The sequence below is a fragment of the Protopterus annectens genome, chromosome 3.part0 (assembly GCF_019279795.1).
Source record: "Protopterus annectens isolate FY-2018-M chromosome 3.part0, PAN1.0, whole genome shotgun sequence".
Taxonomy (NCBI): domain Eukaryota; kingdom Metazoa; phylum Chordata; order Ceratodontiformes; family Protopteridae; genus Protopterus; species Protopterus annectens.
The window spans coordinates 1391339194-1391411282 of NC_056731.1; positions in this window are offsets into that span (position 1 = coordinate 1391339194).

The window sequence follows — 72089 nt, forward strand, 5'->3', positions numbered from 1 at the left end:
ATACCTCAGGCATAAGGACTGGTAACTACTGACACACAGTACTGTAAGGCACACAGGTAAAGGTCACCTGGGTTGTCATACCTTTGTGTTTGTTATGTATGTCTGCTGTGTGTGTGGGTATGCCTGTACCATGGCCTCGGTCATATGTGTGTTACAGGTTGTAACTGCATATCTAGCAACATGTATAGTCTAGTACAGCAGTATGCCACCTATATTAACGAATGTGCACATATGTTAGGCAGGGGTCCGCCATCAACGACTAATGTGGTATACTGGTAATATTAAAAAACACAAACGGCAAGCATAAATGGTGTTCTGGATACATTCATTGCAATGGATTACATATTTCATGCTGCGTTAGCATGATATATACCTCCTGTGGCTAGGTGGTGCATTGTGTCACATACAATGTGCCATGTACTGTTGTATAGTCTTACATACTGTTATAAATTTGTTACTGTGCAAAACATGGTTTGATATATAGAGTGTGCCAGGCACTGTCAGGTATCTGTGTGTTGAGAACTGATATGTGGTATTGAAAGTGTGTATCTTCTAACAGCCAATAGGTTGCTATATATGGCAGTTAATTTATATCTGTACTTTAGAATGTTACGTGTGCCACAGGACTTGCTCACACATATTGTTTAATTGTCTTCCAGGGTACTGTCCCACCATCGTAACCCGGCATATAGCACGGCCGAGGAGGAAGCCATCACAGCGAGCCTGGTGCAGCACTATGCACTGCTGTTCTCCAGAACCAGCCAGGACCAGCATGAGCGGGCTGTGCTGTGGCAAGAAGTTGTCCGTAGGGTAAATGACATAGGCAATGCATAACCGGACATATGAGCAGGTACGCCATCACTGCAGTGATTTAATTAGACATGTCCAGCAGCGTGCGTCTGATATCCACAGACAACAACTTGCCACAGGTGGGGGGGGTAGCCATCCATTCCCCCCTCACCAGAGTGGTGGAGCTGCTCCTGAGCCAGGTGGCTCCTGGCCAACTACCACAATTAACATGTATCATCATGGAGGCCGGAGCCACCCAGCAAGTTGACATGGAGCGTGCAGGTAACATGGCATAGCTGTAGAATACTGTTACCTCTATTGGTAGAGCATGCTTATGTGAGATGTGTACTGTGTAGTTAGACAATGTGGTGCTTAGTGTTGTGCAATACTAATAATTAGGAATATAATCTGTAGGCCTGTGACTGTCCACCGTTGTACTACTGTAAGATTGCAAACACACAGTAGCAATGCCACAGTTGTTGCTACTGACAAAGTGTCTGATATCCTTGTAGGTCCCTCTGGTGTGACAGCAAGGCAGCAGAGCCATGCTGGTGAGTGTGTTATACCTTTCATATTGCTAATTAAATGTGCATGTCATAGGTGAGGTGTAGGCTATGTACACGTAACACACCTACGCATAATGCATGCTGTGCATGTTTGCTGTGAGACTATGCACATCCTAGTAACGTGGGTAGCTGCCTAAAACACATACAATACACAGAGCATCCCACACAATTGTGGCAACACTGTAGTGGACATCGGATAGGCAGAGTCGATACACATGCACACAACATACAGACTTTGCCATACACAGTACACGTTAACGTGCTACACATGGCTTATTCAGACACCCGCTGTAAGGTCACACTACAGTATCCCAAACCTCATCCACACAGCACACTTAATATACCTGAGGGGTAGATGCCTCATGTGTGGCTGTGCAACACTCTTCAACACATAACACATTCATGATAGGCAATGCCCCCTATTGGGCACCTCACAAACCCATGTAACAACTGGCCTTGAAATGGTGAATGTAGCCATGGTACTGCAGTTCAGGTACAGCATGCTATGTGCTGGTCTGGCACACATTAGTAGTCTTGAGTGGCCACATGATGCTGCATGATGATGGCTCATGGTACTACACCCCATCCAGTTACAGTGGCCACAGTAATACACATATCATGAATTGCTATGCACCTCAATGTTGTGTGTGTGCAGACATATGCACCTATACGTAATATGCATAGCAATCCCCATTTGTAGAAAGTGACACACATATGTCCTGTAATGCTATGGGGTATATAGGTCACATGACACACACTGTGTATGTGTGATGTTTCATGTTGCAGTTGTGTGGTAGCATGCCATGTCATGGCTGGCACTGGCATGTCCACAATATGTCCTACACTCACCATAACCACTGTACAATGGCTATGTTGAGCAATGGTATTCCATCAGATATACATGCACCACTCATCCTGTGTGTATACATAGCATGCATGTGCTACACCTGTGTCCACAATCATCTGCTAAAGACACAGATGCTCTAATCAGAAATGGATATGTGATACACTGATACACATCCAGACATGGTATGTATACCTGTGACTGATGGTGCACAGGACATTGCAGGGCTTTTAATACCTGCACAGCAATGTTGTGAACATGTACACATTGCATTCCAGGGTGAGGCCATTCACTGAACAAAACACACATGCATCAAGGCCATGTATACTGTTATTAGCAATGTCTGTCTACACTCACACTGCATGCTGCTGAGCAACACACGTCCTGCATGCTGTCACATTTGATATAGATGTTTGGCTTGTGATACTGTACCCAACATCACATGCTATTGATTATGTTCGGGATTGCTGGTGGTGTGTGTGTATGTGTGTGTGTGTGTGTGTGTGTGTATATGTGTGTGTGTGTGTCTGTACTAGTGAGGAATGTATTTGTGTGCATGTGTGCATGTGTTCATGTGTGCATGCGTGCATGTGTGCATATGTTCATGTGTGCATGTGTGCATGTGTGCATGTGTTCATGTGTGTATGTGTGCATGTGTTCATGTGTTCATGTGTTCATGTGTTCATGTGTGCATGTGTGCATGTGTGCATGTGCTCCTGTGCATGTGTGCATGTGCTCATGTGTGCATGTGTTCATGTGTACATGTGTGCATGTGTTCATGTGTGCATGTGTGCATGTGTGCATGTGTGCATGTGTGCTGACATCATGTACAGGTTGTAAAGTGTGTTTCCTGTCTCCCTCTCACAGGTGCTGATACTGGGCTGGTTCAATGCAGCAGGGAAACTGATGTTACTGAGCATGACAGTGACAATGATGATAGGTGTGTTGAGGCACAGGCATGTTTCCCAGGGTCTATTGTTGGGCCACCAATCAACACTACACAAGTGTCCACCCCATTCATGCACACAGTCATACTGCCAATACATCCATCACCAATGCCCTTAGCAGAGGGACAGCGTACAGCCGGCATTGGCCAGGACAGTGTGGTATCCATGGCACATGTATCCTGACACAACAGCCATACCCAGATGTCTGGAAGGGTACCACATAGGCAGATGTCCAGGGGTTCTCGTTGGAGCACTGCTGCCCATCATGCCACTGGCAGACGTGCCACAGGACTGAGTACCTCACGCATGTTCCAGGCTGTCATGAAGGCACAGGCACGTATGGAACGGTACACCAGACAGGGACTGAGGGCACAAAGGGCACATAACACTGCCGTAATAGACAGTATCCATGACCTAGCTGGTGCCATCCGCAATTACACTGAAGTCACTGATAGACGTTGGGGAGAGACACTAGATGTCCTCCGCAATGTCATGTCCATGTGTCAGGACAGTGTGGGACGGTTGAGTCATCGACGTGGGCATATGCCAGCAACATCAGCAGCTGGCAGCTGCCGCGGACATCCCTCAAGCAACAGCCACTCCCGTAGTGCCAGTACCAGCTCCAGCAATGTTGGGAGTGGGCTGACCATAGAACGTCCTAGAAGACCACGTGCACATGGCTCTGGACAGTCCCAGCAGGGACCTTGGTCCAGTGTACATCCATCTATCTCTGGGGATAGTACCCATTCTGGTTTGGTACCTGATAGTGTCAGTAGCACCCCTGCCAGGCACAGGTACCGTATCCGTGGCCAGAGATGGTGATCTGTAAAGCCTCACAGGTACAGTCTGTGGCTGTCAAGTACCCATATGTGGCAGCCACATGGTGGAACTGTGTGCATGCAGACACACACACACACACACACACACACACACACACACACACACACACACACACACACACACACACACACACATAATCCAGACACCTAGGGCTAACACATACACACACACATTACATCAACATTGGCCCATACCATTATTCTTGCCCCTCACACACACACACACACACACACACACACACACACACACACACACACACACACACACACACACATATACATGTTGATTGGATGGCTCACTGTAGGCCTCTGGCAGATCAACAACACACCCTGTGCATATGATGAAACCTGTGCCACCTCCTGTCATCTGTAACATCGATGCAGGAACAGGCTACCATGGTGCTGATGCACAGGGTGTCTTTATAGCAGTATAGCAATGTTAGCATGTTGTCAGCAGTAGAGTATAATGATATGCTTGAAGGTGTAGCTGAGCACGCATGATGCATTAAAGCTATGATTGTCATTGTAGTGTTGTTTACACCAGTGTTAGTTCCAATTGTATATTGTCTGCCCACGTGCCACTTGGCTGATGTGTGCAGTATTGGCAGCATGTGTTATAGAGTGGACAGTATGTGTAGGATGTGTGTTGCACATATCTGCAGGTGTACAGTTGTGGAAATGGTGGAGGTGTCTGCATGTACGTGCATAGTGGACACATGGGCAGGGTGACATGCTCTGTATTACACAGTAACACTCCATAGTTTCTATTGGTGGCCAGTATGCATTGTACTACACATATTTTGGAACCTGACTACACATGTGTGTATGACATGGTTTGACACTGTGCTGTGGGTGATACTGTTACTATCTGTCATTGTTTCGCATTCTGGTAGTATACATGACTGCAACAGCCTGACCATAACCGATCGTTAGCTGATGTCCTGACGACTGACACACAGATGTAGGACATACAGCAACATTTGGATCTTTCAGGTACTATACTATGCCAGTAACCAGTGGTATTCAGCTGCACCCATTACTGAGACCACTCCTGTTCGGCATATGGTTCTCTTAGGTACAAGCAATCACAGTAGGGATATGTCTGTCCACGTGTGCTAATGCATACTGTGGCCTATACTGCATTCTCCACGTGACACACACATCCTCCACAAGGGTATCATACAGACAGATACCTGTTGTCAAACCCATGCTGTAAAGCTATAGGTGAAACTAAGCATAGTCATCCACCTTTACGGAACATAGTATCCCCACAGTACCACATAGGTAGTAGCCACCAACATCATGAACAGGTACTGATGTGTACATGCAACCTAGTGTTACGTCATCTCTCCTTTGATAATCACATTCCCTAAGGTATTTTGGAATCCCTCGGTGGATCACATAAGCAATCAGGGGTCTGCATGCATGTCCACAAAGGTTGTTGTACACCTATAATGCATAGTCATCACTGACAGACTCTGCTGCTTTTGAACAGGTCTGACATATACCTCGGTCATAAACCCTCGCACACACAGTTCAATAGAAACCGTAATGACTGTGACATGGATGACCTAGGCCAGGCATCACTGCAGTGGCTGGTCTTGTCACAAGCATACAGATGTGACCTAAGGTCTGTGAAGCAGCAGCACAGTTTCGCAAAGATGCCAACTGTGTACTTGGATAAAGCAGGGTTCCCACACATGCAATACTTGAGGTGACATGTACGTATATGTATTTGCCTCATAGCTACCTCACATGTGCAATGCCTACTGATATGTCATACAGTAGTAAAAGCAAAACCCCCAGCCCATTGACCGACACTATCACACACATGGAGCACACACACTCACCAAGTGCAGGATTCTAACCCCTAACTAACTACATCATGATACTAGAGTATGCATTAACACGATGCGCTATACACATTACTGGGGGTTCTTTTTTTCCACAGGTATATTTGTAGGATGGTGACATCATCAGACATGACAAAGATGTGTATACCACTTTTACGGTGTTTTACTACTATCCAAAAAGGTTGCTCCTCTCCAAGGAGATCACACACTTGTCAGTTGCAGGATTCAAACCCCTACCTAACTACTTCATGATACTAGAGGAGCATGCATTAGCACAACGCACTATACACATTATTGGGGGGTTCTCTTTTCCACAGGTATATTTGTAGGATGGTGACATCATCAGACATGACAAAGACGTGTATACCACTTTTAAGGTGTTTTACTACTCTCCAAAAAGGTTGCTCTTCTCCAAGGAGACCACACACGAACACAGTTGCAAGATTCAAACCCCTACCTAACTACTTCATGATACTAGAGGAGTACGCATTAGCACGATGTGCTACACATATTACTGAGGTCTCTCTTTTCCACAGGTATATTTGTAGGATGGTGACATCATCAGAAATGACAAAGATGTGTATACCACTTTTAAGGTGTTTTACTACTCTCCAAAAAGGTTGCTTCTTGCCAAGGAGATCACACACAAACACACACACACACAATTGCCAGATTCAAGCCCCTACCTAATTATTTCATGATATTAGAAGAGTACGCATTAGCACGACATGCTATACACATTACTGGGGTTTCTCTTTTCCACAGGTATATTTGTAGGATGGTGACATCAACAGACATGACAAAGATGTGTATGCCACTTTTAAGGTGTTTTACTACTCTCCAAAAAGGTTGCTCCTTTCCAAGGAGATCACACACGAACACACACACAGTTGTTAGCAGCAGGATTCAAACCCCTACCTAACTACTTCATGATACTAAAGAAGTACACATCCACATGACGCGCTATACACATCATTGGGTTTTTTTTTTTTCCACAGGTGTATTTGTAGAATGGTGACATCATCAGACATGACAAAGATGTGTATACCACTTTTAAGGTGTTTTACTACTCTCCAAAAAGGTTGCGCCTCTCCAAGAAGATCACACACACACACACACACAGTTGTCAAGCGCAGGACTCAAACCCCTACCTAACTACTTCATGATACTAGCGGAGTACGCATTTGCACAACACGCGGGGCTCTTTTTTCCACAGGTATATTTGTAGGATGGTGACATCATCAGACATGACAAAGATTGGTTTACCACTTTTAAGGTGTTTTACGACCCTCCAAAACATTTGCTCTTTTCCAAGGAGACCACACACAAACTTGTCAAGTGCAGGATTCAAACCACTACCTAAATATTTTATGATACTACAGAGGTACGCATTTACACACCACACTATACATATCACTGTGAGCTATCCTTTCCACAGGTTTATTTGTAGGATGGTGACATCATCAGACTATACAAAGTGGGTTACATTGGGTGACATTAGGTGGGCTACATTGAAGGAATGTCTACACACTTTGGCCATGTCATCATCAAAGGGGTGTGTACTATCTACCTGTGTCCCCAGGGCCATAATGACTTTCTCCGTACATACTGGATTACCACCTATATGGTAATTTGTGTGCACTTTGTTGTACCCAAAGGGGATGACTATGCATTCTTTGGCATTCAGCTTGAGCCCATTGTTTTGACACCAGGTATCTGTCTCTATAAGACACTTCTAGAGGATGTCTGTGTTAGCCGTGCAGTCGGTTATGGACCACAGTTACCATTCATCTGCAGACCTGTTCAGCCATACTCCTCCCATACTTGCCTCTACCTCTGAGCAGTATCTACTGAACATGTGGGGTCCCAGGGCCAAGACCTGTGGGATGCCATTTGTAACTGGCTTAGAGTTGGACATGGCACCAGCAACTCTGAACATGTGTGTTTGATCTGTGAGCCACCTGGCCACCCATCCTGTGACATAGCTGTTAATGTTCCAGCTGATACACTTGTCCATGATGACAGAGTGGGGGATGGTGTGGAAAGTTCTTCGTGAGGTCCGGGCGGGCTGTGTGGACTACTTTCACCTCAATCTATGTCCTTGGTAACTGTTTGAAATAAGTCAACTAGATTTGGGAGCCAGGATCTGACTTTAACAAGGCGAAGTTTTGGAGAGTACAGTGTCTGGAGGTCTCCAATGCCTCTGTTTATGGGTTCCATGACAATTTGCTCAATAGCTCTGTAGACCAGGCTGAGTAGACATATTGGGCAATGGTGTCCATGTTCTGTTGTGGCACCCCCTTTCTGGAGCTGGATGACTGTTTGTGTATGCCATTCTTTGGTACATAGCCTGTGGTACACTTATGTCTGGACAGTGAATGTGAGTGAGGGTCCAGTTCCTCATGGGCCTAGTGTATGACACAGCCTGGGACACCATCCAGACACATTGATGCTGTGTTCTCAGCTTTGGTGAGGGCTGTCTTTACCTGCATGTCCATGACGTCTGGGGCTCTGCATCCTTCTGTGCTGGACACAGGCCCTTTTGGGGGTGATGGGGGGTGTTTACACTGAACGTGTCCCCCTGGATGTGGGCAATGATAGTTGGTTTGGTGTATTTCTTTCATTTTTTCAGTAGCTGACAGCATATTTGGAGGTTGACACCTACATATCTGGTATAGCTACCATAGGCTTTGTGGTTGTCATTCTTACATTCCTTGGCTATTTGTCTTTAGAAACTGTCCTTGGATTATTTTATGAGCGATCATTGTTTCATCCTGATAATGATCAGTGATGCGTTTCCTTTAGTGAAGTTGGCTCTGTCATGTGTTCGTTTCCTCCTTCTGCTGTCTAGCTTATTTATGGGCAACAACCACCTGATTGTTGCCCTATTTTTAGAGGTGTGCATCTTGGTTTTATTTGTGATGTCTCAATCCATGCATCCCTGTAGATGCTCATAGGATGCACTTGTAAATGATTCTGTGGTTTGTATACCATTATCCTATAGCAAGAGGGCTTTGGAACGCTCCACTTTGGTCTTGGGAAGTGTGCAGTTTGCTTTTGAAAATGTCTTCACAGTGGTTTCATTGACTGGGTGGAGGGGCCAGATGTGGCTGTCCAGTGTGATTACTTCATGATCTGATATTACCAGCGAGGGGTTTATCTCTGTAGTGGAACACTGGTACCCCATGTTGGTGATGATCATGTCCAGTATGTTGTCACCTCTAGTGGGCATGGTGACCAGCTGTTCCAGGGTGTTAGGGTTTTTAAACTCTAGGAAACATTGGGTGAAGGACGTTGTACATGAGTAATTCCACCACTCACTGTTTAGGTAGTTGTAATCTCCTCATATAATGGTATTGGATAGGACCTTTATACTTTCCGCTGTTCTCCGGAATACTGAGTGAGGTTCCTGAGACAAGGTACGTGATCTGTAGCAGGCTACAATCTGATGGGCAGCTTTGACCAATGTTACTTGCACTTGCATGGTCTACAAGGCCTCATGCTGTGCCACTAACCTGAAGGTGTGGGTATCCATAGGGTAAATGGGTACACCACTTCCTTTTGTATTTCACTCGTGGTTTTGGGTCCAAAGGTCAGAGGTATTGTGAGTGTTTTACATGGACCATATCCAACAGCTCTGTGTCTGACATTGCTTTGTATGTTAGGCAGTGAACACCTCTGAGTGGGTGATATGCAAGGGAGTGCCTATGGAGAATTTTGAGATGGTCTGTGTATGGCATGTATTTCAGGCCGCTAATGCTCTTTGTGTGGTATTGCTGCTGGCTTTCCAGTTGTTGTAGTTGTCTTGTGAGATACATAGCAACAGTGGCGTTGTACTCTATTATAGTTCTAGTGAGTGATGAGTGGAGGGGAACATTGTCCTCTTCCATTCTGCATGAGACACATTTTGTGATGAGGTGTGCAACATGGGAGGGTTTCCTGACTACTGTGGGAATGTGATTAGCACAGTTGTATCTACTGTCCACCTGTGACCCAAGGTCCCTTGTCACACTTTCAGTGTGAAGTATACTACCACCTCTGTTGTAGTTCTTAGCTACAGAGTTTTTAACATAGGGGATGACAATGCACCTTTTGGCATTGAGCTAGAGCCCATGGCTTTGACAACAGCCATCTGTCCCAGTGATGCCCTTTTGTAGGATGTCCACATCTTTTGTGTTTACCATTATCGCTCCTGGTTTGCAGTCCTCTGGTAAATTCAGCTGCCACAGACCTGCCATGTTAATGTTTACTTCAGGGAAGTAGATACTACACAGCCTAGGAAGTTATCTGGTCCCATGGCTGCTGTGATACTGGCTTTGGAGAGTGTTTATTATCTGTGCAGCCATGATGACAGCAACTTTGCAGTCTTCCATTATGGAGATGTGCTCTTTCATGGGTGTGAGGGCGCACAGTTAACAGTGATCCTATCTGCCAGGATGTTGGCAATATCAGTTGGCTCTGTACATTTACTGCCATTGAGCTGTAACTCGGAACAGATCTGACTGTAACCATGACATGGACCTGTCTGTTGGGCAGAGATCTCCTGAGTAGACAGTATGCCACAGAGTGCAGATTGGGTTACATTCAGTCTTGTTACATGGGGTGGCTATTTGAGGCCAGTAATCCTCTTGTTAAGGTACTTCATTGGACTTTCTAGCTGCTGAACGTGCCTAGTCGGATTCATCACAAGTGTGTTGTGGTACTCTCTGACAGGTCTGATGACTGCTGAGTAGTGGAAACCTCCTTTGACCTACGTGCACAGACATTGGCAGTTTGTGTGAACACATAGCATGATTTTCCAACCACTTTGTGAATGTGTTTCTGGAAGTAGAGATGACTATCCACATTTGTCCATAGATACCTAATTATCACATCCATATTTAGCCTAAGTGTATGAGCATGCCCAGTATGAGCTTTCAGTATGTTGCTGCCTGACATTTGGTTCGTTTCTTTAAGTGTGTGAGCATGCCCAGTATCACCTTTCAGTGTGATGCTGAATGGAATCCACTACATTTGTTGGAGTGTGTGAGCACACCCAGTATAGACATTTATACTATATGTGTATGGAAAATCAAGTTGTATTTTTACAGCAGGGCTCACCTTTGTGTCATAGATCAACAGGGATCATGCTGTGCCTGTAGGGCTTCCATGCAACACTTTGCATAAACTTACCATCATTTTTACATACAGGGGGAACAGCTATTCTTTGTACATTTCTACCCGGGGGCACACCTGATTGTTACTGTGGGTGTACATAGGATGTGGGTTTCACCTGACACTTATACACATTTGCTATGCCTGCAATACTATGTACAGGACACCATTTCAGTCTGTACTGTTGCCTATCGTAGTGGCTTGAGGCATACTACTGTACTACAGATGTTGGCATCCAGTGTCACATATATTACACTGTGACTTCATAGCTTACACAACCCACGTCACACTGCCTAGCCTGATGTTCTCGGTCTGCATAGGTGTGTGGGGGAGGTTACCCATTTGCCTCTTTAGGGGCATGATACTGCATTTCTTTGTGTTTGCATTAGTGTACAATTGCCCTGCTGTTTCTGTGCCATTGAAATGCTATCATGGCTTAGTGGTTTAGTACTACGACTGTAGTGCAAAGTATCCTGGCTTCGAGTCCTGTCATTGCTTTTTATTGCCATGCTGGGCAGACCAGACTGCTTAAGGAACAGTACAGCGGATATGAGCATGTTTAACTGACTTTGCTCAACTTTGGCCAACCTTGCCCGACGCACTAGTTGGCACAAGCAATTTTGTTTACATATACTAGATATTGGTAAAAGCTGATTAGCACTGCTTTATATTTCTTAAAACATGGCAATCATGCCTCAGGTGGTACTGCAGGGCTGCCTATGTCGGATGCACATACTACACTCACTATACATGTTTGGAAACAGGTAGTGTCATGTTAGGCATCCCTATTATTTTATGTGTGAGTCAGAGGGAGATATCATTTCCAGGGTTCCTGCTGAGCCAGTATATGTGCTATGCGTTGCCTCTTTGCCAAGGCCAAGGTATACTGGGCACGCCTCATTCTGCCTACTGGGGCAGGCTCAGGTTGGACCTCCTCCAAGTCACGCTGTGCCTGCGCAGGCCTTGGCAATGGTGGGGGGCTGTTTGGCCCTGCCACATGCTGTTCCTGCTGCAGTTGTTTTCACAGGATCATATTGTGTAGCATGGCACATACCATGACAATTTAGGTACGTGTAATTGGTGAGTACTGCAAGGCTCCACCAGATGTGCCCAGGCACTGGAACTGTGACTTGAGCATCCCAAACACATGCTCGATTACATTTCATGTTTGTGCGTGTGCCTCATTATGGAGTTCTTGTTCAGGTGTGTGTGCATTTCTGATGGGTGTCAGCCACGGCTCCAATGCGTATCCAGCACCCCCTACTAGGTGACCGTCAGGGATGTCCCCATTGGCAAATGTCTAGTACAGCTGGGTCAGATGCCAGGTATGGGAGTCCTGGTAGCTTCCAGGGCAGCCAGCACACACATTCAGTATCATGCCCTGGGCATCGCACATGACCTGGCAGTTGATGGAGTGGAAGCCCTTGCGGTTGATGTAGGCCCTACCCTGCTCGCCAGCTGGTGCTTTGATGTGTATGTGCATGCAGTCAATTGCACCCACTACCTCAGGGTATTCTGCTATTTGCTGGAAGAGATGCATATTGCTGGCCAATACCTCATGGGAATTGGGGAAATATACATGATCACCGACATGTGCTGACATGGCATTCAGGAACTGGTGCAGTACCCTGGATGCTGATGCCTGTAAAATCCCCATCATATCACCAGTTGGTCTCTGGAAGGTATCTGTTGCTAGTATTCTTAGGCCAACACATACTTTGGTTTCCACTGGGATGGGTTCCCCTCTGTTGGTTGTGTGTGTGAGGCGTGGCCTGCACAGCTCAACAATTTGCTGCAGGAGCTCTCTGTCCACTCTATAGTGCTCCACTATTTCCAGCTCATGTAGCCCCTGGTAGGTTACCCTGGGTCTGTACACTCTTCTCCATCTCCTCACTGTGGGTTGCTCAGCAGCATTCGCAATGGCACCACCCTCAGCATCTTGCACATGTCGCCATATAATAGCAATGGCAGCCCCTAACATTCTTTTATCTCAGTTAAGCTTTTTAAGTTTTCACTTCTCTTTGTAGACTGCAGTGTTGCAGTGTTTCTGTGAAATACATGGGGGAATGTTGTTTGCAGAGTTTTAAGTGCTGGGCTGGGCTAGGATAGTGTACTGCCTGTGTAATTGGCTGATTCTGATTGATTTCACCTGGCAGCTCTGCTAGTTCTCCTTGGTTAACTTCCTACTACTCCCTTTCCTTCCTTTTCCCATTTCTGTTTCCACAGGGGGCAGCGCTGAGCAAACAAGTGCAAACACGCACACACGAGCACACACGCACGCACACAGGCTTACACGGGCTTACACAGGCTTACACGGGCTTAGACGGGTGCACAATCGTGCATACACACTTAGACAGCCTTACACAGGCTTACACGGGGACACACACATGCACACAGGCTTAGAACGGTTTACAGGCGCACACACGTGCGCACACAGTGTAAGCAGCTTTGCAAGAAACTTCAGTGATAACCACGGTGTACACCTTCGTTTTCTGGGTTTCAGTTTAGACAACTGTAGACACGCCTCTTCCAGTCCTGAGTAACTCACAGCAACCACATGCCACTCTGCTCCAATAAGCTTAAAGTCTTTTTGATACATACCCCCTCATGATGTCACCTATCTTCTACTCTGTTACTCCCCTAATCCTACTCTTACACTCTACGGACATGGTTCACATGGCAGGGAAATTTGGGATTCACTATCCTTATGCTCATTTGCATAGGATTGCCTACTAATGCTTGGTTACATCTCTCAGACTGAGCTTCCCCCCCTTAGCAACCACTACTCAGTAGCCATGTTGTCCTCAGCCTGCCATTCACCTGCATGGCAGGTGAATAGTTTGAATAAAATCCCTATTTGTGGCTTTTATTTTTTGTTTTTAGGGTTTTTAGAGTACCACACATTTGCGTGGCTCTGCGCTACGCTTAAACTTCGGAGATCGAGGAAAAAAAAATTATTATTTTATTATTTTGCAACGGATAAAAATGCCAATGGCCATATATCTGGCCATTGACATGCTTCCTCAACTGGATGCATCCTTTATTTGGAGCTGTCATAGCTCCGTTTTGCTATTTGCAGAACGGTACCCAGTTGCCAACCGAGTACATTTCTGCAAATAACACTAATTTTACTCAGACAGGTTAGAGTTTCCTGGATCGCAAATTTACCTCATTTGCATAGCTTTCAGCAGCAAATGAGGTAATTTGCATAAACTAACCCTGTCTGTGCAAGAGTCGTTTTAGGAGCTCTCTTGCACGCCCCTGCCGGCTGTTCCTGGATCGCTCGGCAGACATGTTGGCTTGCTGGAGTCTTACTCTACTTTTAGACTCCGTGCAAGCCTTCATGAATCCGGCCCATTGTTTTTAAGCTAGGTTATAAGATCTGAAGGGTGTAATAATATGCAAGGCTTTACCCTAAAAAGCAATTCCAAGAAAATGGAAACCAAAATCTAAAATATCTGTAACTGAAGAACTGAATATTGTAAAGGGTGTAAAAGAACTGGGTGTAGGATCTTTAGAAAAGGGAAGGAACAAATTACATAGAAATAAATTGAATTTGTGGGAAGAATGCATATGGAATAATGTTCAGGAAAGGCAAGAATCAAACAACTTACATAATTTGGAATGAATGAAACTTGTTAGAAAGAAAGTATATATGTACACAGCATGATAATAATAATAGAAATGTGATTTAAGGTTTTTTCTATTACTATAGGTGTACCCATATCACTTTTTAAAAACATCATTTTAATAAAGATGTTTAAAATATTATTTTTTAAGAAAATTAATGAATGACTTGTTCTAAATGAAATGAGAAACCTGTTACTTAATCTTGGAAGATGCTGTATATGTTTATTTTTCTTCTTCTCATCATTAGCTGTTATTAGGAGTATATTCCCTGAATATAATGGAACCTGAACCTACAATCCTTGTCTTAAAATGGAAATGCCTTAAACATTAGGCAAACTTTTAATAAAACCTTGTTTGTCACTTAATGCCTAATAATAGATCTTTCATTGCTAGAGGCATATCAAAAATACAATGTTCAAATTAAAAGCCTTACAGTAATCTACCGGTACCACAACTGTTCAGTAAGGAAGGGCAGTGCAGCTTTGCCAGCTTATTTTCATATAAAAACTGAACCGGTATTCAAATAGACTACTCCTTTGTCTTTAAGCTCCATTTGTAAAGTGACGACTATTTGTGTGCACTTTGAGAATGCTAGCACTACAAGATGTCTGTGGTGGAATAATGGTAACAACCATTTGTGGCAAAGAAATGCTCGCTGACATTTTAAGCCAAGTTACTCCTTTCTTTATTTGATGTTCCTAATAAGTGTGATTTTAAATGAATCCATGTCCAAGCAGTACGGTGTGATGGAATGAATGACAGTGACAATGACTGTGAGGGCCTGCATCTATGAATACAGGTTACCTTCACTTAAAGTAACCGATCTTTTCTAGGAAGGAAGAATTAACTATCAGGCAAACAAGCTCAGAAAAAGTCAGGTAATCAATTTACCTTTTTAATCTCTTATCAAAATAACTAAATCAATAATAAATACATAAATAAGTAAATTACTATAATTTATTTCCTTTGGGCATGTATTCCTTCTGTCCAAGACACTGGCAAAGAAAATAGTAGACAATTTAAGAAAAATTACAACATGCTCTATTAAGTCACTAGAGCATCTTTCTGCCTGGATGTTGCTTTCAGATCAATGTTTTTTTTTTCTTCACTGAATTTTTTATCACCATAGTGTAAACTAGGCTAATAAGTTTATTAACAAAGCTCTTCTATTCTCTTTTCCCTGCATTAAATTAGGCATTGATATATTGCATAATTTATGAAACAGCCCTCATCCTTTTCCTTTAGTGTGCACTTTTCTTTGTAATTTTATTGCCCCAATTAGTGGTGCTACAGCAGCATTCTCACCATCCAAGAATTCATTACCTTAACCATACTCTGATGCCATTTCTTCCAAAAGTTAGTACAATCAGAGACCAGTGGAAACATTTAAAGTTAGGCAGGTGGCTCACAGTGGATTTAAAAGTGCAATATCAGAAACAGTAACAATGCCTTTTTCTTTAAACTCATATAAATATATATATATATATATATATATATATATATATATATATATGTGTGTGTGTGTGTGTGTTTACTTCACATGACTGAAAACTCAAAATACTGAATTTCATTTGACTAAGACCACAATACCTAATTTTCAAAACACTGAAAACTCATTTGACTGAGTCTCATACTGAAAGCTTACAATGCCGAATTTCAAAATATTGAATTTTAAGCCATAGACATGCAAACTTACAACACCAACAACTAGTTCTTTCCAAAACTTAAAAACTACTTACTTACCCTCTTAACAGAAACATTATGATATAAAACAAAACTAGGTGGGGGGGGGGCTATACCCCCAATGTCAACTATATAGACTAACTCTAAGATCACACTACAGTAGGGAATAGGGCATATACCTTTTACTTACCTTACAGTACTGTACACACTGCCACTACTGCCGGGAGTGCACAAAACGTCCACCCTATTACTTTAGATACTTCCCATAAAAATGTAAAAAACATACCCACATTTAGAAACACTATAACACTACTTTCTATGCTACTATCGGTTCTCTGACAGACATTACTTTAAGTTACGGTAATGTTTTTTTATCACAAGCAAGTCACAGGTGAAGGAAAACACACCATGTCTATGGCTTAAAAGTCAGTATTTTGAAATTCAGCATTGTAAACTTTCAATATAATGAGACTCGGTCAAATGAGTTTTCAGGATTTTGAAAATTAGGAATTGTGGCCTCATTCAAATGAAATTCAGTATTTGGAGTTTTCAGTCATGTTAAGTAGACCCCTATAAATATATATATATATATATATATATATATATATATATATATATATATATATATCTAGAGAGAGAGAGAGAGATGTGTGTGTATGTGTGTCTATATGTATAAGTGCACTTAAAATTATCTAAACAATATCAGATCAACAGTAAAAAGATACACAGAAAAATAACTAAAGTAAAAATATCTAAACTTAAAAATATCTAAACATAAAAACCCAAACTACATTGAATAGCTCTCTTTAAATTTGGTTATGAAATTCAACTGAAAATATTGAAAGTGCTTACATGAAGGTAAAAAGTACAAATCAAATATTACAAAAGCATTTCCTTTATAACACTATTCACAATGGGTCACTCAAAGCAAACAGATTTAATTTCTGCTTAAATCATTAGGCAGAAACACATTCAGCACAACTAAATTATAAAACTACAAGGTGACACATGGTAGGATAATGGTAACAAAGATTTATAACAACAACAAAACACAAAAGGAGCTCACCAACATGTTAACAAAAACTCCAGTTTTCACTTCAAGAGTTTAATATTAAAAACAAATGCTGGATCCAAAAGTAAGCGCTTTCACATTCACAAACGTTTCATCAGACTTCAAAAGCAGCATATCATATTACATGCCTTATATAGCAATGAATTAACCCATATCCTGTTAGTTAATCATCATAATTATGCAATTAAAATTTAAAGTTGCATATACACTGCTTTCAACCGGTAAAACTGATATACCAGCTAATTTAAAAATGAAAGCAAATACAATTCATTCCATCACATAACACTATTAATAAAAATTAATTTATAAAAAAAATATACATATATAAATATAAACATAAATATAAAAAAATATATATATAAATATAAATATATATACATATTATATATGTACATATTGTTCATGAAAAATGCACATACACATTGAAATATATATATACACATATAGAATGTATGTAAACACTAACATCATTAAATATCATTAAAAAATAATATTAAAAAATAAGTTCTAGCCAATAAGCAAGCTTTAATATTTGTAAGGTCTCGCTGCTAAGAAAGGCTTGAGTGAGACCTTATCATTCAAACCGCACGCTTTATGTGCTTGTAGCCTCATTATCCATCTACATTCCATCTCTTCAGTGTGGTTCTTAATATCACCTAGTCTACTACTCTTCTTGGTCAATTCCAAGACCATAAATTTAAAACTATGTGTCATGCCATTATCCAGGACATGTTGTGCCAGGGCATTATTACTATTCACTCTATTTCTTTCATAACATAGTAGCCTTTTTAATGACTTCATATATTTATATTACTATTCACGCTATTTCTTTCATAACATAGTAGCCTTTTTAATGACTTCATATTCCTATAAGTTATATTAGGTCTAACATCTACCAAATCCCTTATTTTCTCATCTGTTGTTAAAATTCTCCAATTATTATTAATGACTTCTTTGATTAATGTAAGTTCTCCAAAAGGATAGGGACTCATGCGTGTAGATCTTGTAACCAGTGTACATATATTAATAATGAAGATAGGTTTATTCATCCAGTAACTGGACGAGAGTATATTTTTAAGTTTTATGCAGATTGCAGATCCAGAGACTTAGTTTATTTAGCCCAATGCCAAATTTGCAAGTTTTTCTATGTGGGAAAAATGAACAGGACATTACGAGAACGTATCAGGGAACACATATATGCCATTAACAAAGAAAATACAAATAATGCCCTGGCACAACATGTCCTGGATAATGGCATGACACATAGTATTAAATTTATGGTCTTGGAATTGACCAAGAAGAGTAGTAGACTAGGTGATATTAAGAACCACACTGAAGAGATGGAATGTAGATGGATAATGAGACTACAAGCACATAAAGCGTGTGGTTTGAATGATAAGGCCTCACTCAAGCCTTTCTTAGCAGCGAGACCTTACAAACATTAAAGCTTGCTTATTGGCTAGAACTTATTTTTTAATATTATTTTTTAATGATATTTAATGATGTTAGTGTTTACATACATTCTATATGTGTATATATATATTTCAATGTGTATATGCATTTTTCATGAGCAATATGTACATATATAATATGTATATATATTTATATTTATATATATATATTTTTTTATATTTATGTTTATATTTATATATGTATATATTTTTTTATAAATGAATTTTTATTAATGGTGTTATGTGATGGAATGAATTGTATTTGCTTTCATTTTTAAATTAGCTGGTATATCAGTTTTACCGGTTGAAAGCAGTGTATATGCAACTTTAAATTTTAATTGCATAATTATGATGATTAACTAACAGGATATGGGTTAATTCATTGCTATATAAGGCATGTAATATGATATGCTGCTATTGAAGTCTGATGAAACGTTTGTGAACGTGAAAGCGCTTATTTTTGGATCCAGCATTTGTTTTGAATATTAAACTCTTGAAGTGAAAACTGGAGTTTTTGTTAACATCAGCGTTGGTGAGCTCCTTTTGTGTTTTGTTGTTGAGTATATAATTTTTCTGAGGAGCACTTTACCCAGCAAAGATTTGTAACAGATAAAAAATCTTTATGATTAAGTTGAGCTGCTTCCTCTTTTGTTTGATGTTCCTACAAAGTGAGTTTTTAAATGAATATCAGTTCAAGAAATACTTGCTAAGAAGAATGACAGATCTTTCAAAAAATCACCTTTAGGCTTGATGAGTTTAAAGTCATGAGCAAAAGGGCCAGTCTTAAACCTTTAGCTGGGTATGCCAGTTATATTGATCAAATGAGTAACAACCATTTCTTGTCAGGTTATCCAATACACCTCAGTACTTTTTGCCCCACTTCATCACCTGCCATTCAAAGTGGATCACTGGGTATCAGGGCAATCTAAGAAAATGACAAAATACATCATGGATCTGAATTCACAATAGGCCCTGTTCTTTGGAATACAAGGACTGTTATTACTACAATGTAATCAGACTTCTGTAGTTACACAAATGCTGATATTTTCCATGATAAAGAAGGCCTTGAATTCAAATATTTTGTTGCTTAGGCTGCAGACATTCAGCAGTGCTACCTTGATAGTATCTAGAATGGAGTTTGCTACGTCAGGATGTCCATCAGGTGAAGTGGTCCTTTTTCTTCTTCTTCTTCTTCTTCTTCTTCTTCTCTTGGCTGTTCCCATTAGGAGTCACCACAGTGGATCATCTGTTTCCATTTCTTCCAGTGCTCTGCATCTTGCTCTGTCACACCAACCACCTGCATGTCCTCTCTCACCACATCCATAGACCTTATCTTAGGCCTTCCTCTTTTCCTCTTACTGGCAGCTCCATCCTTAGCATCCTTTTACCAATATACCCAGCATCTCTCCTCAGCACATGTCCAAACCAATGCAATCTCACTTTTGGCTTTGTCTCCAAACTGTCCAACCTGAACTGACCCTCTAATATACTGATTCTTAATCCTGTCCATCCTCATCACACCCATTGCAAATCTTAACATCTTTAACTCTGCCACCTCCACCTCTGACTCCTTTCTTTTTGTCAATGCCACCGTCTCCAACCCATATAACATAGCTGGTCTCACTACCCTCTTATAGACCTTCCCTTTCACTCTTACTGGTACCCGTCTGTCACAAATCACTCCTGACACTCTTCTCCACCCTGCCTGTACTCCCTTCTTCACCTCTTTTCTGCACTCATCATTACTCTGAACTGTTAATACCAAGTATTTAAACTCATCCACCTTCGCCAACTCTACTCCCTGATCCTTACCATTCCTCTATCCTCCCACTCATTCACACATATATATTCTATCTTAGTCCTACTGACCTTCATTCCTCTCCTCTCTAGAGTATATTTTCACCTCCCCAAGGTTTCCTCAACCTGTTTCCTACTTTTATTATAGATCACAATATCATCCGCAAACATCATATTCCATGGAGACTCCTGTCTGAGCTCATCTGTCAACCTGTCCATCACCATTGCAAATAAGAAAGGGCTCAGAGCTGATGCTTGATGTAATCCCACCTCCAGCTTAAACAACTCCTCTCTAGACACCCTGTCATATGCTTTCGCTAAGTCCACAGAGACACAATGCAACTTCTTATGATCTTCTCTATACTTCTCCATCAACACCCTCAGAGCAAACATCGCATCTGTAATGCTCTTTCCCAGCATGAAACCATACTGCTGCTCACTAATCATCATCCCCGTTCTTAACCTAGCTTCCAGTACTCTTTCCCACAAATTCATGTTGTGCCTGATCAATTTTATCCTTCTGTAGTTACTACAGCTCTGTACATCACCCTTATTCTTAAAAATCAGTACCAAAACACTTCTTCTCCACTCCTAAAGCATCCTCTCACTTTCCAAGATTTCATTAAACAATCTGGTTAAAAACTCCACTGCCATGTCTCCTAAACACCTCCATGCTTCCACGGATATGTCATCTGGACCAACAGCCTTTCCATTCTTCATCCTCTTCAAAGCTGTCCTTACGTTCTCTTTGCTAATCCATTATACTTCCTGATTCACTATTCCCACATCATCCAACCTTCTTTTTCTCTCATTCTCTTTATTCATTAGCCCCTCAAAGTACTCTTTCCATCTGCTCAACACACTATCCTCGCTTGTAAGTACGTTTCCTTCATTATCCTTTATCACCCTTACCTGCTGCACATCTTTCCCAGCTTGGTCCCTCTGTCTAGCCTATCGGCACAGGTTCGTTTCTCCCTCCTTAGTGTTCAACCTTGCATACAGCTCTCCATACGCCTTATCCATAGCCTTTGCCACCTCTCTCTTCACCATACGCCTCATCCCCTTATACTCCCTTCTACTTTCTTCATCTCTCTGGCAATCCCACTTCTTCTTTGCCATCCTCTTTCTCTGTATACACTCCTGTACTTCCTTGTTCCACCACCAGGTTCCTTGTCCTCCTTCCTCTGTCCAGATGTCACACCAAGCACCTTTCTAGCTGTCTCCCTTACCAACTCTGCTGTAGTTACCCAGCTATTTGGTAACTCTTCACTGCCACCCAGTGCCTGTCTTAACTGTTCCCTGAACTCCACCTCACAATCACCCTTTTTCAACTTTCACCATTTGACCCTTGACACTGCCCTCAGACTCCTGCTTCTCATCTCGATCACCAATGTCATCCTAAAGACCACCATCCTATGCTGCTTACCTAAGCTTTCCCCTGCCACCATTTTACAGTCTCCAATTTCCTTCAGACTGGCCCTTCTATATAGGATATAATCCACCTATATGCATCTTCCTCCACTCTTGTACGTCACCCTGCGCTCCTCCCTCTTCTTAAAATATGTATTCACCACAGCCATGTCCATCCTTTTTGTAAAATCCACTACCATCTGACCTTCTACCCTATGGGGTTAAAATATATTTTAGTCAATGTGCAGTATGCAGAAACCTAGAATGAAAGATGCAGGCCATCTCAGGCAAAGCAGATGGGTCTATTGACCATTTCATTCCATGCAAGCACACGCTGGATACCCCTTGGTGAACAACAATTTACTAGCTAATTACTGATGCCAATTATTTTATCCTTGAATTTAGGTGTCATTCTTGGTGATGGTAGAATGCTGCTTAATACCAGAGCTTTGCTCTCTTTTAAGACATGAGCAGAAGCAGCAACAATATATCTCTCTGCATCTCCCCAGAGTGGAATGCCTAAGATCGTTCACCCTCGCATGGGCAACTACAAGGTCATAACCGTATCTGGAGTGGTCCCTAATCCTCACACCAGACAGGCAGCTAACTGCTTCTTTCCATCATCTAGTTATGTGATGGTATTTATATTTTTTATTGTCTGTGTTTGTTTGTTGACCAAGTAGAGGGGTTGGTTCAAGGGCACCTTTCAGTCAAGACCTGGGTCATATGGCAGAAACAGTGAGACATTAACATTTTCAAAGAAAAGATGAATCAGTCATTTCAACATATGGCAGGATTACTTAGAATTATAAAGAAATAACAGAATTAGAAGAAATCAAATTATAAATGGTTCTCTGATACTTTCAGTAAATGATAGTTATAAATAAATGACTATAAATGCAAAATGCTCAAGTTGTTGAAACATTTTTTTGAACTTTACAACTTTCTGATTTTGGATTGAAACAACTTACTTTGACCAGCATTTAATCATTAAGAGGGCATTATACATCCATATAATTGACTTTCTAAAATAATGAAAACCACAGCATCTAGTGAGAAATGCAAAACACTGCAAGGTACAGAATGTACACATCTATGGCTGAAGTACATAAATCCAGCATGGCTTAGCCAACTCCTTGCTAGTTTTATGGTGCTCAGTCCTAACTTGGAGTGCTAGTATTGTGGGTTTTAAAACTGCATGCAGTTTTTTTTCTACTTTATATGCGGCCCCTTTCATTTTGATTTGATAATATGATTTATTTATTTACTCTCAGTTAGTGAATTTATTTCCTACATATCTAGTGCATTCTGGTTCATGTATCTATTTATTTACACATTCTCAGAATTAATTATTGTTTAGATATGAGTATTGTGGCAAAGCAAGCAAAATAAGCACATTTATGAGAAGATCTTTGGACTATAAGGAATATGAGCAATCTCTCAAAACACATATATTCAAATGAGACAAGTTTTTAACATCGTGTTTTGAGAATGCTGCTTTCCTGTTCAAATCTATGGCATAGGGGAGTATGGAAAATGTCTAGGTTTTGCTGCAACTAAAATAGGTTCATAGGTGTTTACTAGGCTAAGTGTAAGCAGATGGAGGTCAAACATTTATAAGCAAGGGCCTGGGAGATAAACAATTTAAAGGCTGCCTGTGTCCATGAGAGACATAGGTGCCAAACGAGTGATGAATTTCCTGTTCCCATTCAATTGTCCAAGTTACACTTGAAATGGGTTAGGGAGAAACTCTGCTTCACATGTATGGGAAGTCTGTTCCAGAGAAGGGGTAGTCTCTGGGATATATGTCTGTCTCTCCAGCAATTCCTATTTACATCAAAAGAAAGGTTTAGGTCTTTAGTATGGGTAGTTCTGGTGCTGTCTGTTTTGCAGATTTGCAGGAGGTCCATCAGAGGGGTCTGACAATGCCTTGTATGCCAGGCATAGAGCTCCTCTCAACAGCCTGTAGGAAGCAAAATACAGGGATAGGGCCTTGAGGTGATCTGCATAGGACATTTTACTTAAGCCCTGTATTCTTTTAGTGAGGAGCCCCTGTGGACATTTCAATTGTCGGATATGCCTGGTTAGGTGCATATATACCAAAGGGGGCATTGTACTCAATGATAGGTCTGATAAATGCTGAATAAAGTGGAACAAAGACTTTCTTTGACCTAGATGCCATACCTTTTTTTAGTGGCACCATATATTAATTATAGAATTTAACAGGGATTTGGGGTTGCAGGGGCTTCCTCTAACAAAAGCAGTTATTCTGTAACTTTGTCTCTTGGCAATCCTTTAAGATCTGTGTTGCAATTTGGGAAGGAAAGCTTCTGATTTTGCCCTAACTGTGATGATTGTAATGTTCCAGAAACACTTTTACACTGACTGCTGATTACCTGTGAACATGAATACAATCTAAGTTCAGGCCATGCAAATCATCATCATCAACAACTCCCTGTTCCCATTTTATACATGGGGTCAGGGTGTTCTGTCATCTGTCACCATCTCTCTCTTGCTATAGATGTATATGCATGTACATATATACATTCTGTCACCATCTCTCTTGCTATAGATGTATATGCATGTACATATATACATTCTGTCACCATCTCTCTTGCTATAGATGTATATGCATGTACATATATATATTCTGTCACCATCTCTCTTGCTATAGATGTATATGCAGGTACATATATACATTCTGTCACCATCTCTCTTGCTATAGATGTATATGCATGTACATATATACATATACAATCAATGCCTACCTTCTTTGATACTCATGCCTGACCATCACAGGTCTTCTCTTACACAATCTATCGGCCTCTTTTGTGGATGTCCTTGTTTCCTGTTGCCTTCTTTCTGCCTGTCCCAAATCTTCTTCACCAGATTGTCTTTTGCTTTTCTGCACATCTGCCTGGACCACCAACATCTGTTCTCTTTAATTTCTTTTCTGCTATTGGACATACTTTGGTTTCTTCCCTGATGTCCTCATTGCTTTGTCTGTTCCACAGTGTGCATCCTACCACCCATCTCAGGCACTTCAGTTCCATCACTCTAGCTTCCTCAACTCCTCTGCCTTTACTTTCCAGGATTTTGTACCACACAGTACTACTAGACACTATTTTACACACCTTACTTTTCAGCTTCTTTGGCATTCATATGTCATATACTATCCCCACTACTCTGTCTTTGACCTGCTCATTCAGACTTCCCCTTTACTCAACCACCCCTCCCAGATACTTGGAGCTGTTAACCTGTTCCACTATCTTCCCTTCTATCTCAGTTCTCAGCTTCTTCTGATTTCCCCCATTTGCTGCCAGTGCAACTGTCCTATCTATGCCAGTTTTGTCCCACATGCCTTCAGTTTTACATTCCATTCCCTATCCTTTGCTGAAGATCTTGCTCAGAGTCTGCCTGTAATGCCATGGCATCTATATACGGCAACTTTGTTGATCTGTTCCCTCCAACCTGTTTCTAATGTAGTTCATCACCTGTATGAGCAGCAGCGGGCTCAAAGCTAAATCCTGATGCACTCCCACTTCCCCTGGAAAGCCCTCTTTGAGACTAAGCACTATTTGTACTTAAGCCATTGACTCTTTGTACATAGCCTGCAATCATTCTACCAATGTTTCTTGTTCTTTGAACCACCCTGCCCAAATCTGCTTTCCTGGGACCTTGTCATATGCTTTCTCCAAGTCTAGGAATGCCCAGTTGGGCTCTTTCATCATCTCTAGTGTCTTCTCAGCTGTCTCACTGCAAACATTGGGTCAGTTGTGCTCCTTCCTGATCTGAATCCAAACCGCTCACATCCGATCTTACTTTCTACTACTCTTTGTGCTCATTTGTTAATCACTCTCTCCAGAACTTTCATGCAGTCTGCCATGAGTTTGATACCTCTGTACTGCCCACAGTTGTGAATGTCCCCTTTGTTCTTGTACACTGGCATGAGTATGCTTATTCTCCAGTCATCTGGGATACACCTTTCTCTCCATACTGCTGTGAGTATCTTCGGCAGCCATTTCTCCCCTATCTCACCCAATATTTTTATCATATCTGCTGTGACCTCATCTGAGCCTGCTGCTTTCCAAGTCAAAATAGAGGTGATATATTTATAATATGTATATATGATACTATCCAAATACTATACTTAAACAGAATACTGTCAACCTCTCACTGAAATGACAAAACAATTTTTATACATAACTGTGGCCTGTACAATCCACTAAGCTGCACGTGAGCTTTCTCTTCAGTAACTTTTAACTCTGTAAAATTTTAGAATGCATAAATGTAATTACTGTATGTGTATAAATGTAAAAAGAAATATAACTACTCTGTTTAACTGGAACTAAATATATTGCAATCTAAACAAATGGAGCTTTTCTTCCTGGGCCTCTGCTGAAAGTGGGCATTACCCAGCCAGACTTTCTCAATAAGCAAAGACAAATAAATACATACAGATAAATAAACCCATACATGCATACATACATACATACACACACACACACATAAATAAATAAATAAATAAATAAATAAATAAATGTGTAGAAGCAAGGTCAGCAAGGTACCGAACATCCCCCTGACAACAACATGTGACAATATTAGTAAGTCATTTTCACAGAATATGTTCAGAAATCAGGAAGTCCTCCACCACCCCTGTGATATTCTGAATACAAGCACAGCACAGTGATGGGAACATTTTCTGCAGTCTTTTATATACTTTATTATTTATGATTCCTTTAAGAGACAACATTTAATGAATGTTTATTATAAGAGAATGAAATTAAGCACAACTACTATTGCATTAAATACAAAAGATTCACAGTTCATGCTATTACAGATGAACAACTGTGAGATATGTGAAAATTAACAATGCAGTGTGTGAAAGTGGAAAAATGTACCATGAAAGGCAGTAATCTATGTAAGTACTGTACCATTGCCACAATGCCTCCAAAACGTTTTATTGAAAAGTGAGGCTCACTCTGTAATGTATACAACGTCTAACAAGATAGGAGGAGCTACCTGCATGACCTCCACCATTCACAATCATATACAAATGTGTACCAGCCCTACCACAGAGAACAGCATTTCATGGCCCTATCCATCGCCCTACACACCCTATACACACCTAAAGGAGTCATTGCATCATGGTAATCTTTCGTATACTGATTCATTGGACTAACTATGTAGTGATACATAAACAGTTACATAAATCTTCTGCTTTTCTTGTGTCATGACACAACCATCCCAGAACTTGTCAGAGATTTGTGATGGATGGCTAGGCTCAGAAAAGCCCTTGTGATCATTAGCCTAGTACACACCTGCGAGCCTAAGAACATATAACATTGAATCAACTTATAACTGAAATACTCAGTCTTTGAATCAGTTAGGAGAAGAATGCAGTGAAGATCTTAACAGCGGAATCCACATCAAAACTGGATGGAAATATGGGGTACTGCTCCAGGTGCATAATAAATTAAAAAAATACTATCCTGGCAAACTAATGGCAGTACAATACAATTAAGATGAGCAGAAAACAAATATCTTGGTTCCAGGTTTGCTAAAATATATCATCTATTTTATTTCAACAGACATAAAGAGCCCGATTGTGGCGTGTGCTTCAAAATACAAACCACTTCCGATTTCGCTGCTGGTCATTATCACATAGTACATAGGCTTACAATTGTATATCCTGGAATTATGCAACCAAACAGAAAAACTGAAGAAGAACAGTAAATGTCAATAGTTACTTTCTTCTTTTAAGGAGATTATTCAGAGGGACAAAAACATGAAGCCCAACACTCCTCTAGTTATATATACTAACTCCAAGAATGCCATTCTTTGTAGAAAAATAAATACTCCAACTGACAGTAATCTTCAATTTAGTATATGGAAGTTTTAATTTCTGCACATTCAGTCTTGCAGTTCAGGGGCTCACATTTATGTCTCAGAACATAAAACTGTTACTAACTTATCACCCTATTGCAGTTCTAAAAACCTATTAAATTACAAAAAAAAATCAGCAGAAGTACAGAAAAAATGAATATTGAGAATTAAAGCTGTTTTTTGTAGGAGGCAAACCTCTTGCCCCCCAAGTCTGAAGGGGATCTGCACATCCCCATACCCCAAAATTGTTCAAACAGCATTACACACTACAGCACAGCCATTCAACAAAAACATGAAGAAGAACCATTTCCTAAATACACATCTAAGAACTTTAAAGATTTCTTCTATTACACAAATGTCTCCTTTCTCAGTTTTGATTATTACTATTTTTGCTAGCACAAAGCCATAATTACAAACTCTTCCAATATCATTTCCTCCTGTAACAACATAGCAGACCTGTTGCAAAAAAAACACAGAATACCTTTACCTCAATAGAATTATGGCTAAACAACGCACAATTACTCCTTAACCCCAACAAAACTAAATATTTATTTTTCACTCCTAAAACATTAAAATCTGAATTCAAAATCTATTTCCAAAACAAAACAGAGACTGAAATCGTAACAAGTGCTGAGCTACTGGGTATCACCATAGACAACAAACTGACATTTGACCAGCACATACGTAATGCTATTAAAAAAACTCATTTCAAACTAGGGGCACTTTATAGATGCACCTACTTTATGAATCCAAACACCAAAAGGACACTAGTTAGTACCTACGTGACCCCCTCCCTACTCTAGGGGTCGCCCATTTTCATCAATCTACACACTACACTCAAAACCAACTTTCAGTCTTGTTATTACAAAATGTTCAAATTTTATACAGGCTCATCATACCACACCCACCACTGCAATGCTCTAAAACAACTAAACTGGCTTAAAAACTAATATACAAACCTGATAGTTGTCCTGCCTTAAAATCTATTCTGCATACTGACATTCTCACCAGAAATCTCTGCTCTTCTGACAGACAACTCATAGACATACACAAACCCAATAAAAGAGCCAGACGGTGTTTCTACTCCTATACCATAGCTAAGCTATGGAACAACTTACCAAGCAATATTACCAATATAGATAACACCAGCAAGTTCAAGCTTAAACTACAAAACTACCTATTCAACTCATGGACCTGTCTGTGCCCTACAACCAACATCTAACCTCCACCTTCCTATTTACTTTTCTTTCTTTCCTCACATCTTTGTTTCTACCGTCCTAACCTCCTACTAATTTTAATTTTTCTCCTTTCACCCCCTCATATATTTCCCTCTCTTTCTACACCCCATTACCACTAATTCTTAATTTCCTTAATACAACACATCACACAGTCTCCCTAACAACTCATCCTTACGTTTAAACATCACTTTTACTTCTACCTTTAGTCCTTTCACTTACACTAATTTCCTTAAAGATTAGTATTTCCTTGACAGAAGCATCAAACATGTTTCTGTTTTCCAACCCATTATTTATAACTTGTAAGATATATTTTATGTGATGTTAATTTTTTTCTATCCAATATGTAAATTACTATGTACATTACCTACTGTTCCTCATGCATATTTTCAATACTGTTTAAAATTTGTTGTTATATGTTTACTGTTATTGTCAAATTTTATAAATACCGTTGGAGCTTTTCTTCCCGGGCTTCTGCTAAAAATGGGTTTCTGACCCAGTTGGACTTTCACAGGCACCAAATGTCAATCAATCAATAAATAAATAAATAAATGTATTTTATTGACCAGGAATGTCCAGCTGGGAAATCTCCATTTGCAATAGCGGCCTAGGGAGAAGTATTAAGTACATAAAGCCAGTACACATTAAGAATATCTCTGAGACATTACGAGACCACAGTGGGATTCAAAAGAATGTGAAGTGAGATAAAAACATGCTTCATATATGCAAAGTTGAAATTTGAAAACATATTGGTTAGATCAGTTTGTTAGTGTCAGATGACAGACTTTCAGAAAGTTTCTGACCCTAAGCATAACATGTTCATCTAGTATATGTCTAGTGCATGTGTTTCTTTGTTATGAATGATCAGGTAACTAACTGGTAATAACAGATGCATGTTTTCCCTTGCTAGTAATATTAGAATAAACATGTATATACATTACTCATCTGTTTACAGGAAATCAGGCTAGATAGTCACATTAAAAGCTAGCTCCCTCAGCTTTTCCTCAGACCCAGTTTAAATAGTCCATTGTTAATGGCATGAGAACTGCCTCTTAGTTCCTATGGTTATATATAATGTGAACATACACTGAATGTGCAAATAAGTCTGTATGTCCCCATCGGTATGTATCTTTCTACAGTTGTGTGTGGAATTCCAAAACCCTACTGGAAAATGGATGAGTAATGTCTCGATGTACATGCACATTTCTGCTAATTCTCTGGCCATGATTTTAGACAGATGTCCCTGGATCAGAAGGTGTCTGTCGCTAATTTTCATATCTGTAAATTGAGAAGAAGGGCAATTAGGAAAGTGCAGGAAACCAAATGCAAAGATACTTGGTGCCAGGTACCAAACTCACTATGTCTGCCTCTCTTCATTTTGTAGTGAGGGTAGGACTTCTTAGCTATTCATATTTTGGAGGGACACACTTAATTTTTCTCAAACTTTTGCTCCATCTTTCCTAAAATTGGACATTAGTTTGGGAAGTTTGAAATTAGCAGTATCGGTATTTAAAAAAGTATCCCTCATTTTGGGTCGTTTACCTAATTATTATTTGCTTTGTATATAACCCGGGAGGTAAAAGCTGAAAGGTGCTTGTCTTCTTAGTATCAGCAACTAACACACTAATGCAGTATCACAATATTGTCTGTACAAGTCAGAAAGTATTTATCTGAGGCAGAAAACAGGAGATCACCAGGCTGGACAAGGAGAAGATAATGATGACTTGCCTATCTGGAGCCAGGATCTGCAATATCATGCACGCACTCAAGCTACTGCATCCCAAGTAAGCATATGATTCTGTCATAGTCCATGTGGGTGTAAATGACCTCAAACATAACTCTCTGCATTATATGTAAAGACACATAATGGATCTCTCAGAATATGTGACACAGATAGGTATGAGCCTTGCATTGAGTAGCATTCTACCTTCACCATGGATGATGTGCAAGGTTACAGCACCTTCCTCAAATTTAGACCAACAATAGCACAGACTAGGGCCAAAGGTAAAGGTGCTTCAATATATGTTAGCATAGTTGGGTTGGGAGGGTGGCTTAATGGCTAAGATGTTTGCCTTACAAACACAAGGTGCAGGGTTTGAGTCTAACAAGGGATAATTGGCTAAGCTTAAAATGGCTCGCAAGGGCAGTTAGCTTAGTACTAAACTATGAACCTATGAACCTATGAGCAACAAACATAGCTCCAGATTGGTTACATAAGATGACACCATGGAACTCATCTACATGCAAGTCACCACAGGTAAGGTCCCTCACCATATCATGACTAGTTACAGGTCACTATCTATACCCCTAAAGTCTCACTACTCTTACTTAAACCTAGTAAAGGTGCTCACCATCCAACCAAATACCTTATAAATGGGTGACTTTGATTACCTTGTACAGACTGGGAAATGTGCACTGCCTTAAAGTCACATGCACAACAATTCCTGAAGTTTATTAACACAAACCACAAATACCCTGGAGCAGATAGTGCATGCTCCAACAGAGGATCAAACATACTGGGTCTGGTACTTACCAACAAGGGAGATTGGTGCACCCCTCCCCCGTGTCACATTTTCACTAATGAGGTTGGATCACAAAACTGTCTCATTTGAAGTAAAAATCAACCCAGAAAATCCATTTGAACCAGTAACAGTTAGGAAATATTCAAAGACAAACTATGTCCTATTAAGTGACAATTTGTCAAAATTCAAGGCTCTCCTCAACCCCAGGACCACAGCTACCTATGCAGAATTATTCACATTGTCACTATACAAACATGTGAATGGCTGCATACAGGCTGCCATACCTACTAGAAATAAACCCAAAACAAACACTAAAAACAAACTCCATAACCACCAATCTGCAAAAATTAAGAAAAAACAGAGTTCAGATCCAAAATTTTATTGCACTTTAGCGCCTCGGCCAAAATAGTGTTCAAGATGTCAAAACAAACTCCACTGGTGGAATCCTCACCTAAAAAGGCTATGTAATAAAAGAAGAAAACACATAACCAAAATCAGAAAAAGCAACACCTTTAAAGGCAACTGCTCTCTTATACAACTAAACAAGAAACTAAGAGGTCTATTTAAGTCCACCAAAGCTAACTATGAGGTCAGGCTAGCCTGGCAGGCTAAGTACCATCAGAAGGCCTTCCTCAGCTAGGCCCAAAATCTTAGAGGTACACACAGCAGTGTGCTGAACTGGTGCTGAACAGTGCCACCTACACCAATCAGGGTGACACAGAAAATCTACTGGCTGATAAATTCAGCTCAGACCTCACCTGCCACCCCACCCCAGCTCCACCAGGTGAAATACCCTCCAATATACTTCACCCAGCTACTAGCAGAGGTCAGGTGCAGGCAGTACTTGCTAAAGCCAAGAACACCACCTCCATGGGTCCCAACAACATCTCTGGTTGCCTCCTGAACGGTGTTAAACATGACCTATCAGGACCACTTGAGGCACTATTAACTACAGGCTTGAAACAGGCTACATGCCAAGTGAATGGAGGACCTCAACAGTCATTCCTCTCTACAAGGGTGGACCATCAATCGACCCAGTAAACTATAGACCCATCAGTCTAACAAGCCTAATATGCAGAGCCATGGGATGAATTGTCTTGATAATGATAAACAAGGACAATGGCAACCTGCAGACACTGAGCTCGTCCCAATTTTGCTTTGTTAAGAGAAGTTTATGCCTACGTAACCTGGTAGACTTCTTTGAGTGGGTCACAATGGCCATGAAAGAGGGAAAAACAGTGCATACTGTGTATCTTGACCTGGCTAAGGCATGTGATACAATATCCAACTCAGGCATTGTTGATAAGCTCTCTGAGCTAGATGTAAACCCTTACATAACTCTTTGGATTGCCAGCTGGATCAGAGACAGGACATAAGAAGTTAGGATCGGTGAGACCACCTCCACCAAGAGACCAGTCACCAGTGGAGTACCCTAGGGATCCTTGCTGGATGTTGACCTGTTTGGCATCTACTTCTTGGAAGTCAAGACTAATGTTAAAGGCCTGCAGTTCATCAGGTTTGCAGATGACTGTAAATTGGGAGCTATTATAGATTCCCCCCAGAGAAAAAACATATTGCAAGTAGGTTTTACACAGACAAATGACTAGTGCCAATGCCATGGCCTAAAACCCAGTGTCAAAAGATGCATTATAATGCCCTTTGGGAAACTGTCAACACAAGTTCATTAGTCCATGGATAAAATGCCCCTTAAGAGTCGCCTCAGTAGTAAGAGATCTGGGAACATATGTATACAGCAATCTGGCCTCTGACCAACATGTAGCTAAGATAATAAGAACATCATTCTATGTCGCCCAACTTATAGGTAAGGTTATGGTACCAGGTCCAAGGAAATTATAGTGCCACTCTACTTAACCCTTATTAGACCTGTCTCTGAATACAATGCCCCATCTGGCATGCATCTAAACAGACACTTGAAACACTTGGAACATCCACAAAGGTTTCTCACCAGGAGAATTCAGGGACTGAATACCTTGTCCTACACTGGTCACCTAAAGGTTCTGTCTCTGTATTTAGTGACCTACAGGCTGCTGAGAGGGGATCTTTGCATGGTTTACATGGCTTCCTCAGACCCAGCTCTGATGGATCTGTTGCACATGTGCAAAACAATAGCACTAGAAACACTAGATCCAAGTAACTGAACTTTGCAGATATGCATCCCAAAGGATCCCTGCACTATTGAAAAGGCTCCCCATTCATGTAAAACAAAGCCCATCCCTGACTCTATTCAAATAAAACCTTGACAGCTGGATGGGATATCATACATGTACCCCCTGTCTGGCCCCCATGTCCCTTATGGACAGAGGCCATCAAAAAGAAAAGTTTTATCCTTACAAACACCCCCCTACAAATCTTTAGTTTAGCTACCTGCCTGCTAACATGGCCTCCTCATGATACTTAGGACCAAAATAGTTTGGGGTGTGTGGCTAATCTTGTAAGGGCCCTAGGGATCATTAGCCTTGTAACAACCTATGAACCTATAAGAACACATACCCTGCATTCAGAAAGGCTTCCTGCACTCAGACAGCATTTACTTGGAAGGTTTCCTCCATGCAGTAACCTTGAATGCTTTAGAGAATGCTCCCCTCCTACCACAGCAGTATGTAGGCACGAGCTGTAGCACAGACAGCTGTCTCTATGATGAAGCCACATGCGAAAGTGGAAGTCTAGGGGCAGAGCTAATGCTAATTAGCCACGTGTTCTCACCTGGAAATGGTGCTACTACTGCAATAGCATGGTAGAGCAATTCTTTCTGAATTGAGCTACCAAGTTAATGTTGTCAAAGTGATAAAAACGTGATGGAGCGGAGCTTGTTGAATACCTGCAAGTAGGTATGGCAAAGCCATGTGTGTGTGTGTGTGTGTGTGTGTGTGTGTGTGTGTGTGTGTGTGTGTGTGTGTGTGTGTGTGTGTGTTGGGAGGTGTCAATGCAACTGTGATGCGTGAGGCGGTAGGGTTGGGAGAACATTGCAATGGTCAGGAATGACAGCATAGTGTTTGATTTAGACACATGCAGTTAGCTGCTAACAATGTGTTTATGTCTCTGTGTGACTTTACGGTGTCTCTGCATCTGAAATTATCACCAGTGTCCTAACTGGAAGTCCTGCATTGCTAATGGTGATAATCTATTTTGAATCCTAAAGACTGATGGTTGTGTAGACATTCATTAACAGAACTAGTCAGTATTAAATCCTTCCCTAAAGATGTTTCCATGACATAACCTTTACATAGGAAGATAAGCAACAGAGTGACTGCCAACACACTAAGACGCAGGCAGAAAACAAAACAAGTGGTTCATCTCTCGCTCTCCCCCTCTACCTTCATCAGACCTGTAGCACATCACATATTTGAACAGTCACCCATTTCATCCTCTTTTACTTTTAGCTGTTATGTAGTGAGGTATAGCTTCAGGTCAGAAACCAATACATCCATTTAGTCAAACAAGCCTCAGGAATTCCCAAAGATTTTAAACAACATGTTTTCCATGAATAAAACAATTCAGAGGGATTTTCCATGGAAAACAACCAATCACTGAAAATCAGATCATGGCACCTACAGTTGCAATACCCAAGAATATGTACTCTCTGAAATATGAAATATGAGGTATGCAAGTACCGGGTCTATATGAGCATCTCGAATGCTGACAATATCGAATTTGATATTGTCACATTGAGAATGCCGAAAGGGCAGAACATCGAATGGGTAAATGGAAATCTCCGTAAGGGGAGATTTCCATTTACCTCAATGTAGTGCGGTCTTGGAGTTGGTATATTTAAGTAGTGGGAGTGTGGAGGGTGCAGCCCTCCACATGGGGGGTGCAGTGGGGCTTGCCCCCTGCCTACACCCTTTAGTATTTTTTTGGGGGGGGTCATTTTTTTATCGGCATTCAAAAATGTAATAGGTTGATCATTTCAGTTCGACATTTAGTGATTCGACCTATTACATTTTCGAAATGCTGATATAGACCCCAAGTACCTGCTATAAGACAGTTAGGCACTGCAAATATGACTGTATGAGTCTGCATACATAGAACATTAACTGAATTTTTTTCCAAAAAGAGGAAAAGCAATACACAAAAAATAATTTCATAGATGGTTACTGGTCTATTGACCCGAAGGTCCTTATTAGCCTAGCCGCATTTACCCAATATAATATAATATCTCATCTCTATCTGTTTATCTTCTGGGCTTGAATACATAGCTGGGTTCCCCAGTGAATTCAGGACAAAAGCAGAGCAGTTTGAGTCTTCTAAACAAAGCAAGGCAGTAAAGAAGTATTGAATTGTTGGGGTCTACTAAAGGCAGGGTCAACTTTGAGCATGGTTACACTGACAAACCAATAACTTGTCATATATCATTGCATGTGAATACTAGCTAATTTGCTTCCAGCAATAAAAGGCAAAGGCTTCAAACTGCTGTCCTCCCACCCCAAACTACCACAGCTGCACTGGGGCAGCATTTTTGACTGATCAAATATAAGAAATACTGCCTAAAACCTTTGCAAATATAAAGCAAGAAGGTAGCAATTCCCCACCCCAATAGTAAAAATGACACTGGGAACAGGAGAAATACTTGACTGACCAAATGCAAGAAATATTGCCCACTCTTCAGTTTATTTATAAGAACACACAATATTAAGCCGCCACCCCTACCCCCAACACACACATAGTACACTGGGAATTGTGCTGCTCACAGTAATGGATTTTAACTTGTTTCTAAAATAACAATTAAAGGCTGTAAACAGTGACAGAAATCCCCCTGACCCCAGTAACCACTATAAGGCAATACATTTTGAATAATTAAGTGCAAGAAATAGTGGCTAAACTAATATATGTGGTTTACTTACATTTGGTTGAGTTACAAGAGAATGACCTGTACCTCTCCAAATTTTGAATCCAAAAGACGTAACTCATAAATATAAAACACTTTTTTTTTTTTTGCAAGGGGAAAGCACTCTCCTCGCGGGAAGCTTGGCCACCCCCAAAAATATATATAGCAGTACCACAATCACACTAAAGTGGAGAAAAGTGGAAAAATCCACCGAAAGTGCACTACTTCCTCACACAATCCAAGTCATTCTGGTTAAGAGAGCTGCAATATCAAATGCATGAAGAAAAGACACTAGGCAGAATAAGCAAAAATATAGTACAAGAATGGTAATATATATTCAGCGTGGTTCTGTCAATAAAACTTAAATGTTACAAAACCCATTTGATCCCAGAGTCTAGACTTGCACTGAAGACAGAAGACATATGTTTAAGGACCTGAATATATAAAATATTGTCCATGTTAGTGTATTTCAGCTTCTTTCCAGTAAGCATGAACCAAGGCAGCACACACACACACACACACACACACACACACACACACACACACATACACACACACACACACACACAAAATAACAGTTTTACAATGGGGATATCTGACTTGTCTGCCTGATCATATGATAAAAATTACTTGATATTAGTCTCTTTCTTTTTTTTTCTTTCTTTTGGTGCATGAGTTACCCCACAAGGGCCCCTTTTCAGTCATGACATAATTGTGACAGATGGCCTACTGGTCTGTCACTGATGGAGGTTCAAATCTACCACTAGCAACCAAAGTACCACCCAGGAATGTGAATGATAGGGACTATGATATTTAAAAATATTCCCTTATCACAAACAGCAATGATGGCTATTAGAGGGATGATCTCTTGAGTTACTGAAATGCTACCTAACAAGTTAATAACCAATTCATTGCATACAACCCGGCCCCAATGAGGGAGGGGTTGGCATAATGGTTAAGGTATTCACCTCACAGACACAAGGTACAGGTCTTGCGTCTGACCTTGGGTAATTAGCTAGGCTTAAAATGGCCCTTTTAAGCAATTAGCCTAGTAATCACCTATGAACCTAAGTGCATAAAGGGAATATGCAATGTTTCCCTTGGAATGGGTTTCCAACATCCACACCCAGGCTTGGACAACACAAATAGCTCTTACAGGCTGAATCTTTGCTATGGCACCTCAGGCACCTCTCTTACCAGTTGTTGTGTCTTTTGGCTTTTTCCGGTTAGGGGTCACCACAGCAGAACTCCGGTCCGCTAATGATTGGCAGTAGATTTTTACGTGCCGAGTTGTCAGCTCTGACACACAACCTTCCACGAAGGTACACCCATTCATGCATGTCTCCACACAGAAGACACTCTAGCTGAGAAGTAACAAAATCTCCTCTTACCTATGTTAGCTGCCTTAACAACAAATTATTTTAACACACATGCAAGCAATTCACAGAGAAAACTAGCAAAATTCTTCAATACCCACAGACATCTTCCTAGACAGGTAGTACTACCCTCACTCTAGCTTACTGGGCTAGAATCCTAACACAAGTTGCCATCCATTCTTGATTTATCCAAACAATACCTCTCTGGTAATGTGCTAAAGTGATCTGGACTTGAATATGGATACCATAGCTTGCCAACCTAGGAAAGGATTCATAATGACCATAGCCATGATTGATAAGACTGTGATAAAAAGGGCCCAATAACATGATCATGAAGATCAGTGATTTAGGGACACATTAGCTACAATGAGGTAAGACCTTATTATTGGCTAATTTGCATGTCTCTGAATAGCTGTGTGATTACCATAAGTGCTAACAAGCCTTGTGCTGTGGTAAACGCTGAATGCTTATGCATCACATTGGCATAGGCACCCATCTTAGTCACTCCCCTGCACGCGCATGTGCACACACACACACACACACACACACACACACACACACACACACACACACACACACACACACACACACACACCTCTCAAATAGCCCTAATTTAACAGACTATCCTTGATCTTGCCTTTCATATTCACTGTGACTCTGTCACAGACAAATGCAGTCAGTCAATAATGCCAGACATTAGAGTTTCATACTTGGAATCCTTCAGTTGCAGCCTCTTACTGCTAAATCAGTTGTTCCATTACCTTTTTTAAATGAGTTAAAGCAGTATTTTATGCATCTCTGGTGTCTAGTGCCTCCCCATATTGTAGTCACTGCTCACTAGTTTAAAAGGAGTTGAGAGGCATGGAAGCCCCCCCTCCCACACATACACACACACACTAGTAGTGATTATTTAACTGACTCAGTTGAGTAAAGCCGCAGAAAATTCCATGGGGGCTTGTAAATAGAGGGACTGACTTGTAGGTTCATAGGTACTTACTAGGTTATTGATCTGATAGGTCTTTTAGAAGCCTAGCCCTACACTTCCATGAAATTTTTTTCACTTTAAGTATGAATAACTGAGATCCAGGCAGACCATTTAAATGTTATCTCTATCCATAAGGCACAAGGATGCTTTTGCAGTTTCCCATCCTTTCATCCTAATTACATTTGAATAGAGTAAAGGAAGTACTTCATTTTATGTGGAGAGGAAGATGATTCCAAAGAAGTAGCATTCTCTGTGATCCATATTTGTCACTCCAATGTGTTCTGTTTATGTTACAGAAGAGATTAAGATCTCTTGAGTGGGTGTTTATTCTACCATTGGACTTGTGGATTTGCAGTAGATCAGAGAAGACAGGATTTGTTGAGGTTCTATACAAAAGGCAGAGACTATCTGTCAGTAACCTTTATGATACTGAGAACAGGGGCAAGGCTTTGAGACAGACAATGTCGCTTTTCAAATGTAAGCCCTTGATTTTCTTGTTTTTTACATAATGATCCTCTCCAATACCTCTCAACTTCTTAGTACTAGAAATTTGGGCAAAACTTAAAATAATGGGGGAAGAGACTAAAGCCCAAACATAAGGACAGATTTTAAATATTGTTCTTATTAACTTAGAAAGTTGATGCAATAACAGGTCTTGTGTTATCCTACATTTGCTTGCAGATATAAAGACTGAAACTCAAATGTATGTCATTATTTAGTCACTTCAGTCCTCCGTGACTTGCTAGAAAACTACACATTTCATCAGAAACACATCAAAATATAAGACAGAAATCTGGACAGTTAAGAGGTATGTCCTATCCTTAAACTTACAAAAGAGGCTGGTCATACTTACGGGACTAGAATTACCAAGGTCCATTTACTCCCCACCTTTGTGCATGGGGATGACAGTTGCTGTCCTCCATTCATCCGGCATAAAGCCCATATTGGGGATGACAGTGAATGGCCTTTGCAGGGGGGTTGACACATCTTATTACAGGTTGACCAGTGGACAGCCTGGTACAATATCTGGCCCCATCAAAAAACTGTTCTTGGCTTTGGAATGTGCTATGAGGACTTGTTCTTGGGAGATTTGATAGGACTGTAAATGCAGGTATGTGAACTAGGAATATAGTGAAAGAAAGGAGGGAGTGGTTAGAGCTAAATTTATCCTATAGTAGATTGTCGATGTCCTCAGGGTCTGAGTATGTGATATCATTTACTATTAGTCTTGTACAGTGCTGGTTATTGCTTTGGAGATTTGTAACATAGGCTTTTGCCTGTGTGGCTATCTTGACCTCATATCTAGTTTTGGTTGACTTGATCAAGGACCAGAGTTCCTTGTTATGTTTATCAAGAGCATTTTTGACATTGTTGAAAGCTACAGTACATTTATCATTGGGTGCAAATTAGTGTTTTTCTTTTATTGTAGAGCCTGTTTATATTTAGTTTTCAAAACAGTGGTTTATTTGTAAAATTGACATATGCATTTATTTCTGATAAATCTATGCAGCTACAAGGGAGTGCTGAAAATTTCTAAGTCCAACCAGCTTTCTAAGTTCTGAGCATTATTTTGCCTCTGTAGCTGAAAACAGGGTTATTTCATCACCTTGTAAAGTACCAATTTGCAGAATTGTAATACTATGTTTTGACATTTCAGATCATTGATTGAACCATGTCAATGAAAAGTGTGGAATTTTCAAGTGTGGAACTCCAAGCCATCATTAAGTTCCTATTCCTGCAGGAGAAAACACCAAATGAAATCCATGAATGTATGATGCAAACATTGAGTGACAAGTGCCCTTCTCACTCAACTGTGAAGAACTGGTGTGCAAACTTTCAGCATGGAGATTTCGAGAACAAAGGTGCAGCAAAGTCTAGGAGGCCTCTAATGGTGTCAACTCCTGAAATTTTTGAACATGTCCATGACCACATTTTGGCAGATCTGAAAATATTGGCTAAAACAATTGTTGAGACACTACAGATATCCAGGGAATGTGTTGGGTTAATAATCTATAAGCAGCTGGGTATGCAGAAGCTGTCAGGCAAGTGGGTACCCAAATGTTTGAATGCAAACAAGAAAAGGTGTTGAGTGGACATTTACAAGTTGATTTTGTGACATTTTCATCGAGCTAGTGCCAATGTTTTGGAACAACTAGTTACTGTTGATGAAACATGGTTGCACCACTGTGATCCTGAGAAAAAACAACAGTCCATGTAATGGTGGCACTCAGGTTCACCAAGGCCAAAGAAGTTCAAGACCCAAAAATCAGTAGGAAAGGTCATGACCATAGTGTTTTTGGGATCAGGATGGTGTTGTAATGACTATCTTCCAAGGGGCCAAATAGTTAATGCAGAATACTATTGTAACTTGCTGTGCCAATTAAAGGAGGCACTGAAATTAAAAAGGAGAGGGAAGTTGTGGAAATGAGTTCTCTTTTTGCAAGACAACACACCTGTTCACAAGGCTAGCAAAATGATGGATGTTTTGACAAAACTGGGGTTTGAGTGAATAGACCATCCACCCTACTCACCAGATCTTGCTCCATCTATTTCCTGTTTCCATACTTTGAAAAGTGTTTGAAAGGGCAGCAGTTTTTGAATGATTCAGAGCTGATTGCAGTAGCAGAGCAGTATTTTAGTGACTAGACGTCAGACATTTTTTTTTAGCAGGGTTACAGAAACTTCAGACATGATGTGCCAAGTGTGTTAAACTTCATGGATAATATGTTGAAAAACTTATAGGTTTCATTGCTCCACATCATTCCCTTCTTGGTCGGGCTGAGAAGTTTTCAGCACCCCCTCATATTCACATGTGGCATAGAATTTGGCTGTAAAGAATTCTGCAAACACTGAAGGGTTATCAGACTGAAGGGTGATGTTGAATTCAGCTAGGTCATCATTCAGTTTTAGTTGATCAGCCTTGGCTTAATCTTTTAAAATTGAGGTATTTGAAGATGCTTGTGACTTCAGTCTTATGGTGAATGTAACTGATTTATGGTCTGATTTGACTAGGGAAAAGTTATAGTGGGTGGAGAACAGAGCTTTCCCATATTGGTGTGGATCAAGTCCAGGATTTTATCTTCCCTGTTAAGGGTGTAGACTAATTGGCCCTGAGAGTTTGTGTTTATGAAGTTCAGAAATTGTTGTGTATACATATTAGGAGATGTATAAGCCTCTGAGTTCATGGAGGAGAACTTCCCTAGGATAGTGCTGTTTGGCCTAATCATATGGACTCTATACAAATTAGGGAGGAGCTACGGGCTAAGTGGTGCATAGAGGGGCTACTATACTTAGCTATGATATGATAGGGGAGTTTGTTAATGTTAAGTTGAATGTGGAAGAGTTCTTATGAGCCTGGAGGTGAGATTTAGTTTAAAAATATCACCAGCTTTAGTGCACTTTCCTAGTACAGTAGGCCAGAATACATATATATATATATATATATATATATATATATACATACATATATATATATATATATATATATATATATATATATATAGTTACACTTTGGAATCTTGAAATACTGAAATGTCGAATTTCAGTATCTCGAGACCAAAGTGCTGAAACTGCAGTTGTCCGAAACTGCAGTATCCCGAAGCTGGAAATGTCAAACCCGTGGTTGTGATGGCGCGTTAGGTAAGTGTTATTTTTTAAAGGGTTTGGGGTAGGGTTTGTGTGTATGTGAATGTGTTTGGAGTGTGTAGTGGTGTGTTTTCTGTGTTTTGGTGGTTAGTGCAACCTCGGAGTTAGTATATATAAGTAGCGAGGGTGTGGGGGGCACAGCTAAGGTAGTTGTTTGCATTTTTTTTTGTGTTTGTGTGTTTTGTTTTAGTTTATTGTAGTGTCGGGAGGTGGGTGTGTTTGTGTGGTGTAGTGTTTCGCTGTTTTGACTTTCGCGGTTGTGCTGTTTCAGGTTTGCAAGGTTTCGGCTTTATAATCTGGAGATACTGAAATTCAAAATTTTAGTATTTTGAGATTATAAAGTGAATCCATATAATTATATATATATATATATATATATATATATATATAAGTCCACTTTTAAATTTCAAAGTGTAAAAACTCCGAATTTCTTATGGTCGAGACCATAAGATCGAAGTTTTGAAACTTTGAAAAGTAAATAAAAAAATAAATAAAAACAAAAAAAATGTGCTAATTAAATATACCAACTCCAAGATTGTACTACAGAGAAGAAAATGGTAAATATGCCATTCCACACTGTACAGCAATCTCCATTTAAACACTTCTAAGTTTCAAAACTTCAGTCTCGTGGTCTCAACCATAAGAAATTCAAAGTTTGAAACTTTGAAATTTAAAAGTAGACCCATGCATGTATATATATATATATATATATATATATATATATATATATATATATATATATATATATAAATAGATAGATAGATAGATATATAGGGTGTATATCATAACCGCGAACAAATAATGCTGAACAGCATTACATCGAACACAAAACCGCAAATGCTCACAATAGCGAAGCCACTGAACATTGTATTCTTATCCAGGGCAATAATTCGGTGGGCTGTTCTGCAGCTTCGCTATTTCCTCTACTGTGGTGCAATCTCGGAGTTGGTATATTTAAGTAGGGGTGTGTGAGGGGCACAGCCCCCCACGTCGGGGGTGTGGGGGGGTGAAACCCCCACATTAGACATAGGTTTTTGTTGTGCTTGTGTTGTGTGTGTGTTTGTCGGAGCAGCAAATTTTTCCCAGGGAAAAAATTCTCTGTTCTGAGATTTCAGTTATATCACATTTCGAACTTCCAAGTTCGAGCTTATGGTGTTCGAAAATTTTGAAGTTCGATAATGTGATATAGACATATATATATATATATATATATATATATATATATATATATATATATACACACACACACACACACACACACACACACACACATTTATTGAACCCCCTCCCTTGAAAGACACTCAAAGTTAAGCCAATTGTTGAAGTCAATAACCTTTTGTTTGTATTGCAATGCAATATCATTCTTGGTGATGATAAGATCTGCTCAAGGTAGATTCATACCTGACTTAGTCACATATTATGAGGGCCCCATCATGTCTCTTTTCATATCATCCATGGAGGTTACATCTCAAGTTATTTACTCCTATGTGCATGATGTCTGTGTCATATGTGTACTTGTGGTGCAAGGACCTGAGTACATGTGTGATGTGGTGAATCCTGGAACCTGATAGGCAGCTAACTGAGACCCTCTCCTTACTCATTCTGGTGAGTGGAGTACAGTATATCTCATTATGGAATCGCCTATGACTAGGATGTTGGATTGTGTTGAGGTTTGCCTTATGAGCTTTTGAAATGGAACACTGTGAGTCTTAGATGTATGTTTCATGGTGGGAGCTGCCTGAGTTAACTGTTTGTTAGGTTCTGAGGGTACTTGCTTCTTAGGTTACAATTATGAGGCCTTTGTGGTTTATGTAGGTTGAGTTTAATAGTCTCGGCATATGTAGTTCTATGAGTTTGGTATGTATTATACGTGACATTTATAACATAGTGCTGCATTGTGTGTTACTGGTAACCAATTTTCTGTTTCTAGTGGCTTTATGCAAAGTATTTGCCTCCAATAGCATTCTGTAGTTACATCTGTTACACTCTGCATCAGTTTCGGCAGTAGGTGGTTGTCAGTAAACATAAGACAACTGCTGCATTGCCTTAGGATGCCTGTTTCAACCACACTAGTTAAGCATGTATTCGGAAAGAACAAATCTGTGGTTCCAAGTGTGGGCTGGAGGGGGTTAGTGCCTATGAGGTTTGGTAGTGATTTCTGCCTAAACATTTGTTATAGTCTTCCCTTGACAGAGACTTAGGATAGAGCCTACAACAGCTGGAAACAAAGCAAAGCTGCACAAAGGCCCTGAAGAGGTTCTCGCAAAAACTGCAACAGAAAATGTCTCAGAGACTTCCCATACTCTGGAACAAACTACCTATCTATATCAAACAAAGCTCCTCATTAGCACTCTTCAAGAAAAATCTTGATGACTGGATGGGAGACAGGAAATTCACCCCGGGGATCACTTCGAAAATAATTTTCTTGGTTGGCAAAAGCCAGGGTACCATTTGGCTAGGCTTATATAGGCCCTAGAGCCAATAGCTTAGTACCTACCTATGAACCTATGAACCTCTCAGTGAAGTTCCATACGCATTGCCCAATCCAGGATGCAAAGGAATCAGTGCCCCTCCTGTGCGCCTTCTCTCACCAGGAGCAAAGCAGTAACATTAATTCCAAGCTGGCATTTAAGAAGCAATTTTCAGGTTATCCAGTCACTACTAACCACTAGGATGGCTAGGAAATTATATCCTTCTGCTCCTTCTTTCACAGGCATAAAACAAAAGCACTGGTCCTAAGCTGATTTCTGAGAAGCAGCTCCTAGGTCTGACAGTGATTGGTAGTCTAGTGCCAGATGTTACAGATTTCATGTGAGATGGAAAAGAAAAGGAAGAATAACCTGAATATTGCAGTGTGCTCTAAGTGACTGAGATGAGATGAAACAGGATAACTCAAGCTTTAAGATTCTAAAGGGAGGGTCTCCCTGTTTGGTCTTTCAGTGCCCAGTAGAGTGAGTAGATGAGATGAGACTGGGTGGAGCTTCCAAAGCTAAATTTACACTGGAGACAGGCAGTTTAAAAGCCACCAAGTTTAAAACCATAACAGGGACTGTGTGGGCGGTAAAATTTCCAGCAGAGAGTCAAACACTGGTTACATATGATGCAGGCCTTTTGAGTTCAGAAGACAAGGCCAAGTTACACTATGTATAGTGAAGTATCACCCAAGGAAATAAAATAACCAAAGAAAAACAAGTAAATTCTGAAGCCCAAGTGCTAAAGGCATACTTCTTAAGTGTGTATTATTATAAAGAAATTCCTCATTTTGCATCTTAAAAAGTTCATGTTCTTCACTGCTCCACAATGAAAGGTCTGTCACATATTAAGTGTTAAGAATTATTTTAAGTTTTATCTGTGGCAAATAATACTTATTCATATTAATTCATCAAAATAACTTTTTATAAGTATAATATAACACATTTTTAGTCATTCTTTGAGCTATCTAGTTGAAGTTGTTAGTAAGCTGTTAGTAAGTGTTCAACATTTTTCCTATTTATTACACAATATGAGAGATAGTATTTCACATTTTGGGGATGGAAAGTTGACAGCTGTGGCTAATGGTTACCAAAACTTGCAGCAATTTGTTTGTCTCTCATAGAAGAGACCACCTCTCCAATCTAGGATTCCCAAAACACCACGCCACGCAGATTACTAAAAGCTGACAGGGTATGTGTTAATGTGTAATTAACGCCTGCCCAGTGGTGTTATGAGGCCTGATGCTGCAGGAGGAGGGCCTCTACACCCCTGGAAGGGCAATAATTCCACATTAACATACATCCTGGAGGGCATTATTGTGCTTATACAATGGTCTCTCTGCAAAATTGTTGTGTTTTACTTGCTTATTTATTTTTTAAGTATTATATTTTTTATATATATTTTTAATGTAAAATAGTTCCTCCGCCTACTGTTTCAAACTTGCTGTAGTATATGTCAGTGGTGTTGGAGGAGGCATTTTACATCAAATATATATAAAAATAATATAGTGCTTAAAAAATAAGCAAGTGAAACACAATTTTACATACAGCCCATTCTCTTTCCCATACACACATACAGTCTCTTCTGCTTTCACACACATACATATACACACACACAGTCTCCACTGCTTTCATACACACATTCACTCACACAAAATCTCTCTCACCCTCTTTCTCAATCTCTCACATTCTCTAGCTGCTTTCATGCACACATTCAGTCTCACTCTCTCTCGATCTCTCTCACAGTCTCCTCTGCTTACATACATGCATTCACTCACACATCACTCTCGCTTTCTCTCTCCATCCATCTCTCTCCCTCCCTCACACATGCACACACATACATACACACACACACACACACACACACACACACACACACACACATACACACACAAACACACAGAGTCTCTCTGCTTTCATGCACCCATTCACACACACATGCAGACAGAAACACACACACATAATTGCTCTCTCTTTCTCTCTCTCTCTCTCTCTTACTTACATACATGCATACACTCACACACACACACACACACACACACACACACACACACACACACACACACACACACACACACACTGCATTTTTTTCTCTTTTTATTTTACACTCACTAAACAGCAAAAGCTCTGCTTAGCGAGTGAAAAATAATGGCTCGCTCAATCTCACCGACATGCATGCATACACTCACACACAGATGTAAACACACTCACAGACACACATGTACCTTTCTGTCTTCTTTTTTTACATTTTACACTTACTAAACAGCAAAAACACTGCTTAGCGAGTGTAAAATAATGGCGGCCTTTCCATTTCCTCAGTCCAAGCTCCACAGCAGCTTGATAAGCTGCCATGAAATGGCGGACTCGTTTTTCAGCTGGCATTACTTGTACATTAATACCCTGCTGGAGAATGCTTGTTCTCCAGTCAGGGTATTGATGTACAGTTTGCTCATTGTCTAAAATGCATTAAACACTGCAAGCAGTGTAGAACACAGCTGTAAATGGCTATATTAATTAGGCAACTTAAGTGCAGACACAAAAAGAAATTTAAATTACTTTCTTGCCTCTTTTCTGATTTTAAATGTCCAGCAGGCAGTCAGACACTGATTACATGTGATGTAAAACTTTTGAGTCTTAGTGGAAGACAACACCCAGCTACATTCTGTGTACTTAAGTATCATACAAGGAAGCAAAATAACAAATTAAGATTAACTCTAGTCAGTCTGTTACAGGAGCTACTGCTTTGCCTTCTAAAAGATACATTTGGAGATATAACTTAAGTTGTATTATACCACCAGTAAGGATTATGAAAATTCGATTTTACACTTAAAAGCCATCAACATTAAGGGCACTATCTTTAGCAAGAAGCAGACAGTTTCTAGTTCAGATATTAGATACGGTTTTCTAAACATTTCCTGTCTGTTAGATGTTGTATTTTCAATTCCTTGTTCAGATACTGTAGTATTCAAATATTTACTTGAAACAAATATGCCTTTTTTAGTTGTTTAAAGGAAAATGTTATCTAACTTTTATTGTTTGTTTATTGTGTTTTACTTATTAGCTTATAGGTATATGCATGAATGTGTATGCAAAATAATTTTGTTTGATTTTTAATTGCTGGTGGTGAAATTGCACTGGAAAGTACTGTGTTCAGTCTGAAGTGGCTGAAATCCTGGGGAGCCAGTGATTAGAACTCTGATATGCAGATGTAGCTTATTTTGGTGTGGTAGGTGTTAGATATTACCCAGGCAGCAGTAAATGCTTATTATACAACCTTAAGGCCAAATGTCTCTTTGAATATTAATGGATACCAGTAATGAGATTTAAAACCAATATCAGTGGCTATTTTGTACACAAATACCGACAGTGGTCTGTAATTCAAAGCCCATGGCTCCTGCTCATTGCAGTAAGATTTAATAGTTAATAAATTAAGACATATAATGCTTCAGGTGAAGTACTTGGAATGGCAGGGCACAAATAAGAAAGATCATTCATGAGGCAAAGTGTAGCCATCTTGAATCAGTGATAGTGAAGCAATGGATGTTACCTTTCATGTGCAACAGTAATAAATCTACAGTCTGATTGATCTGTGCATGGTTTGAAGTTCTTCAGGTATGGTCTTAAGTGGAACTAGTGAGAGGAAGGTTAATTTCAAAGCTTGAGTGTACTTCTTTTTGAATATCGTATGTACAGTACTTTTTTTAATAGTGTACACAGCCCACTAAGTAAAGAAATTGTAGATCCTACATCAGGTGTGCATCAGCTTGGATGTTACCTTTTTGTTTATATATGTGAATAGAACAGGAGAGTAAATCAGGGGCGGCTCATGCTATAGGACTACAGGACTGCAGCTTTCCCACCTAGAAAACAAATAAAAATAAAACTAAGAAACACAAAAACAAACACCATAATTTCCAGAAGTACTCTGTGCATGTGCACATGCTCTAGATACACGGGAACACTCTCAGACTGCTTTCTCAGCAGTCTAGAGAGGGGAAAAGACATTTCGGCCCCAAGATGCCCAGGAGTCTTTGTGGTGGTGACATCATGGAATGGAGCACTCCAGACTACAGCAGCAGCAGGCTGGACCAATCAAGATGCATGTAGCAGCTAACAAGGTACACTGGATCAGTCATGAGCAGCTAACATACACCAGCAGGGATTTGGACTGTTCATCGGCAAGCAGCTAAGCGGGGATTTGGACTGTTTGGATATCTCGGGTTGCTCGTTGGCAGCTAACGTACACCAGCGGGAGTTGGACTGTTCAGATAAAGGTAGGTGTGTGTGTGTAATGCCCCAGTTGCTATATACTGGGGGCTAGAGAAAACTCATGGTGGTGTGGTAGGGAATACCTCAGGCTTGAACCCTGTACTTTGGATGCAGGAGGCAAGGGGCTGAATTCCCTATCCACCAACATTTGTAAAAAAATTGCAGATTTTTGCCTCATATTTGATCTGTTCTGTTCCTCATAATATCTGTGGTTTCTAAATATTTAAATGCTTAGATATTTGATGGTGCAGTGGTAGCATTGTTGCATTACAGCTACAGGTTCTCAGGTTTGATTCTTGGCTGGGGTGCTTTCTGTGTGGGGTCTGCATCTTCTCCCTGTGTTTTTGTGGGTTTGCTTTTGTGTCCTCCCATGTTACAAAGACATGTGTCTGCATTATTTCTTCCTGGGCCTCTGCTGAAAATTGTTTTTTTTGTTCCAGGTCAGACTGTCCTGGTTAACAAATGCTAAATAAAATTGACAGGCATTTGAATTTCAGACTTTAGGTTTCTGAATGCTTAATTCTTTAAATATTTGATGGTGCAATGGTAGCATTGTTGCTTCACCGCTACAGGTTTTCTGGTTTGATTCTTGCTGGGGTGCCTTCTATGTGGAGTCTGCTTCACCTCCATGGGATTATATGAGTTTGCTCTGGTGTCCTGCCATTTTACAAAGACATGTATGTGGCTGCAGTATTTCTCCCTGGACCTCTGCTGAAAATTGTTTTTGCTCCATCAGACTTTCCTGGTTAACAAATGTTAAATAAGTAAAATTGACAGTCATTTGAATTTCAGACTTCATATTCTTCAGAAAATACATAGTAACACAAAACCTTTTATTCTAGCAATTTTCTAAGTTTGTAAGATGAATATTTGAAATTTGTCCCTATTTTTGGGACTGTATTCCCCCATTATTGGCTTCGTCCAGGTTTTTTTGTGCTAAGGTTGACAGCTATGGCAAGAACTGAATTTACTGAATATGTTTGAGGGCTGTATTCCCTCATTACTGGGTTTGTCCAGGTGTTTTGTGCTAAGAGGTTGACAGCTATGGTGAGAACTGAATTCACTAAATTATAGCCATTTAAGTTTCAGTCTTCCTCTCTTTCACAAAGCAGCTGATTTGGCTTAGTGGTATGTTGCTCTGACTGTTTTGCACAGGGACCTCAACAGTAAAATGTATGGTGGTAACACAGCATTTTATTCTAGCAACTTTCCAAGATTATACAAGCAATGTTTAATGTGCCCCTGGTTTTTGGGCTTTTGACCCCCCCCCTATAAATGTTGGCTTTTTCCAGATTTCTTGTGCTGCGAAGTTGAGATGCAGTTGAGTATTGATTAGATTTTAAAAGGAGCTGAGAGCTGCAGGGGAAGAGAAGTTTAGTGCTGCTTATGCTAAATCAGCTTGCTTTGTTAATAGCACAACAGGTTATATGATCGCTTTTGATGCAGAAGGCTGTGGGTTCTACTCCCACAAGGAGTGGATGCTGCCGTACTGAGAATGTCCTCTTTGGCGAAGATACTAACTATGAACCTGTTATCAGTTGGCCATCCATTTCCTATTGCAATATTACTAGCTTATCATTTTTTAATATAATATAGGCAATTTATTCCTCGGGGGCAACAGACATTTTATTTTTCGATGAAACCATGAAATATAAAGGTGTTTGCTAGCAGCAACCTCTTCATTAGTTACAGATTTCTTTAATGTGAAATTATTTAGATGACTTTTACTTCTTCAGAGATTGTGCATATTTACTGATAATGGTGGACTGTAGAAGTCTGAGTAGACTTTTATGATGGAAATGTTCTGAACTGGGCAGTTTTGTCATTATTGGTGCATGCATTTTGTTTCACTGTTTACTGGAAAAATGTTCTGAATTGGGAAGTTTTGTCATTATTGGTGCATGTGTTTTGTTTCATTGTTTACTGGAAAAATGTTCAAAACAATAAATTTAAAACGCCCTCTAACAACTGTACTGTATTGTACAAAGAATATAATTTAGTACAATCAGTAAGGTGTATCAAAGTGCACATGTATGTTTCATGTGCAAGGGGCCTATGATTTGAAAACAGCCCAAAGTTAATCTTTATCTGCCACTGGCAAAATGTATTTTCTTTGAATGTGGGTTTCAATGCTGTTTCAATGAATGTGAGTTTCAAGGGCAGAGAAGTTTTAATGCTAAGTCTGTTTTCATTGTGAGACTGCATTGCTTTGTTTAGCAGATGTCTTAGCATTTGTGCTGTAAAATGCAAAATAAAACTTTCAAATGAAGTCCAAATCATCATAGAAGTAAAGCAGTATGCACATATAGTGTTTATGGTAAATGGGGTGAAATAGCCAAGTAATGGTTCATTGGAATGGCTGCAGGGGGGGAGGCTCCATTCGACCATGATTTTGTGAGGGGGAATGGCGGCAAATTCAAAGACAGCCCAGGCTGAACTATACCTCCCAACTGTCCAGATTTTCACAAAATGAATAGATTTTTCCTTTATGGTTTGTTTCTCATAAAATTTATGGTTTTCTGGTAAATCATTTAGGAATTAAGTCACTAAATAATGACAGACACTGAGTTTCAGACTTCATAACTTTCAGAAAAATGCATGCTAAAGTAAGACCTGTTATTCAATCAACTGTCTCAGTTTATACAAGAGCAATTTTTACTACTGTTTATATGTTCCCCCAATATATTTGGCCTTGCCCAGATTTATTGCATTAACAGGTTGAGAGGTACATGCAAATAAATTGCTTTATAAAATTAGGCTTAACCAAACCTCTCAACTGTCCCCGATTTTGGCTCAAAATGTTGCTCTTCCCCTAATAATCCCTCCACAAAATTGCAATTTTGGAAGAAAACATGGAGGGTTTACAGTTAAGAAATAACTGTAATAATCAGAGTTATAGGTTACTTTTATTTCAGAAATGCATGTAGATTCTTTTATTTTGTCAGCTGCTCAAGTTAGCAGTACTAATATTAAAAAAAGTGTCCCTTCTTTGACAGGTTCCCAGCTGTATTGTGTGGCTATTTTATATTTTTGCATCACATTTTTGGTCCATTTTTCATAAAATTGTGTTTTTTGGCAAATTAGTGGCAAATCATTAAAGATTGAAGTTAGAAAACAATGACAGACATTTGAGTTTCAGATTTCATACCCTTCAGAAAATTCATACTAATGCAAGACCTACTATTATATTATCTTTCTAAGTTTATAAGAGCAATATTTATAAATTGTCCTTATTTTGGGGCCTTTGTCCCACTTCTATGTTTGGCTTTGTCCAGATTTCTTGCTCTGAGGTTGAGAGGTATGACAAATGTGTCAGAGCCATCACAGTCAGACAGAGACATTTCAAATTGTGACATACTTGTTGCACCCCACTCCCCCATGTAGTGACTCTGGATGTGTCCAAGCAAGGCAAGGAGCAGTTATGCAGTGTAAATGTGCAGAGTATCCCCCCATCCAAGGTAGACACAAGTACTACAGTGGCTTTTCATCTGTCCTTGATTTTGCAGAATGGTCTGGTTTCTGTCATATTTTTGTACTGTTGATTTATGCTTACTACTCAGAAAGTGCATGTTGCTCTGTGTTTAAGTAGCAATGCTTTAATGACCATCACGTAAGCTTGTCTGAGATCGTAAGATGCAAGTAAGCTTTAATAAGCATACTGTTAAAGAATTGCCAACACTGAAAGCCTTTCTGTTGTCGCCATGCAGAGAATACTTACATAACTAGATAATGTATAAGCCTTGGGTATTGAAATGCATATGACAGTATTTGCAATAAAGGACAGGATTGCGTTATTTTAAGAAGCTCATTACACTTGTTGGAGACTTCCAGTCATCTCTGCAGGCTTTGCCCGTACACTAAACAGAATGGCAATCTATCGTGTGTGGTCCATAACCTGTGCAGTAATCCTTTAAGCAATTTATCTTGAGCTTGTTTCGTTTGCTCTTCATTTTTTACTTTGATCATGTTTTCCCCATGAAACAAGTAGATAGTTGTTTTCAGGCAGCAGGTCTTTTATGGATAAGAAACATTTTTACGAGTGGGGGTATCACAGAGATTACTACTTTCAGCATGTTACTTGGTACTTTTATAAAGCTGAATATAAATTATAATTAGAACTGCAGTGCAAGGAGAAGTGGTTTGAGTTCAGTGCTGCTTGTTTTTTTTTTATACTTGATTTTGACTGGCATTCCAGTAATGTATTTAAAAAGTAATTTATGTTTTCATGCCTCACAACCTTTTTGTTTCCATCTAGATATTAAGTAAGCTGTCATGCAGCCAATGCATTGAAATATTTTTTTTCTTCTACACTTCATTTTGTCTTGATTGGACTCTCATAATGACGGTTTGACAACCAGCGTATTTAATTAAAGTTAGTTTTTGTGGTTTTGAGCATAGCTCCTCCTCTTTCTAGTTGGCTGCAGCCCTTCCCATTGACCCCCCCCATTTAGCTGTCTCCTGCACCCCCCCTTTCATGTGAAGTCACCAGCCGCCACTTGTCTAGGCAGGATATTTGCTGGATAGGACATTGTTCTGCTGTAGGCCAGCATTTCTAGAAATGATCCATTCCTTGACCATACCAATGCATTTGTTATTTCCAAAAGCATGATTATGGTTTTACCCAGGTTAAATTTGAGGCACAGTTCTGGACATTTTTTAATTAAGGGAAGTTGCATGTGATATACAGGTGTTTTCATTAGTCTGAATAACTATGCTATTTGCATATATGATTATGTTTTTCTTTTACTAGGAAGCAATGAGTGCATATATGAATACAGTAAATGACAGTGACCAAAACACCAAGCCTCATGTAATGTAAAAATGAACTTGTGAGACATCTGGCTTCATCAATTGTACTTGGGACTTTAGATGTTCATTTGTCACTTTAAGTTAGGACTGTACATGTTCATTGGTCACTTTAAGTACCATCTTTTTCAGAGAATAGCTTAAAGCTGGTGTATTATGGGTACAATGATAAAAATCATTAGAAAGAAGCATGTTCCACACATTCAAGGGTGAATTACAGAAAAGACTGTTCTAGTGAGTTTCACTACTTCTGCTGACTAAAATGTAATACCTCTGAGAGTTCAAAAGGGGTAGTACTAAGAACATTCCTAAAGACATAGCAACAGCTGGGTAGTTAGGCCACATGCTTCAATATGAGACATTAACTGCATGGAAGTTGATTTTCCCAAGGTTTTGGAGGAAACAATATAATGGGCCAGTAAGAGTCCAATAACCAGTATTGCATTGCATCAATTTTCTGAAATATATGAAGTCTGAAACTCAATTGTCTGCCATTATTTTCTGACTTCAGTCCTTAATGATTTAATAGTGACTTGCCAAAAAAAACACAACTTTATGAGAAATAGACCAAAGTATGAGGCAAAAATCTGGACAGTTCAGAGGTATGTACCTGAGTCATCATTATATGTCACCATTTTACACTAACACAGTAACAAATTAAACATCAGATACTATATGCATGCAAATCACACGCACACATGTGTACACGTACACACACACACACACACACACACACACACACACACACACACACACACACACCAGCCCACAATCCCCACAAAAACATCTATACCCACATAACTTAAACCCCAAGGTAAGACATTTATAAAAAGCAAAATGGAAAAAATATTAAAATTAAAAAGATAATCACAGCTGCAAACACCCAATGAGGAAACTCCATTACTGTTTGTCGACTGTTTTTGGACTTTTTATATATTTTTTTGGTTGTACCTTGACAACATGGATTCTCTTGACGAACTACCCTCTATATTTTCCCTGAGGAGGGAAGACATTCAAGGATTGCAGTCCGAAATGGCTATAATGAAAGGGGAACTCACCAGACTACTTGAAATAATCAGCCAACCAGGTTCCCAGGTTAGGACCCAGAGAGTGATGACATCACCGCGCACGCGGGTCCAGAGAGGTAATGGGGATTCCTTACCCAACGGTCAGATGAATGGCGTACTGCTGAATGGAGAAGCCTCTTATGGATCCCACCAAGGCGCCAACCAGGGCGTAGGGTGTCCTACAAGGACAGACGGATGTGGATCGGAGGTCGATTTCAATATTTCGGGTGCCAAACCCAAGCGGACTGTGCCAAAGAAGACGTACACTATTGGAAATAAGGACATGCGTGCAGGTACTGTTAAACATGTTTATACCAGGAATCTTGGAAATGACAAGGGGCGATATAATTTCAATAACTTTTTGGCTGGTGATTTCAATTTCGAAGGTAGGTTCGGACCCGAAAATAAGGAAAGTAGTAATGAAAAGGATGGGGTTGTGAATAAAACACTTAAGGACATTATTTTCGAATTTGGTAAAAAACTAAAAGTATTGAAAAGTTTACAGTTAGAAAATATGTACCTAAAAAAGTGTTTGGACAGTGCTATTGTACCCATGGGCTTGAGATTCTTTAAGCATCCCATGGGGATAGATTTGGATGTTAGTACTAAAGAAGAATGTGCTAAAATGTTTGATAGTTTTGGCTTTTCATTCATGAAGTTTATAGTTGGTTGCAACGACAAGAAAATATGTATTTTAATGTCTGAACTTGAACAACTTAATATTACTATAGAAAATTATTTATTATTTGATGAATTTGAATTGTTTTTAAATTCCCAATACACATGGGTTGAAAGTCAGGTCATGAAACAATATGAGAGGAAATGTAGTAAAATGAAAAGGGATATTGAACAATATAGGAAGGGGAACGTGTATAGATGGGAAAAAAATAATCATAAAACCATTATGTACAACAATAATAATAAAAATGGATATTATATTAAATGGAATGGAGAATCCCAGAACAAAGGGAATAGAAGGAATTATAGAGGGGATGAGTATTATAGGATGCCCCAGTCCCCGGATTTTTTAGGGGAGGATGTAAGATGGGAGGTCCCCAGCAGGGAGGGGCAGCAAAGAGTGAGGAAGGAAAGTGGAAGATACAGGGGAAGACAGGGGGGTTACAGAAGTCAAGACCAGTAAAGAATGATCAGGGTATTGTGAAAGTCAACGATATCACCAGTATGTATGGTGATTTCAATATATATAATTATTCTAGTGTGGAGCTTAAAAAGGAACACTTTACACTTTTATCTAAAGGGATGAAATATGTTCCCAATATGAAAATAAATGTAGTGGACTACATAGTAGATTTTAAAAAGTATTTAAGGAAACTGAATTTAGCCATCTACTTTGATGGTAAGGAAACTAGGGGTGAAGTTGAGTTCAAGAAGAAAAGCGTATATACACCCCCACCCAATAACATGTTGGGTGTATTTGAAAAAATGGTTATGGAAGAGATCTATCAATATAGTAACAAATGCAGTATAGGTAACAAGAAACATAACCTTACTTGGAATGAATACAAAATATTGAAAGAATTCCAAGAGAATCATAATATAAGAATTATGAAACCCGACAAGGGGGGTGGGGCGGTTATATACCCTAGTAGCGACTATACAAACAAAATCAATAGTATTTTGTTGAATTCAGGCAATTACAACATATCCTCCCTTAATGAGGTAAATATTGGGTACCACAAGATAGATTTGTACCTAGAAGACCTGTTATTGGAGGAAAGAATTGATAGTGACCTTTACAATTTTCTAAGAACGGAATTCCCCATAATCAGTACTATAGTAGGGATTCCTAAAGTACATAAGGACTGTTTTGATCCCCCCTTTTAGGCCAATAATATCCGGTAGTGCATCCAAGACGTTTCCTTTTGGGAAAGTTATTGATATGTGGTTAAAACACATATATAAGAAAATAGGGCACATAGTCATTGATTCTTGGGACTTTCTGGGTAGGCTTCAGCCACGTCTAGCCACTGAGGGGGAGTGGCTAATTACCATTGATGTGGTAGACCTATTCTCAAGTATTCCTCAAGAAGAAGGTCTATTAAGATTTCAACAAAGTATAAAGAAATATGGTAATTTGTCCTGGGACAAAACTTCCCTGGTATTAGAATTCATGGAAATGGTACTTTCACATAATTACATAATGTATGAAGGAGAATATTACCAACAAAGAAAAGGGGTGGCTATGGGGGCAGCTTGTGCCCCCATATATGCTAATCTTTATTTGTTAGACTGGGAAACTGAGTACATATTTAACACTGGATGGTTCAGCAATATTATTTGTTATCTCAGATTTCTGGACGACATATTTGTAATTTGGAGGGGTGATTTGCAGAAATTGGAAGAATTTAAACAATATTTAAATACATGTAGTCAAAGTTTGAAATTTACTTTCAATATTGAAAGGGAATCTATTTCTTATTTGGATACTAGAATAACACTTCGTGATGGGGTGTTTAAATCTAATATTTATAGGAAGAAACATTTAGCAATTCATATTTGCAATGCACTAGTTGCCACCCGATGGGTCAGAAAAGGAATATTATTAAAGGGCAATGTATTCGAGCAGCCCGAATGACCTCAGATATTATGGATTTAAATAGTGAACTTGAACTGATAGGGGGTTTTTTAGGAGTAGGGGTTACCCTGATGGGATGGTGACTGATGTGACTAATTATGTAAGAAGTGAGTGGGGGAAAAAATATAAACCCCTTTTAGGGGTGGGCCCCACTATCAATGGGGGAGCTACCAACAACAACGTGGATGAGGCACCATACAAAAGGGCATGTGTTATGCAATATGGACCATTTAGTAAGGACATTAAGAACATTATACAAAAGAACTGGAATATTATGAAACTAGATAGTAACATTTTTAGGATTGTGGGGGACAAGCCACACTTTGTGTCTAGGAATGGTATAAATATGAAAATGCAATTGGAGAAGAAAAATAGACATAAGTATAATGATAAAGTATTGAATGGCACACATAAATGTGGCACATGCAATCAGTGTAGGTATATTATTAACACCCCTTCTATGGTATTAGAAAATATTAATAAGACGGATGTTAAATTCCAGAATGGTAACTGTAGGTCCAAGCACCTGGTGTATCTCGCAAAGTGCACTACGTGTCCCAGTTTTTATGTTGGAAAAACCGACAGGTGCTTGAGGAACAGGATTTATGACCACAGTTATAGTATAAGGAAAGAGGATGTAAATAATGCCCTATGGAAACATCTGAATGGTAGTACCACTTGTTCTTCCTTCCAATTTGGTATATTAGAATTGGTAAAGCATAACCCTAGGGGTGGTAACATAAAGAAACTACTGGGGGAAAAAGAGGCAAGGTGGCAGATCCGCTTAAATGCTTCCGAGCCCCCTGGGATTAATGAATATATATCCATTAAACCCATATTGGAAAATTGTAGATGAATATTCAAGTTTATAAGTTTGGTATGGTATTATTTTAAAATAAATTAAATATTTTAAAATAAATAAAATATTAATGTTTTAACATAAATTATATTGTATATGTATATTATACACAAATAGACATATGAATTGTTATGAATATTTATTAATATTATATTATATTATTGATTTTAAATTTATTATTAGGCATTCATGGTAATAGGGAGTATTGGAATTCAGCACTAGCACTTTAAGGACTGATTAAATGAATTAATTGTTTTTAATGTGATTGGTTTGAGTATGTATTTAAGGAAAAGCTTGTAAAAAGAGCATTGTTCTGATGAAGTCTATTTTACTAGATGAAAGCACTCAACCTGTATGTTTTTAGTCAATAAATCGAGTTTTTTCAAAGAATTTGCACTCAGTCCGTGTGCTGGCGTTTCATATGTTGTAACCAGGAACAGCTTGTTTCGAAGTATTTCTGAAACTCCATTACTGGTAAAATGGATGCAAATATTGAAAACTATACTAAATAGCATTAAACTAAAGTACATAACCAAACTCTAATTCTACCCAAACTTAATAGAACCCATACTATACTAAAACAATACCACAAAATGACCAATACTAACAAAAATGACTAAAACTGTAGAACAACAGTAGAAATCCAGGCACATGACAACCCATCCATGAAGGCTTATGTAATCTCCAAAAGTCCCTATTAAATCGACAAATTATGAAATTATCACATCATATTGAAATGAATGAGAAACAGTGATCTAGAATAAAAATTTCAGAAAAGACAGATGAATGGAATATGTATATGTCTGCCCTGTGTGATGTATATACTATTTTATGCTATAGAATTAGTGCACTCATTATCTGAGATGCAACTCCAACACTTATTACAAAATGGGTCTCTAAGCCTACAGTACAAGATATTTCATTTATCATGCAGTAAACCTCCACATATACAGACACACTGTTATACACATCTAGGTTACACCACTGGTACTGTGATATCATATGATCAAACAACTCTGTCAGCTCTGTCTAAGATCAAGTCTACGCTTGCTGTATTGCATGCATGAGGGAATGTATAGTTAGAATGCAGTGTTGAAATGTTGCTGTGCCTATGGAAAATAGTTAATACATACTATGATTTAAGAGGTGCAGGTTGTGGGATGATTTGAGTTGGTAAAGAGATTAATTTGTGTATCACTAATTTCCTATTTCCATTCATGTAATCATTTAGTGCTTTTGTAATTTATGGTTACTAAATGATCAGTTCACTTACGCAGTTAACACCAACTATAACAGTAAATCTTACAGTAAATAAAAACAAAAATAAATCCAGTCTTCGCTCAGTTCTTTTTTTTTTTTTTTTTTTTGTGCATTGCTGTAAACACATTTGCTAAGAGTTTTAGTGTGTGTGTGTGCTGGTGTACATGTGCGTGTGTGTGTGTGTGTGTGTGTGTGTGTGTGTGTGTGTGTGCGCGCGCGCGTGTGTGTATATTTTAAGATTTACTGAGGATTGCATTAATAAGCCCATATTTGAGCATTAAATACTTTATAGCTACTAGGATGATTCTTAGAAAATCTTCCCTCCATTTCCAAGATCCAGATATTTTTGTTAAGCCCACCTTTGCTTCAGACAAGTGCACTGTTTATGAAATATTTGGTGATAAAATTATTATATTTTATCCACTTTTCTGTCATGCACTAAACAAAAGAAACCTAGGATTTTAGCCTGAAATTCTCAGTGTACATATACTTCTGGTTATGTTATCTTTGGGGCACATTGCTTTAAAAGCAAATATAGATCTTATGGATGTTAGCCCACATCTCCTCTCTGCATAATATTTATTAAGCCTTCCAATATGACATGGTGTGAAAGGTAAGCTCATAAGTAAGTCTTCTTCTGAAGAGCTGGAACAGAAATTGTTAATCCATTTGAAATGTACTGCATTTCATATTTCACAATACTAGTATGAGCATTCCTAGATGCATACCTCTCAAGCACTTACTGCAAGAAATCTGGGCAAAGCCTGACAAAATGGGGGGAACAAAGGCCCCAGAATAGGGACAGATTTTAACTATTGTTCTTATAAACTTAGAAAGTTGCTGAATAATGTGGTTTGTGTTAACACACATTTTCTGAAAATTTGGTGTCTGAAACTTAAATGTATGTCACTGTTTAGTGACTTCACTCCTCAGATCATCCCAGTGTTACCCGAAAACCACAGATTTTATGAGGAATAAACTAAAAAATATAAGGAATAAACTAAAAAATATAAGGCAAAAATCTGGACATTCTGCAAAAATCTGGACAGTCGAAAGGTATGCTGAGATGCACTGTGCAGACAGGAATCTGACTTTCTCTAAAATTATTTTTCTTAGATACAACATTCTGTAACTTCCATGATGAATACTTGCTACAAAAACATTTGTTGCAATTGTTAGTCTGGCTATACCTTCTTAGAATGTATTTTTTCTTAGTTGGATACTGTAGTTCTGAAGCAATTGTATAACTCTACTTTTTAACACTTGCTTAAATGAATCTGCATTATGCTTACAATATCTCATAGTTAAGAAGGTTTTGCTTTATTGTTTTGAGTTCTAAAATATCATTGAGAATGTATAATTTTATTCTAAGCCTCCATGGCCTACCTTGAGCTCCCACTAGCTATTTCTGGATGCTTCTGTAGTTAGTTTAATTTTCTGTAAGCTAGCAGTTGTACTTTTGATGACAAACTGTTGAATCAAACTAGGACCTCATTATTTCTTACCTGTTTTTTCTTACTGTTAATCAACATAACGGCAATTACATTTTTAGTTTTATATATGTAATTTCTTCTAAGTATTTTACTGTATCATGCATTTTAACTGTATAGTGTAAGTAGTTAATTGTAAAAAAATATATAAATCAAATAGTCCATTTTATGCATTTACACAAAAAAAACGAAATACATTTTGCTTAATTCTCCACAGATCATTATTTCAGTATAAGATCTCCACAAGAGTTTCTGAGTTATGTTGTACTTGTGGCTATAGAAACTTCAAGCTCATGTGTACCTAATACATATCTGCTTTTGGATCTGTGATAAATCAAAAAAGTAGGGGATGCTATGCTTAAATCACATATATAAGTGCTTTTCTTGAAGAGTGCACTAAAATTAGTACTGCCCTAGATAAGATTTAGGGGTCTCTGCCCTCCTATATGCAAATAACCACCTAGTAACATACTGTAAAGGCAAACACGAACATAAGCAAATGTGCAGCTGCCTGCAACTCTTAACAGCAAGGCAATTGCTAATACAGTAAAGTAATTGAAGGTCAGGGACACTTAAAAGCAGTCAGCTACTTTTACACTACATATTGTAACAGATCTGCTAACATACATTTTCTCACTCGTATTTCCTAGCAAGTTTGAATGAGGATTAAAGACCATCTTCTGGTAAAACTAAACTAAAGGCTGTATTGAGGGAATTCTGGGAGCAGATCTCAATACATCCATTTTTTTTTGTTAAGCTAAATGACTAAATTATACATATGTGACAAACTGAGGTAGGAGTATATACTAAAGAAGGATTTAGACATATGCTATTCTTAAGATATAATTTAAATTAAAAATAATAAAAATTGTTATAACATTAAATGTAAGACATAGATAATACAAATTCTTAGTCTCATCCTAGTTCTGTTTCTGTTACCATTTCTCGCTCTCTTTTTTATAACATTTTTTGCTCCACTGCTTTAATCTATGGCCTTTTTACCTTGTTCCCCACATCCATCACTGGGTCTGAAAGCTTCTACTCTTCCTCCCAACTTGATCCAATATAGCTGGGCCCAGTTAAGATCTTACATACACCCTGGGGGGGGGGGGTCTAATCATCACTTTCAGCTGGGGATGTTTTACTTTTAATGGCATACATTTTAATCCTCCCTCCAACTATGACATCTGTGGTTAAATCCCAGGACTGAGTATGCAGTGGGGATATACAGCATAATACCCAACCTTGTGGTACCTCAACCTAATCCTCCACCCTTTCACTTCCTAGGACCATGCCACTAATTGTGATGATGTCCCTTACCTCCATGAGGGATTGTCACAGGGAATGCCCGTTTAATGGACCACCACCCAGGATGGGTATTCCCATCTCTCTCTCCCACTCTATTGGTCACCCATATTGCTAACTAAACCCAGGTTGGCTAGGCTGTAGTCAGGGAGTTTTACCCCGATATCACTGGAATGGGTGTCTGTTTGCTGTTTTGTAACTTGTTTGGACTATTAGTTTGTTAGCTGAGTAGAGTGGCCTTGGGTGACAGTAGGGTTTTATAATGTTTCTAAGAGCAGGAGTTTTTTCTGGGTTTGTAAGAATTTTGTGGTCAGCTATGAGCTGGTTGAACCGAAGTAGGTTAGGGAACTCTAACCCCCCTAAAAGCTCAAGGTTTTGACAATAATGGGTCCTATATGTAGAGTTGGTAGCAAATCTAGCTATATGGTTATAACTACAGGTGAGTTTATTAATTTCAGTCTTATTCAAGTTAGAGAGTATAGGGGAAGCATATATCAGGCTAGAATGTAGATCAGAGCAGGCTATGGTGGTACGGGCTAGTGGGGTTAGAAAAGGTTTATTTCTGTATAGTGAGCCCAGCTTTTGGTTAACAGCTTTGAAGGTTTTATTTACATGCAAGTCAAATTTCAGATTGTTGTCAACTATAACCTGTGATGTCTGGGACAATAGAGGTGCCATTGTTGGATGATATGGAGAAACAGAGAGGAGTAGATCGACTGGTAGGTGTGAAAAGTAGTAATTTAGTTTTGTTAGGATTTAAGAGCAAGCATTTATTAGCTAACCAAGTTTCAATTGTATTAAATGTAGTTTGGGTTAAGTTTTGAAGGTCTGATGGGGAGGAGGCTGAACAGATAAGAGTGAAGTCATCTGCATATTGAATGCAGGTGGCTTCTAAGATGGCTGCATGAAGGTTATTAATGAAAATGGAAAAAGCAGGGGACCTAAGATGGAGCCCTGAGGGACTCCAAGGGTGAGAGGCAACAGTGCAGACAGGTTGTCCTGCCATAGAACTGCTTGTTTTCTTCCACTCATATAGGATGTAAATCATTGAATAGCATGTTTGTCCAGGGATATGCATTTTAGAGAGTGGATTAGTAATTGATGGTTGACCATATCAAAAGCCTTTGAAAGGTTTAGAAAGAGGGCTGAGGAGAGCAAATTAGAATTCCAGTTTAGGTTAATAGAGTTGGTAAAGGAAAGGAGGGCAGCTGTGGTACTATGATGTGGCCTGAAACCATGCAGAGAATTGGCCAGTAGGTTGTTCATTGTGAGATAGTGAATGAGTTGCTTATGTATGCATTTCTCCATTATATTGGCGAGGGGTGAGAGACTGGCTATAGGTCTATAGTTGGATAATTCAGCTGAGCAACCCCCTTTGTAGAGAGGAATAACATGGGCTATTTTTCATATTGAGGGGATGGAACATTCTGACAAGGTCCTATTGATCAGTACTGAGATGGGATAAGCAACTAGGTCTGCAGCTATTTGAAGATACTCGGCAGGGAGATTGTCTGCAGATAGGGTGGTGGGTTTTAGCTTTTTGAGTAGTGAATGGATAAGAGCGTTAGGGACAGGTTGAAAGTGAAAGAGAAGATTTGAGGTGTCTGTGATTGAGGAAGAGAGGGGGTCAGCGTTAGTGAGTTGGCTAGCTAGGGTCTGGATAGTTTCGGTGAAAAAATTATTAAAGGCATTGGCAATGTCCTCAGGTGGCTTTTGACTGGAGTTAGAGGGAACAGGAGTGGTAGATTGTCCAGGGTGGAATAGTCAATTTATGCCAGCCCAGAATTTTTGTGGATTATTTTGGTGTTTATGCTGAAGGCTTAGGTAGTATTTTTTTTAACTATCAGAATGGATTTTTTGGCATCATTTCTGAGTTGGTGAAATTTAAGTTGATCTTGAGGAGATTTAGATGTGTGCCAGTTATCCCATACTTTGTTCCTCAGTTTGATTTTAGACTTGTTTTTTTAGAAAGCCATGGTGCAGTATTATTATATCCAATGTGTACTAAAAGAAAAATAGTAAAATGTTGGAAGCAAAGGAATCATTGCAAGAAAGTAATAATTCAGTAATGCATTTCTGTTTTCAGAGAAGCTGAATCACAGAAGTGAAAGAATAACAATTGATCTCTTATCTGACATGAACTCAGAGCCTGCAGCATATTCTGCCAGTGCTATCCTTTCACATCCATGACTATAAGAGGGCTATCTCTGTAGTTATGCGTGTGTGGGTATGTGAGTGTGTGTGTGTGTGTGTGTGTGTGTGTGTGTGTGTGTGTGTGTGTGTGTGTGTGTGTGTGTGTGTGTGTGTGTGTGTGTGTGTGCGTGTGTGTATGCTTATAATCTAGAGAAGCTGGATTGATGGATAATAATGCAATTACATCCTATGCTAAACGGTTACGTTTTAAAATATTAGACAGTAAAGAAAAGGAAAAACCGAGAAGAAGTAATGAATTTAGTGCAGATCTGGAATTTATTACTGTTCACTAAATATGCATTTCTAGGAGCTACAGGAAATAAAAAGATAAAAAAGGTAACACGAGTAAGAAATTGGTATAGTTTTCTAAAGAGCAAGCTAAAAGGCAAACTAAATGAATAAAATAGGAAAGCAAGCAGTCACCAGGACCTAAGTACTCACTTTATTAAACAACTAAGATAAGCACTTTCATTAGGTATTACTGGGCTTCATCAGACAATGATGAAGGCCAATAATACTGGATGAAAGTGATTATCTTAATTGTTTAATAAAGTGAGTACTTAGGTCCCAGTGACTGCTTGCTTTCTTGTTTCTAAAGAGGTAATAACCATAAAACAAAAAGCTGCACATTGTCAATTTACAAAATGGAGTTAAAAAAAATAGAAGCTTAGAAAAGAAATGTACAGAAAAGAAAAACTGCCTATAGAAACAGCATGAGTGAGACAGGAAAAGGGAAGGGGTGATGGATGGAAAGGCCGTGGATCAGAATGGTCATTTAAGGAACAATTTTACAATTGTCCTTAAAAGAAAAAAATCAGGATCCCATCTGGGAATAAGTTTATGAAATGGCAGGCAAATATGAATAGATGATAGTCTCACTGTTTATTAAACTTAAATTCAGATAATACAGAAACATCAATTGATTTATTACAAATGATTAATCAGAATTATTTTTTAAGGCTCCTATCTAAAGGCTTTTGATATGTGACCCCGCAGGAAAGCTTGGCAGTGAAACCTGCCATGGTACAGTATCTCTAATGGTATCTTTCACAAATATACTCTTCTTACTATAAAGAGAAGCTTATTGCATCATCTTTGTAGGGATGGTGTAATATATTTGACAAGCATTTTTCTGATATTTAGTTTTAGTATTTGGTTCCTAGACTGGTGCAGGTCTCCTGGAAAGTATGCAGTTTTCCTCTTAAAAAGTAACAATCACTGCTAAACACTGTAGCTAAGTCAGTCCAAAACTCAACCAAGCTCGGTGGTGTTATCAAACATAGACAGAAAATAATAACTGACACAGATAAATGTCACACTGAATTTTATATCTCATTTATGTGCCTAGATATGCCATACATGACTGCATTCTTTCAGTGATACAGTATCAAATGTTTGAAAAGAGGTGTCCTCTTTTTTTCTCCTCTTAGGTTCAGAAGAAATATGTGAAAAATAAGTCATATTTCTGATTTAAGCAGAATTGTATAAAACATTTCTTCTATTTTCTGGGACCCAGAGTGCCTTCCTGGTGTTTAATATAGTTCATTGTCTCATCTCATCTTCTTCACCACCTTCCTTTCCGTTTTACCTATTTTTCGCTTTGATATTCACTGTCACTTTATATTCTTCTCTCCTATATTTCTTATTTTTCTTCTCTTATAACTTAACATGTTGTTCATAAGGTTTTGCTCTGTACAAATGACATCTCCCACACATATTAACATACTGTTTCACACAAAATATAGTTACACAATGCCTGGTTGCTGCTTTGCTAGCTTTCTTTCTCACCCATAACTCTTAATACAAGTGTTCTCCAGTCACTTTCAGTCCATCCTCAGTTTTACATGACTGTTTTTTGCACTAATTTTTACATCTATGCTATTTTTGATTTTCCTGGCCTACATGCTAAATTTCTCTCTCCCTCCCTTTTTAGCTTAATTACCACACCTGTAGCTATCATGGCTTTATATCACCTCAATACCTATTCATATTACTTATTCACAAACAATGAAATCATAACAAAATTTAAGTTTCCAAATCATTTGCTCAAATTTAAAATATCTAGGCTTGTAGTAATGGTACAATGCTTGAATGCTGTGGTACTCCACTTTCTTTAGCTCACTAGCATTCTGTACATTGCTATGTTCAGTGCTCCCATTATATATCTTTTGGTTTATACATTATTTATTATGAGTTATACATTGTGTGCATTCTAATTTCTACTTTGTGCGCCCAAGGGACTATGCCATTAGAAATCTAAATAAACAAATAAATACATAAAAAGTAAATAGTGAAACAGGAAAATATGCTACATTTTCAGTGGCTCACTTACAAGCTATTTAAAAAGTCAGTTATAACCATTCACGCTACATGAGCACTTCCAAACTGTCTAAAAGTCTAGGCTATATACTATAGGTAAGTAGATAGATGGATAGACAGACAGACAGGCAAAGAGATAGATTCAGTCACTGCCAAGAATAGGCAATGGAAAGCATAATTGTGTCACCCTTTGAACTTATGCAGTAGTTAACATCCTGAAACCATTAACGAAACCACTTATATAATCTGCAAGGATAAGTGTATATTCGTCTTAATGAAATCCTTATAGCTAACAAGATACTCAGTTTATGCTGTCTGATTCTCATCACTAATTGGTACTTCATCTTAGAGAATACACTCAACAACCATTGCATTCCCTGAACTGCTAATTATTCTCTCCAAAGCTCTTCAGAATAGCTCTTATATGTTTTTCATATATATGCACCTGACACACTGAGCTTCAACAGTACTGGTATATTTCTAAAAACAAAAATACTAAAGCTTGCATTTTAAAGGAATTCTAATGAAGCATCCTTTTCAGAAACCTTTCCACAGAGATCACATTCTCATATTTTTTCACAGAGAACCTCCCTCAAACCATAGAAATGAACTTGAGCCACTCTTAAACATCAAGAAAATACTTTGTCTCCCCACACACACAAAAATATGTTGCACTTAAACATAGACATATGCATACTTTTGAAATAACCACCATTTACCTTAGAAAGGTATTCCTTTATTAATAAATTGATATAATATACCTTTATTCCCTGACTGCATCATTATACATGTAGCCTCATCCCTCACAATTAATGGTTTTAAGTACACAGCAGTTTTTAAGTATTTATTTTTCCTCACCTGGAACATGCCATAGCCTCTCTATGGAGTTTGGCCTCACCACAGATGTTTCTCACTGATTATTTCTGTCTCTCTCTCTCTCTCTCTCTCTCTCTCTCTCTCTCTCTCTCTCTCTCTCTCCTTTTCTTTTATTAGTAATTTAATGGTGCTAGTGTTCTTTAAAGAACTTATTTTAAAGATGCAAAGGAATGTCATTACACCACACATGCCTTGCATAAATACCTCCCTATTTGTTCCAATGACTGCTAAATTGAAATGGAGCTCTAAACAAAACAAAATGAACCAGTTAAATACAAAATTTTTCTTGAGGGTCTAAAGTGCTGAGGAATGCTAGCAGCATTTAACTTAGAAAGGAGGACTATAGACATAGCAGTTCTACTTCGTAAGAAATATGAGATTTAATTCTCTGCCAGACTTTAGCATAACACTGAGGTTTAGTCGTTGGTAGAATTTGTGATGGGATATTACTATTTATGCGTGAAGTAGCATATTTACTCTTATTCTGATCTCACTATATATCCAGTATAATGAGAACTATTCTCAAAGTCCTTCAGGTTCTTTGTCACTGTTCTACTTCTACATCTACTTCAGTCTCACACTGTTTGTTTATCTTTCCTAACTTATTTTATAAAGATATGATAAATCCCACATTACAAGACAAAGCAGCAATGTTTAAATTGACATTTAATGCAGGAGACAAGATATTTTGTTAGCTGATATTACAAGAAATAAAAACTGTATACTGTGTTCACTGTAGGGATGGATAAAAGAGGTAGGGGGGGGGGGGCTGCAGACACTAATCACATGCCAAAACAGTACACAAGGTTGTTGCAGTTAGCCGTGACAGGCTCTGCAGAATGAGTCAAGGATAGCAGTTGCTTCCAGTTTGGCAAGGGTGTATACAGGAGTGTGTAATTACTGAAAACAGGTAGAAAGATTTGAATGACACCTGAAAAGACAAAAGAAAGTGGTCTCAAATGGACATGGATTATTGATAAACAGGGAGGCATTGATTGATAAGTGACTGGAGGGAGGCAGTAAATCACAAAATCTGGAGACTGCCACAAAGCACTGGGGTCATTCATAGATCCCATGGTGACAGACTGAGGAGGTTTCACCAATCATTGCTAAAGGTAAGTGGAAGAAGGAAAATAAGCTGAACCACTTTTGTTGGTGTATGCATATGAATATGTGATCAGAATAAGTCTATGAATGACATCAGAAGATGAAACAAATGTCAAAGTGATACCACACTTGAGCAGATAAAAGCCAAAATAAATGTAATTCCACAACAGACATGACCATATGCCTGGAGACAGCCACTTCTTTCATCATGAAATAAAAGTTGTGGGGCAACTGCTGTTGGTGGAGGCAGCAGGTAATGCAGCCCTACAAAGTAATAAAAAAATGTACTTGATAAACTTATGTGAGGTGCTCCTGTCCTAAAAATCACTTCACCTATGGGTTATAAAATACGTCTAAAGCCACACTGACAAAATAACATTGGGATGCATCCTCATGTTGTTTCATCATCCTAGAACAACCAACTTCAGAACTTCAAAGTGCAAATAAACAAGTGAAATATAGAAACCGTGAAAGTGTAGCAAGAAAGTCAGTTAAATGGAAGATGTGGGAATGTGTTGCTGCATGCTCATAATCGGAATATGCAAAACTCCCGCTAGATCATACATTAAAATCTAATTCAGTTCTAGTTGATACTAACAAGGACCAGATTCCAAAACACTTTACACTTGAAGTAGAATATTCGAGTGCTTACAATATGTCTGATTGCAAGAAAATGTCACTGGGATTCCTCAAGCGACAAAGGTTAATGAGGTATTGTGGAGTGCCACACAGTTCCCAAATGGGAATCAAGTTTGCTATACAGCAGAACTTAAAAATTTTACATTGATGTTGAACATTTAGTCTAGCCTGACATATTCAAGTAAATGTGCCTTCTTGGTTTAGGCAGTACTTCTATACCTCTACCAGTAGTGTAGGCATTATATGACGGAAAGGCCATATAGTCTGCAGAAGCATTTTCATACAGGTGGAGCTGTAAAACAGACTGTGAGCTGTTCACGTAGATCACCTGAAGACCGTGCGCTGTTTATCATAACCTGTCACCCTTACACAGAGATTGACTCAGAGTTATTTTTCTTCATAATTCAGACACTCCATTAATATAGCCCCACGTCATGTCCCCCTGAACTTTCCAATATGATTATGCATGCATGATAACATTTTTTTTTTTACCTGTCACATGCATATCCAATATACAGGTGGCACTGTGGGGATGACCAGCACCAAAAGACAGTGCAGCTGCAAAGTGAATGGATTATGATTTGGCCATGTAAAATATTTATTTATTTATTTGTTTATTGACATTTGTTAACCGGGTTAGTCCAGTTGAGCCAGGAAATAATACAAGCAATTATGATAGTTACAATATCATGTTTTTCATGACCTGTATATAAATATACAACATTTTAGAATCTTGTTACCTTGTCCATGCATAAAATGAAGTCCACTTACTTGTAGTGCTGGAGTAGTATCGGGTAGTCTTAGAAGTTCTCTGCTCCCAGGTATGACATCTTACCTGGTGGTGGAGTCATTTTTTTGTGACAGTGGTAGAGGTGTATAATGACTGAGGCCCTCAGCAATACTTTTCTTTTATCCTTTGTTCACCATCTTAGTCCCACTAGGCTAGTGGCCTCTTTTCAGGGGTCTAAAGTGGTATTTATACTACCAGGAGAAATTTGGCCAGGACATCGTGGAACTTTCCTTACTTTTTTCACAGGAAGAAGTACTGAAACAAGCTGGAGGGCTGCTGCACAATGCAGCAGGAGGAGGATGGGATGGTTGCTGTTCCTGTTGCTGAAAATGCTGTAAAGATTACTACAGTGGCTTCTAATGGTTTACTAGATGAATTGTTTGTAAATATAATCAATATTGAATAACCAGAGATCAAAAATATGGCTTTGTGGAGTCAAATAATGGATAAAATTAATCCTGAAGAAACAGTAGCTCCAATGGTAAAAGGAAGTGATGTCAGGAGATATAAGGAAAGAATAAAATTACTCAGGTTCCTGTTTGCCAGTAGTCCAAGGATCGGATAGTGCACTGCAAACACCAACAGCAATGTTGCTAGTGTTACATATGCCACTAATGCAAAGAGGTCGCAGATTGAGCTTGTTAGGAGCAATACAAAAACAAACCCATTGCCTATGGTACATATTTAAGCCACTAAAGACATTATTACTGATCAGTATGTTGCATAGGACTTTATTGTTGCTCCTTTGGGATTTACAGTTAAAGACATTGATGTGTTTATGCATTTAGGGAAGGACACCTTTTGTGACATCACCTCTGTAACTGTTGAGACTGCTGATCCATTTTCCCAGGAGGCTGATTTGAAAAGTTTGTGTCAGCCATGGGTGCAGTACAGTTTTTCAGCCCTGAATATGAACTTTAAAAGAAGACTAATTCTACAGTTTAGAATTGCAGGAATTTATGATACTTATATTAAGTAGTAGTTGTCTCTTCACTGTGAACATGTTTTGATATTAAGAAAGTGTATGATAATAGGGGATTGTGGAATGGATTGTGGGGAGTGTGGTTTCACTATCGAAGGAGCATAATAATTTGAAGCATATTCCCACTGTCAGTTCAATTAATGATCATAAAGCATATATGTACTGCAAAGGCAGCCTAAACCTTTTCTTTGTGGGGGGGGGGTCCTTATTTTATCTGATTCAAACTTGCAATAAGTGGCATTGTAGTCAATGTGGAGCTCTAAGCCATCCTGCTTCTAATTATATTCCTTCTTGAAGGGAATGCAAAACTTTGGGACTTTTTTTTGTTTGGCAGTCCCAAGATACTTGCAAAAGATGTGGAGGGTATGAATGAAGTTATATAGGATGCCAAACATATAAACAATATACCAGGGGCTGAGGAAACTCCTGGGAAAAAAGTTATAGCACCACATAACAAAACTATGCAAGAAAATGTTCCTCTTACTACTATGTTTCAAGTATTGCATATAGAAGAGATGCCTGATAGTAAT